Below are 72,089 nucleotides of genomic sequence, written 5' to 3' on the forward strand. Positions count from 1 at the left end.
CTGTTTACTTCACATGCACACACCATAAAGAGTGTAACATGATCTCCCATTAAGCATGAAAACAAACCAGCGAGTGGGAGGTGTCCCCTGAGGACATCCACAGTAGCTATAGTGGAACCATTGAACCATGGGAACTGGTTAGCAGAGCCCTGCGGGGCGGCTACGGCCAGACACAGGGGTGGATATTGCTTCCACGCACACACTGTAGGCTGGAGATAGAAACACCAAAGTAATGGCTTTTAATCACGTCACCTGTCTAACGGTAACAATGGCTCACATTTTATTGGGTGTCAGCAGTAATTTGATTTATTCACACCTGGCTTTGATGATGTTTGACAATCAAAGCGGCAGAATCGCAACAGCGATAAAAGTGACTGCGAAGGAGAAAATGACGATTCAAGAAATGCAACACTGATTATTTAGTAATGTTTAAAAAGATGCTTTAATCTTGTTGGTCTGTGTCAATTGTCTTTTTTTACCCAATGATTTCTTAACAGCTGCTTATTAGATAACAGATAACAACCATGTAGATTTACTGTTACGTAGAGATGCAAAGGAATTAGTGACTTTGCTGCTTCCAAAGGAGACAGTGGGAGCAAGAAAGGAAGGGACAATGCAGCTTTTAACAGCCATCCACGTTCCCACGTGATCCAAAACAGACTTAAGCAATCATCCTCATTTTACTCACTGTTTGCGCACATGGATTAAAAAAAAGGAGTAGTAGTAAGGGAGATAGAAAGAAAGTGTGTATGTGAACCACCAATTTAGCAAGTTCCCCTGCTCAAGTGAACACAGACCTGGTCCACAGGGATCCCCGTTTCCCCTCCTCGCCGTCTTCCTTCCCCCCACTAAAGCCCCTACCATGAGCCTGGCAGAGAGCTATAGTGTGCGTGTGTGTGTGTGCGTATTAATTTCCTGTTTTATAGAGGAAGTAGTGTTTGCATGTACAGATCGTTATTCAGATTTTCTCTGTGAGAAAAAAGCACAGAAAAAAAAGATTGTGTCAATTCTCATGAATCTGTATGGGAACAACGAGTATTGTTTCTGGGAAGCTGCCCTACTTTCTTAGTAAAAACATATTTTGGTTCACTGGTAAAGTGCAAATGCAGTGTCTAAATCAAACTGAAAAGCATGTCATTTCATTATTCCAATCAACAAAAAATCCCAAAACACTACAAACTATCGTCCTTTCATTTCAAATGTTCTACTTTTACTCCCTGACAAATTAATCAAATTAAGGGCAGATTGGTTAGACACAGAAAGCTGTGGTCATTATGCAATAAGGACAATCTACATCAGAGCCAGTAGGACGTCTAAATGAAAGTTAGCTGCTGTGGTCTTAGCCAGATTACCCTCTAACCATGGACTGAGCCACAGGTCGGCCATCCAGTGGTCTGATGGGTTTCTATAAAGGCCTCCTTCTGTTTTTGATTCATTTACATATCTTGGTTTCCTGTGATGAGATGAGTGAGTTTAGTCATAAGATTGTTTCGAGCGTCTCTTATCGGTGTCATCACACGTCTTTGTATGAGCGTTACTCAGTAAATGACGTGCAATGTGAAATTCTGTGAACTGCCACCACGGAAGGAAAAAGAAAACATCCTGCAGCCATGTAGCCTTAAAAGAAAATTCTGTGGTTCGAAATCACATCTCAGTTTCATTTGGGCTGTTAAATCATAAAAAAATGCAACTGGCAATATGGGCAGAAGGATATAGGATATATTATTGCTTTTTGCATCTGCATCTGTGGAGTTATTTTCGTGTCTGTAATGTGCAGTCAAGCAGAACAGGTCTGCTGTGAAAAAGACAGGCCTGAGAGAATCACCATAGACTCTGTGATTGTTTTTTTTTTTTGCAAGTAAAATAAACACGAGATTAAAATATGAATAAAGGAGTTTTGCTTGCAAATCTAAAAGTTTGTACTTGTTGCCGAGCTGATTGTGGTTGGGAAGTGCACTGAAACGGGCTCGCTCTTGTTTACTGACAGCAGTCAGTCGGCACTTACGATTAAGACATGTGTGATATTTTGGAGGGTAGGTTAAGCTCAACAGCAACCAGGTTTGTTAACAAAAGTCTTAAGATTCATATTATAATCACAAATTCCCTCAAAATGAAGGTTAGAAAAAATATTAATTTGTTTCCAAAAACCCGCAGATCATCATTTCTACCATTGCATTAAAGAAGTAATCATTACATTCTCACAGCTGAAATTGGGGAACATATTTCACATCTTGGCTTCAAAAGTTCAAGTATGATGATGATTCAACAACAGTTATCGTGTTGTTCATGGCCCACGTCTCTTAACCTTTATATTTTCCCCCTCTTTTTAAGCATAAATAGTCACAGGTAATGAAGCATCTATTTATCAAACTGATGAGTAACAGCTTGACATATCTTAGGAAAATATGTTCGGTTGTAACCAAATATTTTCCAGGTGCTGTCAGTACACTGATCAGATCACATGTAGGAGGACTTTAAGCTAAACAGCAGTGTTTCCCTTTGCTAAGGTTTGTTGAGATCTAAAAACCGTTTTTATTCATTTTTTTCACACATTTCCCAGCAATGCATCCAGGGAAACGGTTAAAGTGCGACTGTGCTTTGGGGGATTTTTAAGAGCGACGCGTCTCCCATCGCTGCTGAATTTGTTTGTGTTTTTATGAGATCAGCAGCTCGTTAAGAGGTCGCACAGCAGAGTGTCATGCTGGCAGCTCTCCGGGTCCATCTGACACTGTGACCGTTGCTCCCGCTTTGAGCGGGAACCGACTGCTACAGTACAGCCCCACAGAGAGGTGCTCCACTGTGGGAACTGGGAGTCGCCCGGTTCCAAAGATCAGTCTCTGTAGACTCAGCATGGATGAGAAACTACCTTCATTGGGATTCTTCTGAACTAGGAGAATTCTCTCCCTCTCTCTCTTCATCTCTCCCTCCATATCCCACTCCATATCAGCAAGCCAGTGCTGTTCCTCTGTGTGAGAATGGTTGCATCACAGCTCTCGCGGTTTCTTAGCCCCTGGCCCCTGTGTTCCTCGGTGAATCTGTGGGAACCCTGATTTTGGACGGTAGTTGCTGTTCCCACCACCAGTCTGGTTAGAAAATAGACTGCTGGCTAACGTACCAGGCACCCAAAACAAGCCGGTTCAGGCCCACTGCTTCTCACGGGTTCAGGGCAGAGGTTGTTAGTGGCTCCAGAAGAGGCTGTAATTGGTTTCGCATGCAGGTATCACAGAAGCGACAGCGGATACTGTTATCATGAGAAACTTTCTCTGTTTCTCTTTGTTTGTGTCTTATTTCCAGTTCAGTGCTTTATCATCTTTCTTTTGAATAAAGATGAAAGAACCTGGAGGCCAATAAGCAACAGACAGAATAAACAAAGCAGTCGTTAGTTATTCTTTTCTATCACCATGGGGCAAGTTATGCCTCTATTTTTTTTTTTTTTTTACTTTACCCACTTAAAATGTGGTTTTGTTCGTCCTATACACCAATTCATCATGCCTTTTGACTACAATCACATCCAGACAGGCAGCCTGATCCAGGCAAACGCTTCCCCTTTTTCCGGGAGAGTTACAGTTTTCGGAAGAGGAGCAGCAGCGCTGCAGGAACAGAGAGAAGATGAAAAAAGCGGCTCTGCTCGTGTACATCCACGACTAAGGCAGAGCCAGATGAGAGCCTCTCTGCTCCACACATGTGGATAAGAGAGTCGGGTCTCACAGAGTGTGTGAAGACAGTTGGAAAATTCCCCTGAGCCTGGCCTAATTGAAAGCTTATCATTTTCTCTTTGTGCTTCCTGAGTGGTGGGGGGATCAGCGAGGGGCGAGGCAGAGCGCTTCTCTGTGATGAGACCTGGAGGAAACGCTGTCGTGAACTCGCACTGTAAAGTGGAGCTCAGACCGTCTGGGTGGAGGGCTGGTGCGAGATCTGTCAGCAGGGGATTGTGTGCGTCTGCGTGGAAATGCTTTGAGTGTGCAGAGTTAATTGAATGCAGTGTGTATCGAGGCTGCATGTGTGCATCCTGAGGCTCTGTTGTTCTGCCAGCGCTGCCCCCATAGAAGGCCTGACACAGACACACGCATGCAGCAGAAGCCACACAAAGGCAAAGAAAGGAGAGAGCTGAACGAGAAGAGGATGAAAGAGGCAAAGAAAGAGAAAATGCAAGAGTACAAACACAGGAAACAAAAGGGTGAAAAATTAGTGAAAAACAAAGTGAAAGCCTTTCATGGCACATCAACAGGTGGCATTAGTTAAAGAGCGAAGAATTGTGGGTATTTGGTGTCAGGATAACCACATCTGAAATCAGACCACCCCGCAAGGTGGCATCTCAAGTGTTTAATCTTATGGCTCGGCTTCAAATGGAGCAAACAGATGCCATCGGCGCGGTGTAAATTAACGACCGCGCCGTCGGTTAAAAAAGGCCGCCGACATTCCAAACTTCTGTATTGTTTTTAACAAGTGACGACTTGCCGACGTGCGCTAACATGGAGGCTGCCAGGGTGGTGTTGGATTCCTGAGCAGTGTTTTATTTACGCTCAGGGTACCACCGCGCTGACAGCTGAGGCATTTTCAAACCTCTGGGAAGCGAGGGGAACTGCCAGCGAGAGTTTCGCTAATGGGAGAGAGGAGGAGAATTATTAGAGGGTTACTGGGCACAACCAGCAAATGTAAGGTTATGAGATGAAAACAGTGGCATTCGTGGTATTTTCTGTGTGAGCCGAAGAAGTTAGAAGTACAGAAATTGCTGGATCAGAATGTGCTGGCATGGAATTGGGTCCCATGGATGTTTATGAGGGTTTTCTTTTTCCTTCTTCATTTCTCAGCTGATGTGATGGTGTGTTGGATTCTGGAGATGATTTAAAAATGTACCCCCCTGTGTTTTAACTCGCAACACCTCGCCCTGTTAAACTACAACACCTCACAAGCCTAGGAGTACTGCCACACTGTGCTATTGTTTTTATAATAAAGCAAATAAATTCAAAGAATGTGGCCATAAATATTCAACTTTAATCTAACCTAGGTGTGATTTATTAATTTCACTCCAAGAGTTCCTTTGAAGGGGGGCTAAAATGGTTCATTCCTGGACTCTGCTGTGGCAGCTGAAGCCTTTTGGCTCTGTTTTTAGATTCTCTTTAAGCCGTTTTTCTGATTGGCTGCCCCCAGTAAACAAAAGGTTTCACCAGTGGGTGGGTGGAGCCGTGAGCATGAAGTGTGGCCATGTTTTACAAATCTTGTCCTCCTCCCCCCCCCCAAAAAAAAAACCAGCTTTGGAGACAAAAGTGAGACACATTTTTTTTTAATTAAAATGAATAAAAACTACATTATCGCAAACTTTACAAGCACTCAGTATAGAAGCATTATTGATATCATTACATACGTGGTGAATTTTTTTTTTAAATTAACATATCAGTTTCAGATGTACATGCTTTGAGCATTAAAGAGATGGAGAGCAAGATGAAGGAACATTTTACTGGAAAGGGATTGTTTAAAAAAAAGTAACATTGTGCTCTTTAATTAACACACAATAAAAATAAGATTTACTCGTACATTTGGGCTTGTTTGCAGAAGAAAGACAAAAACAATGATATTTTTTGCCACACATTTTCTCCATCGAAAACATCCAAACAGTATTACAGGCAGTTGTGAAGATCTTTGGTTTTTTGTGTTTGAAGGAACCACACAAATCTCAGTATGTAGGTGGTTTCTCTAGCTGCATGATGTTTGCCTATAATACAGTACGGTTTTCAGGCATATACAGGCCAAAGGGAGATAGGAATGAGACGTTGTCATTTAGAAAAAAACTAGGAATAAGGCAGAGGGCATACAAAAGAGCTTGCATACTTTTTTTTTCTTTACCTGAGCTGCAAATGCTAGCTTCTTTGGATCACTTCTCACTTTGACATTAAAGCTTACTTGTTTATCATATAAGCCGCCAACTTTCAGAGTCGTGAATCCTAATCATCTTCATTCTTGTGAAAGAGTTTCCTGGTAAATACTGGATACCTGATACTTCTTGTAGATATCTTTAGCACACCTCGTGCCAAGGCGATGTGTGCAGGCAGAGCTGGCGGAGCTACGACCCCCTGGCACTGACAGTAAATTAGACTGGAGGCCATAAAAGGCTTCAAAGCACTCACTGATTATTTAGAACAAAAGGACCGGTGCACAACAACAGAGGCTTTTTCTTTTTGTTTTTTTTCAACTGCGCCTGGTTTTGTAAGAAGATACCCCTTTTGACCCCACCTTTTTTCCTCCATCCCTTCATCCTCTCCTCCTAATTTATGGAAACACGGGATCACATGTGTAGCTAAAGGGGAAAGGCCCCTCCAGGACAGAGGGAATGCGCACACACACCTGTGGTGCAGGAATGTGTCTGTGTTTGTGTCTGATCACGAAATTATTTGGCGAAAGACTTAAAGGGCAGGATAGGTGATGTCTATATATCTAACCATGTTTATTTCGGCACGCTTCTGGAGATTTGTAAATGTATAAACCCAAAAATAAAGAGAGAAATGAAAGTTCAAACATAGTGCAAAAAATTCAGCAAATGGCTTTTTTTTGAAGCGCAGGAAGGCAATTTGGAACTTTTTTAAAAGCTTACAGCTCTAGAAGATGCTGTTGGGCACTGTTCACTCAGGAATAAAAGTTTTAGTGCATCAAAGCTACATTGGAAGGCAAAAAATTACATTAAAAGTTTTGGTTTTTTTATAATTTAGTAGCAATATATTACACAAATTCCAAATTTATACTTAACAACAAAACATGGTATATATACTGTATATATATTTATATAAAAAAAAAGGAAAGGCAGAGAGAAATGCTTAAGGATTTGGGGTATATGCATACATTTCCTCAAATTTTGGCTCAAATAAATATGAAAGGTAAACTGTGTCATCCAGTTTAAAAATACCAGACTAGGACTTTTTTTTTCTTTAGAAAAGGGCTTGAATAAGAACATCAAAGGAAAAGTAAAGAGTAGAGACAACAGGACTCCTACAGAAAAACAAAAAACCAAGAAACCCTCCTCTGCTTTAGTCTTTATACATTCCTTGAAATATCAGCCATTGTCCTGTTGAAACGTGATCCACTGATGACGCAGCAGAGGAGAATTCATATCTTAAAACATTTGAGTCCTGACAGGTAAAATGCTTTTGTTTCTCAATAATGCAGCAGTTGTGTCGAAACGTCCACTGCGCAGTGTGGCTCCAAACGCTAATGTGTCCATTTGGATAATAAATTAGGCAATAAGGTACTGCATAACCACCGTGAGCGCACGAAACAGCCCTGGGTGCAACTGACAATGTTTTCACAACTGACTCAATAATTTTTTACAATGTTGAAATCTGACAGAAATTAAAGCTTTAAAAAGGAAGGCTTGCTACAGCAGTGCAGCCGTGCCTCGCAGGAGTCGACATCCAGCCCGACTTCTCTTCTCCACCCGCCGAGTGAGCTGGATCGGTCTGTTTGAGGAATTTCTGCTGCGGTTTTTCAGTTCGTCAGCTGTGCTGATTGATCACACTTCCGCCGCCTTTTGTTCATTTGTCTTTGATGAGTACCTGTTTGCACAAGACAAATGATGCCGACACATTACTGCGGCTTCTCTCGTTTTACTCTCTCTTCTGTTTACAGTCTCTGCCGAGTAACGCGTCAGCTCATATGGCTTTTCTGGTTCTTTGACGGTACCTCGGTACAGTGCAGGAGTTCAAGAATTTACAAAGCAAAAAGAAGTCTTGGGGGAGTTGGTAAAAGCAGAAGGTCTTTAAAGCGATTGCCGGAGAAATAAAAGACAAACATGCAGCATTTCTCTTTTTTTGTTGTTTTTCTTCTTTTCTTTCAGTGTTCAGCTTCTTTTTTTCTTTGTTCATCATCCTCTTTACTTTGTTTTCTCCTTCTTTTCTTGTCTAACTGTCTGTCAGTCAGTAAGGCCTCCAGACAGACTCATCCAAGCGACCCGAAGCGCTCATGGCTGTGGGGGAGTTGCTGTGGCTGCCGTCGGCTTCCACGCCCTCGCTCTGGGTGTTTAGGCCCGGGTTCATCAGGCTGTTGGTCCCGCCAGTGCCTGTAGCCCCCGAGCAGGACAGTAGGCGGGTAGGAGAGCGCTCGCCCCCGGTATTCCCCGGAGCCACCATGGAGAACTGGTAGGATCCAGAGCCTGTGCCATAATACAGGTAAGAGTTGGACTGGAAGTTTTGGGATTGGTTGTTTGAGTAGGGTGGTGGCAGGTAGGTGTGGTATCTAGTAGAGGCTGACATGCTAAGGCCACTAATGCCGGTGCTGGAGGTGTTGGCGGAGTAGGGGAAGGCCCCGGGGTAGTGCATGCGGGGATCTGAGAAGCGAGGATCGGTCAGCGGTGACAGAGACGGGAAGGTGGTCCTCTGCGGGAAGAGCTCTGTAGTCGCTGTTATAAAAACAGAGAAACAAAAGGTTGGAAAGAGCCAGAAAACATTCAAACTGCTCTTGCAATTATGAAACCAGCGGCTCAGAGATCTCTTTTCTATTATTCTCAAGAAAAAAAAGGCCCACATTTCCAGAGCAGCAAATCTCCCCAGACCCCCAATTCTGAGCTCAAGTTTCTTGCGATATACCGGTCCATGGAAATGTTTGCTCAAAGTAATGAACTGAGACATTTCTTTGCTTAATAACAGTCATCAAGCACTGACAGCACATCATCCCACAGCCCCGTGCACAAGACTGAAGTTATGAAAAGGCCCCCTTGCCACAGCCCTCCTACCCCTGCTTCAAAAGACGCAACACACAGTTTTCTATCTTTTTCAGAGGAATGAAAAGAAGCATTGTCTGTAGTGAGGGGTGCTTTGTATAAACACCGACGGCTCGCTGCACTGTTGTGCGGGTCGTCATAAATCATATTTAGGTGGCAGAGGCAGACGGTCACACTCGGAGACGGTCAGAGAGACAGAGAAGGGAGAGAAATTGTGTTTCTGTGTATATCTAAACTAATGTGTATCACAGTGAAGGACCTGTCAGAGTAGCTGCCAAGTGTAATCTCACAGGTAACGGAGCACAGTTGAACCAGGCTGTTATGTCTGCCATTTCACTGCACACTTTCTCATTTATTCAGCTGGCAAAAGGGAAACAGAAATATTACTGAAGGGTTTGGCTTGGCGGTTTGCTGCTCTGAGATTTGATGCCACTACTGTCACCAAGTAACTCAAACACCATATTTCCCTCCTCGCTCAGCTAAGGAGTGCTATTGGCTGATCTTACACCACCCGAGCTTTGGAAACAAACCCATTCACAGATTTATGAAAGCTGCCGACTGACACCTCCGATAGTATTTGTGTTTCAGTCCAAGTCCAGCACCATTATTTTCCAAGTTTCTGCTTAATGTACTTACGATACCTTTGATTTATTTTCACTTTGTTTTAATTGCATGTAAGCTAAATGCTAACACTGGGAAAGTTACCTGCTACTGTTGTGGTTTTACTGGCTTCAGACACACTTTTAAATTCCCAGGTAAAGGTGTGAAATATTAAGTGTTGCCTGGCAAGTTGAGCGCGTCGAGTCTTTGTGTTCATGACACTCAGATATTTTGGAAAACGGTAAGGTGGCCTTCAGCCAGCGCAAACGCTCTGTAATCGTAAACGCCCTTGACCTGGTTGTATGCCATAAAGACTAGTGAGTGTTCCTCATACCTGATGTCAGCCTACAGTATGCGCTCGGTCCACGCCTGTGTACGCCCGTGGTTATTTGTTTGTCTGCGTGTGGCTTTCATGGGTCCAGTGTGCCCACATGACTTGAAGTGTAAAATGTGGATTTGGATGGCAGAGAAAAGAAAGCTTGTATTTGTCAAATAGCAAGCGCTTGCACGCCACAGCCCCGAGGGGGGAGAATGCCAAACTTGCGTGCCACGGTCTTGTTGAAATGTCTTTTCCCCATGTCTGGAGAACTGGGTCCGTTTTCAGCTGCAAAAAAATCAGTTCCTTTGCAATTTCCATGGCCCCAGCTATACTCTTTGTTTTTTTTTTCCAGCAACACATTGATGCTGTTGAATTTCCTTTTTTTCCTTTTCTTTTTTTTGAGGGGATGAGGGAGTTAGTAGTGGTGGTGGTGGTGGGGGGCCTGTTTCTTTTTCCAGAGTCTACCAGGCACAGGAGTCGGGCTCCGTATCTGATTTCACGCGAGGAAAATCCAAGCCCTCAGCTGCTGTTGATTCGGGTGAAGTGGAGTCAGCCTACTAATTCCTACCGGACTCTCAAAAAGCTTTTGCTCCCTCTCCTCGTCTCTCGCGCTCTCTCCCTGTCTGTCCCTTCATCTGTCTCACTCTGTGCTAAATTTAGGCTTCGGGGTGAAACTGGGGAGGGGTTCTGTGGCGTGGGGACACGACGGCTCTGGCTGCTGCCGCCCACGCCGCCCACGATCTCCGCTTAATTGAAGTCGGTGGAAATGTGTGGGCCAAACTGCGGTGGGGATCGACTCCTGTGTTCCGTCAGGGGAAACTGGACTGGACGCTTATCACAACACCTTAATGGGCTTGTGCAGTCTCAGGTTTTTGGCTGGGAGCCCTGAGGAGTCTGGTACAGTACAGTAGCTCCCTCTGGAGGAGAGGGCTAAACAAACTGTCCTGTAATTGAGAAGCAAAGTTTGCAGTCTGCTTTTTCTCCCTCTTAACTGCGTTGCATACCTTCCTGCATCTCCACCCTCCCCCACCCAGCATAAGTGCAGGGTTTGCTGCTGCGGCTGTGGTAACGGTGGTGTATCTTTGGCATAGAGGGTCTTCCTAACCGAGCCGAGTACTCGCTGCCTGTAACCTCTACGGCACAAAACCACACATGATCTCCATTAGGCTCATCTGAAACGTGTTGACTAAATTGCAGGGACAGGATAAAGGATGGACCCCAGAGGCCTAGCTAGCACAGTGTGTGATGTTCTGAGTGTATGAAGCGGGTAGCTGGGAATCGGGGCTTTTATAGAGAACATGGTGTTCCTGCATGAGCTCTGAAGTGCAGCGCCATGCTCTTTTTGAATTCTGCAGTGCCAAGGGTGGAGCCCTCCTCTTTTCTGCTTAGGTCAAGAAGTCCTCTAGTCCACACTCAAGCGTGTAACCCAGATATGACAGGAGGTTTGTCTCGTTTGCATACGGGAGAAACTGATTTTGGTTGTTAACACAAGTGCAGGCTTGAGGCGGTCACGTCTCTGTGTGTAATTGTGCACAGGCTTATGTGTGTGTGTGTGTGTATGCACGTGTGCCTGAATGTGGTGGCTGACAATGGGGGGCATGCAAATCCAGGCGTTCACCTGTGAAATGTTTACTCAGGCTTGATGCAAACTGTGACGGCCAGCACCCAGGGAAGGGTGTCTCAGGCAAATAAGTGGAAGGAGGAAAAAGAGAGAAGCCCGGGCTGGTGCGGCTACGTGGAAAGAGCTACTGTGCTGTGTAGTAAGATTGTTTTCTAATCTTTTTCTCTGATATAATCCCTGAAAAGGCCCAGCTGCTCTGCATTGTGGACTCCTGAGAAAGGATTTAAGTCCTTTCACAAGCAGAAAGCGGCTGGTTGATTTATTGACTGGTTTGAACAGTGGATGCCATTAGGGTGAGAAGGCGCTGCTGATAATAGGCCGACGAGGACAGGGTAACGTAACGCCACGGCAGGGCCGGTGCTGCAGAATAGGAGACCCAAATGAACACAAATGATCTCCAGGTGTTTATTTAAGCGCCGAGGCTTTGGAGCCGGAGCATCATGTTGGATGCAAATACCGATCACCTCTGTACTGTGGCAACACGGTCGGCAGCCCCAAAGCCTCATCCACGTTAGCACTTTATCATGTGAGCGCAGAGGATTTTGCATGTTCTCAACTTGTGACATGCAACACAAGCAAGGGAAAAAGAAGTTTGTGATTACAAAAACCCTGAGATTTCCCTAATGCGTCGACACACGAGGTGACACGATTAAAATATTTTTTTGTTAAGTAAATCTTTTTCTGTGAGAGATACGATCCTGGCTTGCAAAGCGACTGGTGCGATGTGTTTGTTAACCAGTTATTGGGATTGTAGCTACATGAGAATCGCTGTTGTTAAATTTTTTTCTCACTGCTTCCAGTCTCTCGCACAGCCCCGAGTGTCTTTGCACAGACGCCAACAAACACGTATAATTCTGCTGTGTCAGTGTTTAGACACATTTCTCTTCTTTGCCTTACACATTGTGTTGTATCTGATAAAATGCAGAAAAGAGAGCAAGAGCGCAGTGCTAAATCTAAAAGTCATTTTGTGTCTGAATGCGGGGCTTCATCACAGCGTGAGCGTATGAGTCAGCACGTCTGGTGTGGAGTGGTGGGTTGTGCGTAGGCGAATGTGAGACTGAGAGGGCTTTTTAATCAAAATCGCCAAGATACAAATGAAACAAAGGAGAAGGAGGAAAGAAAATGAAGAAAAAAAAAAGCGGATGGTGGCATTACGGGAATGCCATGTGATGTAGTTGGGCCCTACAGGCAAAGTGAAACAGACTCTAATATCGTTGGTACGCCGGCGCACCCTTTCCAGCTTTTTTGTTTCAGTTTGGAAAAACTACGTTTAGTAATTAAAACAAATCAGTGCGAGATGTTTTTAAAGACTTATATTCAAAGTGAACTCCATTGTGTTTTGCACGCTTGCTCACACAAGTCCTTACTAGTGACTTTACCCTTCAGGCTGCTTTTTCGCAACTAGCGAACACCCTCAGTTTCAAATTGAAACACACGCAGAAAGACACCGTCATGCATAAACAACCTAAAATAAATACAGAGTCTCATGCTTAGTTAAATTAGTTCTTTTATCAAGTATGAAGTGTAATGGTGAGACGTCTTGCAAGAACCAACAATGACCTACGAAACACGTCAAATCGTCTCTCCCCTTACTAACCAGTGTGCAGGCTGAGTCCCTCAGACAGGTTTCTGATTTGATTTTTACTTAAATATGTTTAATTTAATTTGCTTATATTTTATCTATAACTATTGATTGCCTTTTAGTATTTCAGAGACTGCACAAACTGTCCTCGCTTAATTTTCCTGCCTGTATGACGGCATTTTATTGTGTATAATGTGTTTTTAGAAACCTCCCTGTCAAGCTGGTTTTTGATGAGCACTATAAAAATAACCTTGAAAGCCAAGAGACAAAAAGAGTGTGTGGGTTAAAAAAAAAAAAAAAAAAAGCAGTGCATTGCAGTGTCTCACCTGGCCATGGTCTCAGGTCCTCCTCCACCTTGCAGGTTTTCAGGGTGGGGGTGTCCATCTGATCCTGCCACAGGGCTGCAAGAACACACACAATACAAGCAATATGTCAGGATGTGTGCTTTATAAACAATCCAGTAGAGCAATTCTGGGAATTAATACGAGTTGTGTGCGTGTACAGGGTGAGGAGGTGACTGCCTGCGCCTTAGCAATCTAAAACACAATCCAAAAACGCCTTCTCGACAGACTGGGCAGAACCGTCTTGACATCTGGACATTTGGAGATGTTTTCCTGTCACAGGTTGGTCTCTGCTGACTGAGCAGTGAAGGCTGGGAAGAGGAGGGGTGGTTTTCTCACCACAGTGAGACCAAGCTTGGAAAAACATGCTCGATGGGTGCATATGAGATATTTTTGGGACTTTCAGGCCAGACACCGGAGGGATCTGTGAAGCTTATCCAGCCAAGCTGTCAGGAAGCCGAGGAGGGTCGAGGAGCTACTGGCCCAACGCGTGGGACCCTGCTTCACACTGGACGGTCACACCGCAGCACAAACAGCTGGCTGTTTGCTCTCGGTCTGAGACGGTGCAGTTGTTACACGACGACGTGCACGAAGCTGCGTGGAGCGCCTCGGCACATGTGCTGCGTGACAGCCCAGTCTGCGCGCCTCCGGATAGTGTTACGTCTCGCTTAAAACTTTTTCATCAAATGTGCGTAAATATTTTCAACATACAGGCTGAAAAACGTGTATTACATTTTTCTCGTGTCGTCTCCCTTTAACGACAGCATCAATCAGCCGTCTAACCTCAGCGTGACTCTGCACACCCTCCCTCTCCCAGCCTCCTGTAGCGGCAATTAGGATGGAGAGGGGATGCCAGAGGCAGAGAGGAGGGCGGTGCTGGGTTGTTCACCTATAGCCACACTGGGCTTAACTAGTGTACGATCTCTGCTTCCCCTGGAGCTCCTCCACTTCCTTTGCAAAGACCCAAATCAGCACTCAGTCACTGAGAGGTCCTGCACTATGCTTCACAATGGCAAATTCTTAAACATAAATGGCCTTATTCAGAAAGGCTTGCAAGCAGCTGGTGCGATTCGCTCAAGAAAATAAACATTTCCTTCAAATATTTTGATTGGCCAGCAGACAACGTCAATACCAGAGGCACAGATTACCCCTGTTAATAAGACGGCCGGCCCCCCTCAGCCCTGGGTGGAGCCGAGGAGTGAGGAAGGCGGTGGCTGAGAAGGGAAGAAGCGGCGACCGCGTCACTAATGAGAAGCTTTTGGGGTGGTGCCAGTGTAGTTTTGGAGAGGACTCACATATAAACACACATGTGCTGCTTTTTGAAGTGCATGTGTAGATGAAAGGAGGAGGCTGAGAAGATGTTAGAGCCAAAATGGCGTCCATCCTCGTGACTCTGGATCTAGCGACGCCTCTGAGACATGTAATGCGCCTGCCGTAATGAAGCGTGTCATTGAGACACAGTGAATGCTGGTCCTTGTGCTGGCTTCCTGTTTCGCTCAGGCCTTAGGCGTCGCAACAGGGAGAGAATGTGAGAGAGCGAGCAAGACAGAAAGAAAGACGCCAGCGAGGGAAGGGGAGAGAAAGAGAGCGTGTTAGAGAGGGGAGGAACACGGCCTTGGCTCAGCTATGTGGGACATTTGATATGTCTTTTGAGCCCTCACTTATAACGTGAGCAAAAACAAACACATGGGCTGAAAAATCCTATGTTCTCTTTCAGGGCTCGTCGTCCGCCCGCCCTTCCCCTCTCCCCAGACTCAATAGAGACTGTTCATGGCACACATGTAGTTTCTGTAATTGCTGAAATGTAAAACTGGGCCGGGCTCTGATGTGAAATTATAACTTACACAAACAGTTGAGTCTGGTAAAAAACATCTCGCTCTCACTTCTCCTTTTCTTTTTTTTTTTTTTTTTTTTTTTCCCCACCAGGGCTTCAAAAGAGCTTTTTTTTCTCAGTTGAAGAAAAGAAACATTTTCAGTTTGAATTATTCATCTCAGGGTCACAAAAAGAGACTAACCACAAGTGAAGCTTTCAGGCACCATAACAAATAAACTATGTGGCGGCCATTGACATATTATGTAAATAGTGGAGTGCAGAAGTAAAACAGAGTGTCTAAAGGACTGTTCCAGTTCCTGCTCGTTTTAGTTGCATTTGCCTCAGAGGGCCAGCTTCCTGCTCGGGTTTGGCAGAAGTCTGCATGAAACCCAACGAGCGCGGTGGCTATACTCTAAAGTCTACACCACAGCTACCTGACGGCGCTCATTTCCTGTCTCGCTCTTGCTTCTAATTGGCTGATCTTGTCGTTCGGGATGTGTGAATTAGCGCGAGCCTCTCAGTTTGCGGCAGTAGCAGAGTGCTGCCTCGAACCTGGGGGGCCGGCCGGCTTGTTTATGCGGAGTAAACAGTGTGGTCACTGTGGACGAGGCAGGAGGGGCTGAATCAGGCCGGTCCTCCATCAAACGGGACTTTTTCGAGTCAATTCCAACTCAGAGGCCACAGCCTGAACGCGCTGAGCGAGCGCGCCAGAGCCGAGCTGCAGCAGATGTGCGCCAGTTGTGCAGTGTGACGCCAGCGGTACCAACATTTGTAGAAAAGTCATTAACGGGGAAGAGCTTTCCGGGTAAAAGCTGAATACGGCAAAAAAAATGTAGTGAGTAATATAGTAGATCTGGAAGATTACGCCGAGTTTTTTAGCAACATCACCGCATGAGTCACACACACACACACACACACACACACACGCACACACACTTTTGGGCCCTCATCAAAGCCCTGAGCACTTGACTTGATGGTGGAACGTTATGCTAGTATCTGATATTCATCTTCAGAGAGGAACACACAGGTGTTGGAACAAATAACATGTTAAGTGATACCACCTCAAAAGTGCCAGGACTTTCTTTTTGGATGATTAAATTGGTGCTCCATTTCTTTTCTCCCCCCTCCTGCCTCTCTAACTGTTAAAACACATTTAAAGTTAAAAGAGCGTCTTTCTTCTCGGCTGTCTGTTAGAGGCTCTGCCAAGGGCTTGTTGAGTTTTGTCTGCTTTTAAAACGGATTAGGGTAAAACTGGAATCTGTTTTCCACTTTTCACTTTGATATAAATCAAATTTTCAATCAGCTGCTTGCTTCCCTTAAGACTGTAAATGTTGTCGAATACATTGTGTATCAGAGGAAGGGAAGAAAAAAAACTGCCACCCACAGATACACATAGTATACACATGTAGCTCACTTGAGGTTTTGAAAACCAGAATAACAATTTAGTACTTGATTGTCTGAGTGTCAGATTTGCTTGACTGCACGAGTTGAACCATGCATTTTTCAACACACACACACACACACACACACACACACACACACACACACACACACACACACACACACAGTCCCTCCACCCTAGCTCAGAATCATTCCACATGTCTAGCAGGCTTACCTGTGGACACAGAAGAACAAAAACAAGCAGCGAGTGTAGCGTCTGCCAGCGCGCAGGAATCCTGTCACTGCATGCACTGTAATGAGCTCTTAATTACCCTGTCTGTCTGGGGCACTAGCGGAGAACTTGCAACACTAGCATGGAACTACGTGTGTGTGTGTGTGTGTGTTTTATTTTAAGTGTGCTTATGGTGCAATCATCTTTGTCTCGGTGTGATTTAAGAATCCAGCGGTAGCTGATGTCTGCAGACGTGTCCTGTTGACGAGCAAACTGAGACAGTATTTCACAGCTCAGACAACAATATGAAGCAAGGAGGCTTTAGGAGCAGGGTGACACTATGCTTTCCTTTTTGGAGCCATCTTCAGAGGGGTTGGGGGGGGGATGTGAGGCTCCAGCCTCGGATAATGGAAAACATCTTTTGTAACAGCAAGAAGGGAATCCATTTAATTATAACATGTTGATGGGCGATCTATCACCCAGCAATTCTCAAACAAACAGGCTTCGGGACTTAAAGTATCTGCAAAGTACAACAGCGTCTGGCAGGGATTGTCAAAAGCAGAGACGTGTGTGTTGTTGATATGTAAACACCTCCCTGTGTCTCTGGATGGGATTTATTACAACAAGTCTATTTTTGTTTGAGCTTTGCTTGTAATGCTGTCGTGCTGTTGTCTGTGCGCGATTCCTAGGCATACGGGAGCGCTCTGCGGGATCCGTGCCACAACATACATCCACGGGCTGCCGCTCAGCCAGCAGATAGACGAGGGGGGAGGGAGAAAGGCTCTCTCCTCTGTTATTTAATTATTTTACCACTCTTGCCCTGCGGTGTGCCGTCACGATGGTAATACCACAGATTAAGGTGTGTGGTTTTTACAGCCCTTCCCCTCGTCTGTCTCACTCACATACGCTTCTTATAGACAGCCTCGAGTCACCGGCAGCTGTAACTTGAAGCTCAAGGCCTTTAACTTCTCTTGACACTTCCAAGAGATGTTAACGTGTTGTGTCTGCTCTCCGACTACATGTGTGTGTTGCAACATTGCAGGCCTTTGAAGCCAGGCAAGTCTAATTCCTGCCCTAATCCTGCGTGAGGCAGACGAGAGCCGAGCGCTTCGTCTGCTGTCTGGACCGTGTCTGTACACCTCTCCCCGCCGATTGGCGTGCATCCCCGCCGGCCCGCCTACGCGCTCCCCCCGCCCACTTTTCAAGTCAGAAACCTAAAGTGTGAGGTTTGCTGCAGGGGTCTTTTTATTGGCAGACAACCCGCGGCGCGCACGCCAAACCCTGAGCCGTCAGAAAATGATCATCACAGTGACTGTATTGTGTCGAAGAGCCGCACCGTTTATTTTCAGCATAACCTGTTGTTGGTGTTTCTAAAATGGCTGACGTGTTTTCATCTCGGTACATCCCGTGCAGGCGAACAAAAGCGATATCAACAGTAAGTAAGGACAGAGGAGAGCAGGGTGAAAGACCCTGTGTTCTCTGCAGTCAGCTGTTAGATAGGCCCATACTGGTGAATCAGTGCTGGCTAAGCTAAGCACAAGGCCAAACAGTGTGCACACTGATAGTGTTCCACCCACACACGGCTCAGAGCTCCCAAACAAGCCCTCCTGTACACAGCAGCATGCTGATACAAAGGTAATGAGATCCATTAGCCAGCATGAGAACCAGAGAGTGGGCCGAAGTTTGCGTTCAGGCATGTGTGCTTCCTGTTAAAGAGGCTCCAACAGAGAGGGAAGAGTCATCCTCACCCACGCAGCTGTCCACAGCTGACACACAGCCTCCTCCCCTCCAGTCGCACCACCTCTGACTCTCAGCCTTCCCCCCAGCCTCCCCCGCACCCCCACACATTCGGACAGTCTCAGACTGACGTGATTGCCAAGGTAGCGGAAGGCTGCTACATTCCTGAGGCTGTAGTTGCGCGGCGTGCGGAGGCCAGCTTCGGCACCTTGGCCGAGCTCGGCTGGCAGCAGCGGCCGTGCCACCTGGCTGCAGATTCTACCCCGCGCACTGTGGGGCCCAGACCCACCAGCGCAGGGCATCCGGGGACAACGCTGACATGAGCTTCCCCTCGAACGGCCAACACATAACAGCTCTCAGATTAGTGGAACAGACCTCAGAAAAGTTTGTGGAGAACATGAAAGACTCTTGGCTTAGCTCAGGGTGAGGTGAACGGCATGTGCTGTGCTGACATATGAACAGATTCAATTACTTCAGCCAAATTAAACCAAATATATTTAGCTTATTAAAGGAGATTTTCAGTCATTCTAGTTAAAGGGCCAAATTAAAGTGTACATATTCTTCCATCTAACTCATTTTTGAAAGTATAGGCTGTAGATGACTGCCTTCTCTTAAATATGTGTGGAAAATGAGATAAACACGGTTAAAAATATGCACACTTTGTTTTGTCTACAGTATCATGATAGTAGGAGCAGGAACTCGTTTCTTTCAGCTGATCAACATCTGTCATGAAGCTAAATAATGTGGGTCGCCATTAATGTTTACAAGCTTCCCGTCACAGGTAGATGCATCCTTGCCTCTGCACAGTGATGCTTTGTGGGTGTAGCTCAGTAGAATGAAAATAGCTCCAACAAATAAAATTATTCACAACAAGGTTTGTGTATTTTCAGATGTAGCTATGTTGAGTTTTTCAGATGTGTGTGTGTGTGTGTGCTGAGAGTCAAGCAAAGCGCAAAAACTATCAATAAAAAGGGTCCAAGTTGAATCATAAGTAAAGGTCAGCACGAAAGTAACAGCAAATTATGTTTGTGAATTTTCCCCACACACACTCACTCAGCGTCACAGTTTCAGAACTAGTGCTTTCAAAAGAGATGTGAAAGTTTGCTGGTTGTACTCGTATATGTCACTGGACCTCCTTACCTGGTGTGGTGCCAAGGTGGGGTTGGTGGATTTGGCGAGGATTGGTGTTCCCTGGGCCTATCCTCATACTCCGCTGGTAGCGCTCGATCTCTGACAGCCTGTCTGAGAACTGCATCTTCTGGGGGTCTTCTAACTTCACCCTGTGCCCTGAAAGAAAGACATGAGGAGGAGGAGAAGTCAAGCACTTGCACATTTTACCTCCTACACAACCTGGAAAATTGGCACTTGTTGCCAGGCTTTTACAAAAATAGCAAACACAATAACAAGAGTCCTATTAGAAAATTCCCCTTCTCCCTAATTTCTTTCTGGAGCACAGCGGTTTGACACATCCTGGCAAAACAACTTTTCCTGTCTAAACTGTAATTAGTGTAAAATTAGCTTGGACTGTGACGAGCATCAGTATGCTTCAGTGCAATTCATTTATATATATATATATATATACATATTTAAAAAAGAGAGAGAGCAAGAGACCGTCACCATGTTTTCAGCTTCCACATACAAAAATATTATTAGAATGTCAGCAGACCTTGAAATACATTGGCTAGACACTAAATGTTATACAAGCTGCACCTGCTGCCACGTCATCCGCAGATAACGATAGCGTAAGTGGTCAAAAATAATTACTGGAGGAATTTTGTTTCCCCGAACCTAAAGTCTAAGAAACAACACAACTGCTGCACTCTTCTGTGGACAAAAGTGATTTTTTTGGTCTTTTTAACAAGATTAAAAGAAAAGAAAAAGTGAGTGCATCTATCCCCAATAACCACTCGTCTCTCACACCCACACCCACGCAAATTCAGGTCTGACTGACACAGCACTTAGTCAGAAGGAAACACCCAGACGAGGTTAGCAGACCATACAGTCATCGCTGTTAAACATAACGAAGAGAAGGGAAAGAGAAAGAGAGACTTTAGCGTGTGTCTGTGTGTGCAGGAGGTGAGAACTGAAGCAGCGCTTCTTAAATCCAACCGAGTGTCTAACTCTCACACACTTAGCCCCCATATCACTCTGATGCCCTGTTCAGGGAAACGATGAGATGAGAAAAAAAAAAAACCTCTGATCATGCCTTTTATGCAGACACACTCATGTACAAATACACATGTGAACACACCTTAAATGTCAGACGTGAGTGCGGATGAGGGCTGTGCCTCTAATGGGAGGAAGACATTTTAATGTAACTATCAATGCACCAAAACTGTGTGTGAACCGGCATGTATACATTCTGTGGTTTTCTCCCTGGCATCTCTACAGAGTGGCCTAATGTGAAGTAATGGCTGGATTTGAATATTTTATCACTATATAAAGGGGGCAAGGCAGACGGACCAATATGGATTTTGCCCGTCCTTTCTCTCCACTGACCCATGGGCAATATATCTTCCCTCCGAGGCTGACCCATGGGTAAAGTTTCCTCTCGTTTACCGCTCTGTCCATTTGTTTGTGCCCACCGCCTCGCTTCCGTCCTCTCTTTACAAACTATATAGAAATATCAAGCTCTGAAGCCCCCTCCCCTCCCCGTACTCGCACACGCAGGCAGCCACATACATGGAGGGGTGATGTTCCGACATAATGTGAACACAAGCAGGCACTCAAATCAAAATCGTCGCTCTTCATTCACTCATTAGGAGTTGGATGAAACTTTGAATGTGTGAGAAGAAAAAGAGTCAGTCATGACTAATCTGTAGGAGCAGAGACAGGAGTCGTGTTGCTGCTCTGCAGCTGTTTGTGTGAGTGTGTGTGAGTCCACCCTCTGGCCTGCCACTTTGCTCTGTGCCGTTACTCAGAACAAATCCCGGATAGACTCGTATGCTCTTGCACGCTCTGTAATATCATTTTTATTCACATGTGGCCTTCTTTTTAAACTTTGATGGAAGGTAGAAGCCAGAATATTTCCTCTCTCTCTCTCTCTGCGCACACACACACACACACACACACACACACACAGCGCCTGGTCCAGGCTCCATAACCCACATAGACACTGTGGCTACTGTCTGTTCCAAGCCAGAGCCGGGGCGGCCAGGGGAAGCAGTCCTCCAAATATAACCCCTATATGTGTCCTTGTGTAGTTATTAAGAGATTTACACCACCTCAAACGGCTGAGGTCAGGGAAATGATACATCCCACTGCTCTCTGGTTGGAAAAAAAGACAGGCAGCACGGGGGAAAAAAATGATAATTGGTCAGTTTTTCTGTGGCCACTGGTGGTCTGAGATGAATTGGCTGACTCTTTAGGGATGAAAGTGATCATTCAGTTACCCACAAACACGCACATGAACACACTTGAGCTGTGGATCCCGTGGCCCAGTTCCAGTTGGCAGGGATGCTTTAGCGACACACTGTTCGCAGCTTCCAGCAGGGGGTTTAGTGGCTTGTGAGAGGGCGATGTTTGGAAGGAGGGAGCGAGCGGTGGCATCACTAGAACAAGACCTGGCGCTCATTAACCCTGCCCTTGCAGTTGCTGTAAACACTGCTTGTCGACTGGGAGGTGGCTTGAAACCTTCGGCACCTCCTCTCAGTTTTACTCCTCGTCTAACTGTCCCTTTTGTCTGTGTGAGCCTGTAAGCCTTACTGGGAAATTGTGATCAGAGGTGGTAGGGCATGAGCTTCGGACTGCCCGTGTAGCTTGAAGCATGCAGGAATTGAAGGCTACTCTGCGACAGCCCTCCTTTTTTATTATTTTGCCATGTCTGCACATGGCAAGTGTCTTAAAAAGAAAACTGTTACTCCCTGTAGAAAAGTTTCAATAGCTGTCTAAATGATCCGCATACAGAAGCCAAAAGAGTCTCTTTGGCCAGCTGACCCCGGCTATAGCTGCTTTGTGTCAAGTCCAACCGCCAGCATTTGACTTCTACTCTGCAGGGCTTGGAGGGCCAGAGGGGTGCCGGTGCTCCACACCAGCCCCATTTCAGAGGGGTTTCTGTGGTCAGATGAATATTTAATGTGTCAGTGTGCACTTAGGAAAGAATGCCTTTGTTTTTCTCTCTATGATATCATAACCACAAGATAGAGCTGGGAGATGGGAGGCAATGCACACATGAGGCCTAAACAGCAGCGCTCAATATGCATCCAGAGCTGAAAATGGATGCTAAAGGTTGTAGATTTACTAGCCTCCTCTCAGAGTAGTGGTCGCATCATCTGAAAGCATTATGGAAGCCTATGAAGAACAAATAAAATGCTTGATATAAAATGTCTGGTATTAACAATGTAGTGAAAGGCGATGGCTGTGTTTTGAAGAAATGGGTGTGCCGTTCCCAACCCTGCTTTGTTTTGTGTGTGTGTGTGTGTGTGTGTGTATGCTTTTATTTCCTGATAGTGTTTTATCTTCACTGCAGCATTGCTTTGCTCTTTTGTATCTGTGCTTTGAAGCATTTTGAGGTAAGTTCAGGTGTAAATCGTGCAAAAAGTGCAAACTTTTGTTCTTCCTCACACTGCACGTGGGCGTTTCTAAGCCCAGACCAGACCACACGAACAATCTCCACCGAGCGTTGCCCAGCCTTCCCTCCACAAAACCCATATCAGCTCAACAGGGAGGCAGTGTTTGCTCAGCGAGGTGACTGCCAGGACTTTAACACGATGCCACAGCTGAACGATCACCCAGTGCGACCTGTTTCCTTCCTTCACCCTCACACTTTTCTCTACTTCTCCTCTCGTTTTCTGTCTGTCTGTCTGTCTCTGCCTCCTTTAAAGAAAGAAACATATGTTGCCGTCCAAAGGGAGACACATTAAACACAAGCCCTTTTTAGTTAAGGGCTGGGTTCTTTTTCAGGGACAAAGTGAAACTCTATCTGAACGGCAAAGGCCAATACGTGCTTTGGCTGTGACCCAGCTCTGCACTGAATATATTTGAAGTGTAAATATTTGTTTTCGTCGTATAAATGGACTTGATAGGCCCCTGATAACAGACAAGAATTAATGTGGAGTGCATGTATCACAGTGAAAACTATGTCTGGACTGTCTATGTATGCATGGTATTGAATTACATAAAAAAAAAATGTTTGGGTAGTGTAAGGAGCGCTCCTGAGTCTAGCACAAAATACACAAAATGGCAGCTGTGTGAGCTTTTTTTTGTTGCATTAATGAATCATTTTAATAATACCACAAGTTTTAGGTCAGGGAAGCCCTTGTTGTTTGTGCTAGCGCACTGAAACTAAAGTCTTGAAAAGATATGAAAACAAGCTGCATCCTTATCTAACTTTTGAAACTCGACAGTGTTGCGGGGTGACAGTTGAACACATGTTGCAGTGGGGCCTACTTGCCTGCGAGCAAACTTCCGTTTGCCCTTAACAGACACTGAGGACGTTTCAACATGTGTTGAGCAAAACCTTGTACACCTGTCTTCCTCTTCCTCCTCTCTAGCGGACCTGAACCCCCCCCCCTCGCGTTCCCACCCTGCTTCTTTCTGCCACACTTTTCGTTTACTTCCCTTTTCGTTCTATTACGAGCACAGCCCAAAACACTTTTCTGCAGCAGTGCATTTGGCTCTGTGCTTCCCAAGGCCACCAATCACACCATTGGGTATTTACAGTGGGGCAAATCAAAGTTCTTGTTTTGAGGCTGACCCTGAAGGATGTGGGTTTTACCCTTGGCTGGTGATTGTGGCTGTCTCGTCTGGGCCTAAATGAGTCGATGCTTGCCACGCTCAGACATTACACTGCTTTAAACTCATTTACATAACGCTCCCGTACGTCTTTATGAATAAATGCGTAAAGTTTTACGACTCTGTGCACTCACTTCATGATAATGACAAACTGTATCTCTGGATAGAAGTGTGAGCTAAAGTGTCTATCATAAACACAGCAGCGCTTTTAGTTTTTTTTTCTTTTTTTTTGCGGAAACATTATTTAGGCTTTCAGTGGGACGTCAACAAAAGTTGTGGCATGCTTTTATCATCCTCTACGGCCACAGCTGGGGGACCGTCTGGTCCCTGAGGCAGATGCATCAGCCTGTCTCTGGGGACATCAGCACTGTGAAAATCCCCCTCGCAGGCCTAACACAAGCTGCTCACAACGGAAGTTGCTACATGAGACTGTTTGAGCAAAGAGCGAAGCCTTCCTTTTCTGATAAGGGGATAAAGTGCTTTGCGTGTGTGTATGCGTGTGTGTGTGTGTGTGGAACAGAAGCAGTGCCACACAAGGACAGCCCTGCAGCGAGGCAGGTTGAGGCAGGCAAGGAGGATGAGGGGGTGCCAAAATAAGACCCAGTGCACCCGGATTCTCGAACAATACAGCAAGGCCCGTAGCACATTGAGAGCAATCATCCCTCTTTTGTCTGGCCTTTCTGTACTTTTGTGTGTGTGTGTGTGTGTAACTGTCTTCTGAGGCGTGTTGGGGGGTGATATGAGCAGGGCTGTTTTTCAGGCCTTTTGGCTGCTTGCCTGCAGACTTTGCAGTGCTGCTGCTGCTGCTTTGGCCTTGTTGTGCACAGAAGGCCTATTTGGCTCGGGTGACAGATCATATTAAAACAATAAGCTGCTCTGAGTGTGTTATTTTAGCTCAAACGGTGAATGAGGTTGTTGTGCACATCTGTGTGTGTGTTTACGCTGGCGTCTGCATGGTAGTCAGGTTGCTGTAAGTAGCGAGGTGCTGGGTGAAAGGTGGGGGCCTCGCAGAGCTGTGGGAAAGGAAGACAAGCTGCTGCTGTCACATACATCAATGCAACGCCAGCAGATGTGTCAAACGGCTTTGCGTTCACACCTCTGTGCATAGTAGCTCACACACAATTATGTGCAAAAATGAGTGCATTTGCCCCTAAACACACACGCAAACACACAGAGTTCCACTGAATGACAAGATTAAGATTCCAGGTGGGTCAGAGCAAATGTGTGAAATGTGAAATGTGTGAATTTTCCATCATGTAGGCACGCATAATTTTTTTTTTTTTTTTTACTTTCAGTTCTTTCTCTGTGTTTTTTTTTTTTGTTTTTTTTTTAATGCTCTTGGTGGACTGTTACAGAAGTGTCGAGGTTACAAGACTGACCTCTCCTTTGCTCTGATGATTCCAGTCTGTGTTTACCTACAGAATTACAACTTTCTCCACTGCTGGAAGCAAAAGAAAAGTTCTTGCTGCACCTATTATTTGCTCACTGTTCCTAACCATTAAGGCCTGAAGAAATAAATATCCAAACCGCAGGGTGGTGGTACACAGCGTCTTTTCCAGTAACCAGCAGGTGCCTTCTTCCCACAAACCGCCCCCCCCACCCACCCCTCGCACTCTTTGCCCCAACGCAGAAAACGGTTTATTGTCATAATCCAGCGGGGGAGAAAAATATTCCTCCACTCATGGGCCATTTATTTTTCTAAATGCAGATCGGAACTTTTATTGAATTACAGCTGAAAGGTCGTAATGGCTCCCTCCTGTATGGGTCAGTGTAAATAAGAAAGAGTGAGCACACACAGAGTGGGCATTTTACTTCAATTCATAGGTAAGTAAACAGGAAAGACGCTTGGCTGCTGAGTTTACAGGGGAGTGGGTAGGTGGGGAGAGCTGAGTGGAGATGTTGGCCCGGCTTCTTATTTGATTATGAGAATGTGTCTTCTACTTGCATCATAAGACTGAATTAAAAGTGCCGTCTGGGACCTCTGTAAATAATTTGGTAATTCCTGGTACGTCCTGCTGTTCTATTTGGCGTCAGTGAATATAGGGAGGAAATTTTTGTCTGAGCGGAAAAAGAAAGGGCATTTTACCCCAAAGCTATTGTGTGTGTGTGTGTGTGTGCGTGCGTGCGCGCATGCCTCCAACAGTCATCAGCAGGCCTGAAGGAGGAGGAGGATTCACTGCACTGTTTCCAAATGTGGACAATGTTCTTCTTTTTCCTCTTTACAGCTGAAACTTGTGCATTGACACTGCAGCAACATGCCGAACAACAAACAGAGGCAGCAAAGGGAGAAGAGGAGAAAAAACGGTGCCCGTGATAGGCTAATGGCTGCAATTTCTTTGTTTATATCACAATTCGGCCGAGGTATTTAAACTAATTAGCTTTGCTTTCACAGGAAAGCCTAAGTGCAAAAGCTTAAGCAGGATTACCTACAGCTGTGTGTGAATGCACGAGTGCGCGCCTCGTCCTCAAAGAGAGTTGGCCTCAAAGCTTCTAGATGTGGTTAAGGTGGCAACAGTGGTCAGAGAGCTTCCATCTCAGTCCTTTATTTATCTTCCCACGACAAAATTTGATCATGTTACACTCACAACGAAAAAAGACATGAGAAAATAATTAGCAGCTGAGTGGCTGCTTCTAAAGCTTACGCATATGCATGATACGGCCCTCATCTGCCTCCCGCCACAAGTCTGAAAGCTCAAAATGCGGTGGATGGTTTGTCCCAGCACACGAGTTCCCCTCTGAAATCTGTTCAGAACTATTCAATATGTACCACTGCATTCCAGTGGATTTATCAGTTAGCCAATATTTGCTCTACGTCTAATCACTGAAGCCAAGTATGATGCATCTGGAGTGACCCCGGGGAGGAGGAAGACCACAGTCGACAGGCTCCAGTCAGTGCAGACGCCACAGAGTGTCATTTCTTTGAAAAGATATAAAATCTGCCCTTTATCAGTTCCCATCTGTCTGTATGTGGTGTTGAGGCAGACTCTCGTCTCAACCAAATCATAAATTAGGTGGTCATGAGGTTGATCGTTGAGGCTCGCCGCTATTTGTCTGTGTATGTGTGACTGTGTGCATGAGCAGGCCGCTATGTCTCCAGGTTATAACATCTCGTAGTCAGGAAAGCACCCGGCGTCACGCACGCCGCTTCCCCCCCTCCCGTGGCACTGATACACCTGTAGGCCTTTCTTTCAAAGACACCCATCTCCATTTTCAAACATCAAAGTTTTCTTTGAGAGAGCAATTCGCACCGAGGGGGATCCTTTCATGTGATCTGCGGAGCATGGGCGTGGCTGCACTTAAAGAGATGCACCTGGCAGGTGCATAAGCTGGGCACCCGCACACGCAAATGCATACGCAGCAGCATTCATGCTATCTCTTTGTTTACTTTGCAGAGCGACTGCAATATCACAGGAAAAATAACACAGCAAATGTCATTGTTTGTCTATTTGCATACTTTGTACAGTCTGTGTGCCAAATGCAAATAGAATCAACCCGCCAACTCTAACATGCACCGACCCCCCCCCCTCCCTGACTACCTCCCTACGCCCACCATTCTCCTCATGGAGCTGTAGGAACACACCCAACCGAGTAAACAGAGGCAACAAAACACGACAGTACTTGTGTGATTTTGGATGCGTGGGCCTGTGTTGGTGGGAAAGTGTGTCAGCTCTGGCTGAATGTATACAGGTACTGCACGTATACTGTGTAATTATGTTAGCGGTTAAGATGTTTTCACGTGTATCATTCTCAAGTATCACGAGACAAATTAGCACTTTGACGTCGCTCAGGTGGAACGAGCTGCCACATCCTCAGCATTCAGCAAACAACAGTCTGTGCAAATCTGATCACCCCATACGTGCACAAAAACAAATGAGCCAATTTATCTCACAGTTGATATTCATCGTCTCGCTTCTAGTGTTATTTATCCATCTAGATTATTTTACTCTGATTAAATGAGATGGCACTCGAAAATTCATTTGAAAAACTCAACAGCAACCACGACACGGTTACTCAAAAAAAGAAAAAATCCACAAACCTCATTGGGAGCGGTTTCACATAGGAACTATTTTGTTTCTACCGAAGCACACCCGCCAACCAAAGGAAACACGCAGCTAGATAATATTACAGCTCAGCTGAGTTACAGCATTTATGTTTACAAGCTGCCATGCTGTCACAAGCGTGACCCTCTTGTTGCAGGTAGAGAAGCATTTTCTTCTGCATACTGACATAGCTGGCAGGTGCAGTTCAGTTAAAGAGGAAATAGTTCCCATGTGAAACTGCTCACATCAAGGTTTTATGGATCATTTTGTTTGGTTTTAGTTTTTTAATATCTTGGTTATGATGTACTACTAATAATGAAACACGGGGCACAGCACATATCTCCAAAAGGTGGGGGGGGGGGGGGTCTCCACAGCAGGGCAAAAGAGGCAGAGTCCCTTTAAAACTTTAAAGATATTTAAGATTCAGCTGAAAATGTGTGGAAGCTATTTTCTAGTTAGTGACATTACAAACACACACACTCATAGCTGAACTGATTTCTCACACACAGATAAGTCTCTAATCTGCTGTCAGATATTAAATTAATAGAATTTTTTTTGACACCATATACTTGTTATTTTTCAGCCTTAACAAAAGAGATTTATTAATTATTTCTCAGGCTCCAAACATTTCCTACCCTTGTCAGAACTCTCTGCCTTGACCCACAGCAAGGTCTTTCAGGGAACTGATTCATTTCAGGTTGAGAGATACAGAAATACAAACGGGCCCTTCCCCTGTGGCTAAATAGGCAGCAGTTGATGTCATGTATAAGTGAGGTGGTGAGAAGGGCAACAAAAATATAGCTGAGGGATTAATCGGTGAGAATAACCCTGCTCGGGCGTATGAGCTGTTGTGTGGAGGCATCTGATAGCAGCGACAAACAGGGGAGGGACTCGACACTTCAGTCATCTGTTTTCCTTTTTTGCCTTTCTGTCTTTTTCTAGCTCAGCATGCCCTCTCTTGTTGCTGGATGTGATATTTTGTTAGAGCTCAGACGAAACTGGAGGGAGAGCTTTCATCGACAGTTGTGCTTCCAGTTTGGGCTCAGCAGAAGTTTGATATTAAAGTCTGACAGATAGATTGGGGGGTGGGGGTGGATTAGGATGACAAATGCCGGATGTTTGATGAGGAAATCAGCAGCAAGGGAGACAAAAATACTGTTCAGGAACAGAATTCTCTCTGTGTGCATTCATGACCATGACGCTGTGTGTCTGGGCATGTGGATATACATTAGTGTACACAACTGTACTCATAGTGTAAGTGTTTCCTTTACTGCTCGAGCGCTTTCAAGCATAGCATTCTTTGTTACATTGCCGCAGGCGAGCCAGCGCTGCAGTCCTGTCCATCAGGTTCTCTCGACTAGATCCGTAAACATTAATAAAAAAAAATCCCTCCTCCCCTTCGGTGCCAGCTCCTGCCATGGCTCGGCAGGCAGCCATGCAAATGCAGGCCGTACACAAACAGCCTGCAATGCCCCGCACGGCCGGGCCCAGCGGCCTGCCAGCCTGCAGACAGGTGAGCCCGGCGCTGGCCAAGATGTACAGACATCGTTGTGTGTAATCGTTGACTAAAAACAACCGAAAGAAAAGCAGTTTTTGCGTATAAAACTGTCTCTGAGATGACATTCATAATTTAAAAAAAATGCTGTTTTGTGTGTTGGCAGAAGCACCTCGCAACTTTTGGCTCGACACGTTGCACAGCCGGTATAATGTGCTGCCTTGTGGTTAGAAAATGATCTGATTAATTTTATGGTCCTAATAATGTCTGAATGTTGGTGTGTGTTCCTGTTCTTTGACTGTCTGATATAGTCTCAGAATGTGCTTCTTGTTTAAATAAGAGAGGCCCTTTATCTCATCTTGTGAGGTTTCTATTTTGAGTTTTTTTCTTTCTTTTTTTTTACGAACTAAGCTCATCTCGGCCTCAGATCAGACACACCACATTGAAACCAGCATAATGAACAATATAAATATGCTGCGTTTCAAAATGCTCCCTCTATCCTGTTCTCCTCACAGAGTGCATTTTAACCTTAGCACAAAAGGCCAGCAGTCTGTGTTTGAAACTGAGGGGGCTCTAGTTCGAGTTCATGAATATTGAAATCATATTCAGATCAGCGACGTTTATTTTCTGTCATTCTGTGAATTTCCTCTCAGCACAGTGTAACAGAGTTTAATGGAGCTCTAAATTCCTCCTGCCCTATATTAAACAGTGTTACTTTATAGCACCCAGCGCCAGTGTAAAAGTAGCACGGCCTCTCTGACGCCTCAGCTGGAGCCGTAACTTGTTGACAGACAGATAGGAGACAGCCTTAACGTACACAGTTATTTCACACTGACACACTTGCAGATGAACCAGAGAATGCACTTGATGCACTCGCACACACATTCAGCTTCTTTTTTTTCTATTTGAACAGAATACAATCAAATTGAAACCATGCCCGCACACACACACACACACACAGCGTTTATTATTATCTACTCGCTGTTCTCTTTTATACCTCTGCAAATAGACGGCACTCAGTTTGGCAGGGTGAGGAGTGGGGGTGGGGGCTTGATGCTTCTCACTCCATGCCCCCTGAGCTCCCTTTGCTAACCGTGTTCTTTCATGTGGCTCTCGCTGCCACTCTCTCTGTCCCCTGTGTGCTCCATGTTCACTGGTTCTAAAGAACCCACTTCCGCATAAGCCGCAGTTATCCACCTCTAAGCAACCCTGATAAGTAAGATTCCTCCATAGAAACTATCAGAAAATCCTATTTCTCATATCTGTCCCACCTTGAGCTCATTAAAAAATAAAAATGCACACATACAGCTCTAACCGTCAGCGACTGAGTCATCTGAGTACCTCTGCTTTTCACCATCCTTCACACTAGAAGCATTAAACCACAAGAGAACGTAGCTGTGGCTGAAGGATGGCGCTAACAGCTTTAGCACGCCGTGCCTTCCTGCCAGGGCTAACGGTGGCTGGAGTCTGCCCTGTGTTAAATCAACGAGCCACTTATGTGGTTGTGCAGGCAGGTACAGTACGACCCCTCTGACCAGCGCTGAAGAAGGTAGGAGTGAGGAGGAGGAGGAGGGTTCCACTGAGCTGAGCCACCTGCGGCTTGGAGACTCACTCCGCTCCTCTTAGTGGTCTTGGGTTTTGCCTTAATATGCTTTACAGTTTCCTCTGACAGGGCCCTTCCCTGTGCCCCTGCTGCACACACACACACAGACACACAAGCCTACCCTACTATTTAAGTGAGGACAATATATTGCCCTACATTCATTCTCTAGAGGCTTACCATAACCCAAGCTTAACCCAAACTTCACTCTAATCTTAACCCCAAAACCCAAGCCTTAACCCCAAAAGAAATCTAGGGGAAACTGGATTTTCTAGCACATCTTGATCGTGTGAACTGATTCTCTAGCTCCCCGTTCACCAAGGCACTGCACACCCACGAATGCACTTGCACTTGCTTTCAGGCCTGCTCAGTGTAAGATTCTCATCTACATTCAAGAAGCCAATGGGTTTACTGACACCCACACTTAGAGAATCAGGAGTCGATGCTGACAGTGCTGTGCAGCATCGCACCTCAATGCATTTTAGCAATAATAATGCTAGTGTGAGTGGGTCTCTTTGTGCGTGTGCGTGTGCACTTACTGCGTGGTTCGCGGGGTCCGTCCACGGTCACTTTGATGGCGCGGTGGTACGTGGCCACCTGAGGCGGTCCGGTGAACACGGTGATAGTCAGAGTGAAGCTCTTTCCTGCAGCACAGCAACCAAATCGCGTTCATGAGTGTTATTTATTCCTCTTTGTAAACGACCGTTTAGAATGATCTGCAAAACTTATTTTCTCTCTTCTCACAACAATACTTCGCTTGTTCAACCTCAAATCATCACCGGCTTTCGTCCCGCTGCTGCAGCCTTTGAATTCAAATTAAATAATAAGAAGAAGAAAAAGAAGAAGCCAAGGACCGGCTCTCTTTTGACGGTCTGGCTGCGGGTATGATTTGGATTATTGAGGGAATGTCTTCCAGATTGTGCCAAAGAGCTTACAGCAAGAGTTTATTGTTCAACAAGGCAGGCTCTCGCTCCCATCTGCATCAAAGTCGGTGCAGAGGGAGGAAGGCTGGACCACGCAGGGAGTCCGGCGCTCGTCCCCGGCTCTGAGAATAGCGTCCCTTGTTAAATGGAGACTGAGTGGGAGGACAGAAATAAAATCCTCATGTGGGTGGGCTAATTGGCTGCAGAAATAAAAGGTATGAACTACTTAAAAAAAATCATGGAAAAGACAATCAGATAAAAAATAGAAATATAAAATACAGAACTGGCCTCACGGAGAGAAGCGAAACGACTCCGATGAGGCTTTTAAAATTGTTCCCTTTTATTATTTAAGTTGAGCATATTTACTTGAACTTTGCGCTGTTTTGATTTTCTCAATATAGCATAAAATGGTACACAGTAGGCCTATGGTTTGACCACAACATCCTGCAAACAAGCCTGTTGACGTGTGAATTTTTATACAGCAATTAAACGCAATAACCGTGATAAATAGCGCGCAATAGTCCATAAGCTGCACGCATCCTAAATGGTGGCGGGGATTATTTGACAAATTGCCCCGGGACATAAATTGCACGGTGGTTTCTTATCCACCCCTCCGACTTGCACCACGTGGATGATTATTTGTATTCCCTCGGATTAAGAAAATTATACAGCCACATTGCAGCTGCATACCGTGACGCAGGCCAGATGTTTCTGATGACACCCGTGGACGTCAGTTGGCAAGGTGTGGGCACTCGTCGTACCCAAACATAAACGCTTCCACATTTGCAGAATTATCTCAGTAACAGAAATCATCCCCAAAACTGACAGAAAAGTATTTATGCGCGAGCTGTATTTTAATACGTGCAGCCTGCAAAATATTTAGTTTCATATCATCCGCGTTCTCTCAAAAATAATATGCTGTCACTCGTTTTTTGTGTTTGTTTTTTTCTGTGCCCAGAAATATGATCTATTATTATGTGTTTTCAAATGCATTACACGCAGACATTCCCTCATTGTTTGTGTGCAGGCCTGTGTGTGTGTGTGTGTGTGTGTGTGTGTGTGTGTGTGTGTGTGTGTGTGTGAGTGAGAGAGAGAGAGAGAGTTTCAGAGGTTACGCTCACCTCGTCCGCTCCTGCCCACGAAGCGCAGGTCGTTGAAGCGAGCCACCTGGTTCTTCATTACAGCCGAGGCGTTCCTCAGCTCGGCCGAGTAATTCTCGTCGTTTCCGGCCATCACGGTGACCAGAGTCCCGTCGGGGACGTCACCAAGAGCCACAACCTGAGCGCATGAGAGGGGGAAAAAAAGATGTTGGTCACTCGGGTCATCAAAGCAAATGTGCTCAATGCGCGCGTAAAACCGCATCCGACTGTTTCGTAATATTAAGTTAGAAATCGTACATTGTACAATTTCAACAAATGTCAACAAAAAACTGCTGATTGAATTATGCAGCTTGGAGATTTTTTTTAAAGTAGACACTGTCGTCACGTTAACAAAGAAATCATATAAATTTCACTACACGTCCTGTTACTGTTATGTCCTCATCCGAACGGATCCGAACACATGACAAAGACAGTTAACTGATAAAAACACAAGAATTGACTCAGAAAGCGTCAACATTGCGTAATCCAGAAACACATAAAGGTACAAAATATTAATTCAGCTGCTCTTGCTACTTGCACTTAAATTTCTTATCCCCTATTGTGCAATTTAAAGCCTAAAAAAGCTAATGTTATGTGTACGATTTGATATTTAAATTTTCACTCAAAGCAAAAACTGAGTCACCCAAAAATCCCATCAGATAATTCTAAATAAAAGAAAATGGATTACTTCCTCAAGTCCCATTTGCTTGGTTTTAATTTATTTATTTTTTGTTCTTCTTCTTCTTTTTTTTTTTTTTTTTTTTTTTTTTACTCATACATTTAAGGAAGTTAGAGGCCTGCAGTGGGAATTATTAAATGAAAAACATAACACATGATAATAAGGAGCGATGTGTCTTGCCTTGAAAGCCACGGGGAGCGTCTTGTTGCACCTCCAGTGAGACGGCAGCACAGAGCAGAGGAAGTTTGGGCTGTCGGTCCGGACCAGCTCGCCCGCGTGGTCCGCCAGGACGTCCACCACGTTCCTGGTGTCCGGTCTTGACCTGATGGGCCCTGCGGTGGCCATGGCCCCGTTGCTGTCTCCAATCTTGCTGCAGGGGAAGGATGTGGAGGGCGGCGTGAACCGTCTGGTGGTCGGCGGCTCTACGGGAATATGCATCACAACAGCTTGGGTCAGTGCCACCTGACTGGGTCGGATCAGAGGAGCAAAACTCTTTGGAGGGAAAAGTTTTTGTCTGTCTCTCCAGACGCCGCTGGTGTCAAGAGTCCACTGTGTTGGCGCAAAGGTTGGAGGCGAGAGCGCAGAGTGGAAAGAGCCTCGCTACCTGAACAGAAACTACAAACTCTGGTGACTGTGTGGCTAGATCATCTGCACATGATGTGTCGGCTCGAGCAGCACCAGAGCCGACGACGTTTGCTCTAATTTCAGCAAAGACGGGCAAATAAAAGCTCTGCGGCAGCGCTCAGCTTGTCTTATATCGACGCTCGTGTCTGCCGCACACCGTGAATTTCTTTCTGCCGCGTGAGAACTGAATATAAGCACCACAAACTGCCCGAGATCTCACTCGAACTCGCAAATAAGTGAATGAATCTCCCAAATATTTTTCTGCAGATCGGTAAGAGTCTGTTGGCACAGGTAATCCAGGCGCGATATATTAAAAAAAAGTAATCCGCCTAAACTAAAACCAAAAAAATATCTCGACTAAACAGCGATTTTCTTTTTTAAGCAGACGCCTCCCACTGATTGCACCAGAAACTTTTCTCACCGCTGGTTAAAAAAAAAAAAAAAGTCTAATTAAATTTCTCAAACTCGAATATCTACAGTCAAACTGCAGTTAAAGCACAGCGATGTCCTGTTTCTTGCGTAAAAGTTCTCGCAACCGTATCCCAGTTTAGGTGTTCCCACAAAAAGCAAAAAAACCCAAAAACCAACACAACTCTGGAATAATGGGAACGATCCTGTCGCTCCAGTTGGATTTCCTTTAAAAGTTATCCTTTAGGGCGCAAGAAGGAGCCGTGAGGATGAACAGGGTGCAGAGTGCCGCGATATTATTTTACCCTAGTCATTTTAGTGTTTAGTGGTTGGGAGTGTGGAGATGATTTCGACCAATGAATCTACTGGGCTGGGCTTTCATCAGACCAATCAAACTCGCCGGTGCTCCCTCTGCAGCTATGCACTGTTGTCACACACACACGAGCTAAATTATTGATACATATCTCTGCTTTTCTGTGTGTTTTTATGCGCAACACACGCTTTTTACATGAAACAAACAGAAAGCAGGAGACAGCGTGCGTTAAGAGGAAATGTTTGTTTTTTTCCAGAATAAGAGACGCGAGATATAACTTAAGAAAACAAAACCAGCATGCAAGCAAATACTCGTGCTTAAATTGATTTTTTTATTATGACTAATAAGGAAATATGCAGATGCTTTAAATGGTGAATTTGATGGACTTTAACGCTTAAGAATAAATCCTGCGTTTGGCTTCTGTGGAGATTTACTGTAAATCCCGAGTGTCAGGGCACCACCTTAATCGTTAAAATATTATATAAGATCAAAGGTGTGCACCTTTATCTCCACGCTGGTTTATCACACAGCCTCCTCTGAACTCAGCTGTTTGGAAGTGATCTAAAGAAGGCCCGAGACTGCGCAGGTCTGCGGTTTCAATCTCATTTATTCATTTTAGACGCTATTATATCTCGAGGCTTCGCACCATCTCTAAATTTTCATAAAGTGAAATTATGGGTTTAAGATAGATCCATATCATTTTAATTGACTGAGCGGAATTCAATAAGAAAATTAAAGCAAACAAGCAAATGTGTTTTTTCCACATCAAAGAACACAACAGAGTCAATGTGTGTGTGTGTGTGTGTGTGTGTGTGCCAGAGGCTGAATTCATTAGAAATGTTGAGGGTTACATCAAATGACGGCACACCCTGCTAAAGCCTTCCGCCGTGCTGCTTTTTGACACTAGTTGGCGCATTTGCCTTTTCAATCGCTGACAGCTCCGGCGGTCTGAGAGGCAGACATTTCACATCTGCAGAGGAAACTTTTATCTGCGCTCTGAGATGAGTCGGAAATCTGAATTAATTTCGACTTTAGGCCAAACTCTTAAACATATTTTTGATTTTTGGGGGGAATTTTTGTTTAGCTGGTGGGAGATTTGCGCCCCGGGCATTTTCATATTCACATCCACGTGTGAGATATTTGCCCGATCACAATAAAATGTGTTATTGTCGGGAAATAAAAATTCTTATTAGAGCACGCACATTTATTCGTTTAAAAACTTCACATTGAAGCCAACTGAATGAATAACATGCGATATTTGCGCGTCTACATACATCATTTATAGATTCAATTGTCTGAGAGTTTTTGTGTGTGTGTGTCTGCTTTAATTCACTTTAAATGCACAGGCAGGCTTTTAAACATCGCTTAAAAATACCGTGTGCACATTTTACTGAGTTTGGCGAGGAGTGATCGATTAGGAGAGAAAGCATTACGCTCTAGAAATTTGGTAGTTTTGATTTAAAAATGGCACAAAACGTAAAATAATAATTAATTAATTAAATTCAGCGAATATATATTTAAGTAAAATTTTCATAGTGTGTGTGCAGTTTTTTTTAACGCTGTTTGTTTGCAATATAATTAATTAAGAGCAGCTAAGTAGCTCGTCGGAGTGGTTTCCCTTAACCTTTCCTGCCGCAGTGATCAGAGCTGCAGTCACACAGCAGGATGCAGAGCTTACATAGAAACAATATAAACATCATTCTAAAATTTTAACCTGTTAAAAATCGTCTGAAAACTCAATTTTATTTCCTAATAGCTATCAGCAAACATCACTTGATCATTGTTGGCGCATCTGTGCAACATCCATTAATATTTACAAAGCAACGTTGCACAACCGTGTGCGCAGTGTGCCAGCCAAGTGTTGCTAAACTTTAGTTCTCTAAATAAATTCTGTGAAATTCTACCTGCGTGCCTTTCTCTCTCTTTCCTTCTGGGCTGGATGCTGTGAGAAATATTAATGTGCAGGCTTGTTTTAACACTCTCGCAGTCCTTGTCTGTGGTTGCTTGTTTTTTGTAATGTAGGACAGTGGTTCAGAGGGTTTGAGCAAAGCTTTGAAAAAAATTACGCACTGAAAGCACATGAGAAAAAAAAGAAAGAAATATTTTATGGTAGCAAAGCCACCATCACACTTATCCCTGGTTCACAGAAGACAGCAGCATAAATAATTGCTTTATGTGTTGACATTATTGGTATTTTTTTTTACCTGAAAATGTGAGAAATCTCCAAATCACAGAAGCTTAGAGCTGTACAACCTGACAGCCCTGAATTAAAACAATAAATAAATCTGATCAGATCAGCTATCACTCTGCCTGTATTTTAAAAAAGCACAGCCGGACTGGGACAATGACAATGCTGGTGGTATTTTAGTCATCCTCCTGCCCTAGTTCATTATTAATATGTGACCACACGGCCCAGCTATACCCCACTCAGCCTTAATGTGTGCTCCGGGCGCCTGTCACATTTAGACCTCCACATTTCAACATGCAGTTTCTACAGTTTCAGCCGCACAGGCATCGAGGACGGAGCCCGCCGTGCCCCTGAACGATTTTTAATGATCCGAGTGGGCTGAGCCTGAAATCAAGACAGAACTCCTGGAGGACATGTGAAACCCAGGACCCACCTCAAAAAGGCCTCAGCGTATAAGATTCCTGAGCATTCAAGGATAAAAAGAAAACAGATCCTTCAGATATAAATCAAGAAATCACATCATTGTTTACTGATGGTTGCTCTGTGAAAACTTGTGGCTGAGAAGTTGCCTTCATCTGTTTTCCTGGCCTGAATCAGAACAAAAGAAGGGCTCCCCTCAGCATCAGAAAGCATCACACAGTCTGTCTGAAGCACCGCAGTAAAACAAATCTGAAATGGGGCATTTTAGACACTCTGGACAAGTCGAAATACAAATAAAAAAGGGGTTCAAAGGTTTTGCGGAATCTTTACAAAGTCCTCTGTGAATTTAAAGCCAAAGGAAAACCTGTTTGCTTTGGGTTCTGTGTGCAATGAGTCAGATTGTAAAGACTAATATGAGTATGATCCCTATTAGTGGGGAAACAGGAAAGCCTTTGGGGTCTGTAAAGGTATACCTGACTCTAAATGCCAACCACACTGCTTTCAGTGCCACTTAAAAGCACTTTGAAGATGGGGACAGTCTCAGATATGTCGAGATCTCTTTAAAGTTTTTCTTTTTTCCCCCCCCGAATATGATCTATTAGCCTGTGTAAACTCCCAGGCTATTTTGAGACATGCACACATAAGCCTTTGGATGGGTAGCTATTCATTTGGAAAAGGGGGCTATGGGGGCAATTAGAAATAGTTTGTGGTTCAGCGATGACATAAGACAAAGATTTCTATCTTTAGAGGAGCTGCGGCGGTCACACATTTCTGTACATTCACAAATTACAGGGCAAGCTTTGGCCCTCAACCCACCGAATGCATTCCTTCCGAAAAGTGTCTGCTCGAATTTCAGCCGGGGGTTTCTGCTCAGTGGAAATATGAGTGTTCTGAATGGACGACTTCTATGAAATGGAGTTTTATTCCTCTTGGATTAAATTAGCTCTACTTTGGGGCTTGGGGTATTTTTTTGTATGAATGATGAATTCTGTGGTGACTGTGGAACGCCAAGCTTGTTTACCCTTCCCTCCCTTTTTTCCCCTTTTTGCTTTTTTTCAAAATGCAGCTCGCAATGAAATGGACTTTTTCTGCTTGATATGACAAGAGTGTCTGTGATTAGACTTCTAAGCATGATGTAAGTCACCAAAGCCATTTGTGCTAGTCCCCTCAAAGCCAAATCATATTCTAGCGTCAGAGTGTTTATATACACAAGTATATGGAGAAACTTTTAAACAACAGTGAGTGGGTACAGACTGTTTGGGTTTGGGGCTCTTGCTGCTCTGATGGCTGATTCTTTCTCAAATCTTGATTACAGAATGTGTCAGCACATCACAATTGGCGGTCATTTTTGTCCATTTTGATGTTCGGGCAAGAAAATGGGAAACACATTGAACAATTTTGATCATGTAAATTTGCATGTTACTTTTTCTCCAGCAAGGTTGCCTGTGTTAGTTTTAATGATGGCTGGAATGCATCTGTGTACGTAAACTTTGTTTGAGCTCCTAATGACCCCAAAAGTCTTTATTTTCATTTTCATTTCTATAGTTTTCTTCAGCGTTCACCCCCCACCACTCGCCGCCTTGTACTCGGGCCCCAATTTCAGATCCTTGAAGGCATTTAGAGTATATTTGATCCCAGAGATGATGAAGAGGATGGTGACACTTCCAAACCCAGCAGCTAATTACTATGTTAGCATGATGAGCTGTGATCAGGCAGTCACCAGAGGAGACAATGAGCACATTCATCTCATGCATCTTTAATACTCTGCATACATTTTAAAAAAGGTGCAGAGTGGAGCCAAGGGCTTATTAAAGCCTCCCGAATCAATTGAGCAACATAATGGCTGTTGGGGGAACGACTCCAGCTACGTTTTTATTTCTGTCTGCTGAATGTAAATGGCCTTCTTAAAGACTACATTCATCTTCAGACCCACCAAGCGGTGCTTGTCTATCGGACACTTCATCCCATATTGACTGCATTATGAGTTTGGTAGTGTCGATTCTGACCAGCCCGGTGCTGCACTGCTGGAACGACGCAACAGTGCGTTTGTTCGACTAATGCAGGAAATCATCTGAGTGATTATGGCGGAAAAACTCAAATCACACTATAATGGCAACCAAACAACTGACATGATGACACTGTTATTAAATTTATTAAATTATTATTAAATTATTTCCTGTTATGCCAAACTTCTGAAACGGCTTCAATTTAAACATGTAATTAAATATTTGAAGTCTATATGAAATTATTTAAAGCAGCTCAACTCAAACTACTGCAGTAAACCACTGTGTAATACAGCCATTATAATACTCACTGGGGCAAAGATAAGAGCAGAAATAACACAACTGCACTGAAAGTGTTCGTACTTTGCACACAATGCAGAATCATTTCGATTCGATAATCTGACAGGTGCTTGCACGCCGTTTGCGATCAGCAGCCCGCCACGCCCATATTAGGTAACATCTTTGCTGCACCGTGTCATAGAGAAAGCAAGCTGTTCTAATTGAGAAGCCACTGAAGTAAGACAGAAATTGAAACAATAGTCTCCAAGGCGGAAACCAGAAAAGGTACACTTTCTATAATGTTTCAACATAAGTGATTTTAGTAAAAACCGACAATGACAAGCAGACTCTGGGAACTGGAAATAAAATGATAAAAATGGGTGTGGAATTAATTGTGAAAAATAAAATCGACCACAAGACAAAGAAGGAAGTAGCCGCCCGACCTTTGAGCCTGAGAAGAGAGACACTGTGCACTTATGTCCACAATATAAATGTTCAAGTGATGAAACCCAGCAAGGATGAAAGGCCACCGGTTTGCATTAAATATTGTTTTCTGTCAAGTACATTCTAATATTTAATAAGATGAGTGTTTATATTTTCCCTTACAGCCAACAGAATGAATACATTTTGATGAATGAAACAGTCGCTGTTAACTTTGAAGTAACTGTGTGGAGTCACAGACGTCTTTGTGCCTCGATGATGTTTTTAAATGCTTCTGAGCATAAACTTGTTAATGCTCCTCTACATATGGTATAAAGAGTGTAATGGATATTATAAAGTTATGTGGGGACTTGACTAATATAAGAATGTCTTTTAACATTCGAGGCTTTGATTTTATTATTGATGCTTTGCTGCTAAACTTGTGGCGAACAGCCTGAGAGAAGGAAGATTTACTGCTGCGGAAGCCTAAACGCTCAACGTGACAATGAAATCAGATCAACTGGCAGAGGCCATCCTCGTTAAGTTATTTTTCCATAAAAAGTGATTAGGAACAACAATTAATGGAATCAGAAGATGATAAAGACAACAAGAGCCAATAAAAAGTAAAATAAATGAGTCCTGTTGCTAAGCAGCTTGGTGAGTTGAGGGTTAAAAGATAGATTCGTGTGTATGTAGTGTTTGCAAAACGAGACAATGTTTCTATTCCAAATAAAAATTTGAATTTACCACGAACAAAGCGCGCATCTATTTAACGCTACTTCAGCTTACGTCCTTAATGCCCACTATATTGTCAGTTTCTCACTTTGGTTTTTGTTGATAATACTCTAGTTTTTTCATTTGAGTCGAATTTGACTTGTCATGGAGCATTTTTGGATTGTTGTGGCTGTTTTAAAGAATCTGCTGCAAGTCAGTTTAGGTCCCCCCGTCCTTTCGATGCCAGTTCACCCCACCCCCGAGCCTGGCGGGGGGGAACTCGCCGTAAACCTTGGTGTCACGGTCGCTCCACCCTCACATCATCCGTCGGGTACACTCACCCAACGATGACAGTCAGAGGCCTGTGATGTGGTTGGCAGGCCTGTTTATTCTTTGGAAACCCACTAAAAGTAGCATTGGATGGTAAGCTCACCAAAAGGCCCCAGTGCTATTATAGGAGCACTTTTGGGTTGAGTTTTGATCTGGTGGGTTTGTAAATAGGGCCCTGCCTTGCTGCGGGGCACCACTTTTGGGCTATATTGTTTAGTATGACCTGAAGGAAGCTTTTTGATATTCAGGGTGATTTGTAACGTGGAACAAAATGCAAAGCCTTAAACTGCAGGCATATAGGCTTGTATACTCCACGAGAGCACCAGTATACGTTTCTCATAATGTTGATGATGATGGACAAAAGGCCTTGAAAATGTGCCCCGCTCTACTTTTACTGAAGGACAGATTGAATTTTTTTCTTTCTTTATTTACCCAAGTAAGTCAGTATAACTTTTAAATCTAAATGAGACCCATAAATACGTCAACTCCCCCATTTTTTTTCAGTTGTGGTTTTTAGTGTGAGCTATAATCATTTCTCATCTTTCTTTGTCTCTGTGTCTCTGTCTATTTGTGTGTAACGACACACACACACACATATGCACACAAATGCACAGTGTTTCTCCTTTTCTGGCGAGAGCTTCTGATGCAAGGACGGCAATCTGTAATCTGTAGTAATTGCATGTTGCAGAAAAACATTTTTCCGCTGTGGTAATCGCTGCAATATGTGCAGTTGCGTTGCCAAAGTGACAGCACCCCCACCCCCTACAGTCTCTCGCACACACACACGCAGACACACACGCAGACTGTCCTGAATCACTTTGACTTTGCCAAATGTGTCCTGCTGAAATTTTGGAGACTGCTCCTCTCCTCACGGGCAGACAGGAAAAGAGACGAGCAAATGTAGTAGTGTGAGTGGTAAACATGCACATACGCACACTTGTGCACACACCTGTGCCGCTGTCATGCTGCTGCATTCACCTTCTGCAAAAGATTTACAGTTCCTGCCAGTGACAGTTTAACTGCCATGCAGCCCCGGTGCCAGAGCCATGCCAGAGCCCAGCTGCCGCATACAGATCGGCAGACAAATCTTTCACAGGAGCCACATCAATTCACTCTCCCTTCTCCATTTTACCAGCTATCGCACAGTGCGAGCAGGTGACATTAACACGAGTCCGACTCTAATCCCCTGATCTTGCTTGTAAAGTTGTCTCGGAGAGCCGAGTTCCTCCTGATTACTGGAAGTTGCAGCCGCATTAAATTCAGGCGGTGCAGTGACGGTCTGTGGCTGAACCATTGATGCACGTTGATGCTAACCATCGTCTACCATTTTCAACACGCTGACACCAACATCTACTCGACTCTGTTGGACTGTGGCTCGGGTTTATGAGGTCATCACCACCGTGAGACCGAGGGCAAACTATGGTGTGTGTGCAGAAGAAAAACCCCGGCACGGCTTAGTTGCTTCACTTCATACCGCCTCAGCAGAGAAGTCCTCCCTCTCTCGCTCTCCGGCTGTCTGTCATTTCAGCCCAGCAAAGCAGCGACGCACGTTTATGATATCATTACCCACCACGTCATCGCCCCCTTTTGCCCAACAGACCCCCCAAAGTATGTCAGCCCCGGCTGTGTCACCACACACACCTACTGGAAGGACAGCTAATACTCAGAGACATTTATAGATACACAGCACAGACACCAAGATTGCAACCAGACTGTGTGTGCAAACCTTTTCCTCTCTGGGCTGCTACTCTGACTGCTGAAGCCATCCAACCTCCCTGCAGTTGAACTTCCCTGTGTCTCTAATGGAGTCTCTCTGTCAGATCAAACAGCTCCCACTGGCGAGGAGAGGAGACAGATCGCAGCGCTGGAAGCCGTTCAGTCTGACAGCCCAAACACGTTTGACTGGCAACGCAGCCTGCGTCTACTCTTCCATCGCTGGAGATCCCACACAAATATAGTAGCGCCACCAGAGAGGGGAAAAGGGGGTGAAGAGCAGGGAGGGGGTAAAGGAGCCCGTCAGCTCAGAAAATAAGTTGTGAGGCGTCCCGCTCGCACAAAAGCAAAGCCCAAAAGCTCAGCTTTTTCTCAAAATGAAATCGCATGTGAGCCGAATATTAGGAAGTGCACATGGCTTCCAGCAACCACCAAGCCATTATAGCAGAGGCTGTAAACCACATTTTCACCAGCAGACAATGCCTCTTTGTGCGTGTTGTGTGGCGGTCCCCACTCGATGGCTCTCAAAGAGAAACGCTACATGTTTAAAAGCTAAAGAGAAGTATAGCTGATGAAGAGCAAGTGTCACTTTTAATATCTTGTTAATTAGTGGCAGTCGTGACAGGAGGGGCGAGCAAGACAGTCTGCCCTCGTTTAGCCCCATGGCGAGGGAAACCTTTGATGTGGTTGCACATGGAATGCTGTTGTTCATTCCTCTCTGCAACAAAAGCCACATGTTTTACTTTTTGAGACGAGGTCTCTGTTACTTTAAACTGTGAAGGAGCACGGCAAGGTATGTAACGTGTGACACGAACGGCACGAATGCTGACAGGCAAAACGCACGAATGTTTTGTTATTAGCGGCGTTGTGCATTTAAAATCAAAAGCCTTAGTCATCACTGCTTGCTGTGCATGTGCACACATTCAAAGTCGCCTCACGGGGACACACAAATCTAGACAATGTTCATGTTTTTGACTTTTAAGCTGTTGTCATCAGCGTTCGTCTCTTCCAGCTCCTCTCGCTGCTGAAGGGACTCTCTCTCGAGGGTCATTCCAGGTTCTGTCACACTCATTCAAGTGCAGCGAGACTTCAAAGAGCCCCCAAATATTGAATTTGCATTTATTTCCCTCTTCAGAGGGTCAGCCTCCCGAGCACCATCTGACTCACTGCAGAATTCGACCAGATTTGAACAGGAACCCGGGGCTGGTTTCCTGACAAGTGTCCATGCCACTTTCCTCTGCAGACGTGAGACAACTCTTGGAAAGTACTCGACTGGCCCTCTGGGCTTTTCATCGTAAAGAAACAAGGGTGTGGTGGCCCTCAGCCTGCAAGCCAAACAGTTTTGGAAAGCACTTAGATGCATAATACTGTCATCCCTCATAAATGTAATCTTTTGCACAGTAAATGATTATTGTCAATCACTGCGATTGATTACAAAGTAATCCAAAAGAAAGTGAATTATCTGCAAATGTCAGTCAGCCTTGCATGTAGCCATGTGTCTGTGTCTCTTTTTTGGGTCGATTCCCAGTTTTAGATTAAGTAAACCCAATTGAAGGCAAAAACTTATTTTCACTAGAGTCCCTCCATTCAAGTCATTACGCCAGTCAAGTACTAGGTATAATTGTAGTCCAGGAAACCATCCGCGGGTCTGAAGTGACTGAATGTTTCCTCTCATCATCTCCATCACTAATCAGCAGTGGCATTGCCCGAGTACAGTTAGCACCCCGGCCACGTGGAGCTTGCATAGTAAGGCAGGACTTTCCCTTCTTTGACTCAGAGCCTGAGGCGTCCATCGAGGCTTTGCTGTAACTGCACTCTAATCCCCTGATTGCTGTGTTTACGCCCGGCATGTCGCTGCTCCACGTCAAGGCGGCCACAGCTAACGACGAGCTAATGACACAACGATGACAAGGAGCGTTTGTAAACCCAATCAGTAGCCTCGAGTCTGGCTGCCTGGTGATTAGGTTAATCAAACTTTATACTGACTGAAAGACTGGCTTGCTGTCTGCCTCTTATGTCATCACGCTGATTAAAGGGGAAAAGCTGTGTTCACGTCCATCAGGCTCTGTCACACACACACACACACACACACACACACACACACACACACACACACACACACACGTCTTTCTGCCAGGTTGGCAGTGTTAACAGATTCGGCTGTCTTACTATAAAAGAGGAAAGAGGAATGCCTCCATTTAGCTGAGAACTTCATCTAACGTAGCCTTAACCAAATCAGCTAGATAACCCTGTAGCAAGAAGCTAGATTAGCTATTTAAAAAAAAAAGTTGACAAATGAACAGATGACCAAAATAAAGATGCTAAATATATAACAAATAGTCAAAAAGGGCTAAAAAATACTTGAAATCGCTTACTACAAGTACACATACATAAGATGTTACCTAGCAGTGTGGCTAATTAGAGGCTAACCATGTTGAAAGAGCTAGCTAAAATTCTAAATAACAATTTGGAAAATTCTTAGCTACCGGTATGGATTCATAGTTGAAAGGGGTAGACAGAAGAAACCATCTTGAAATGTTGCCTAAAACAATTGATAAGAATCTGAAATTGATGACTAAACATAAAGAGTAGCAACTAAAAGTAAGTAAACCAGTTCCTGTTGATAACTGAGACAGTGGTTTAGGCGTTGTCTCAATTTCACTGCCTCTTACCTGAATTTAGCCGAAATAGTCTTCAGCTCATGGATGGATAGATGAATGAGACATTTTGCTAACTGAAAGCATACATCATGATGAAGATGGAGTTTAACATTTCTTGAAAAGGTTTCTTGACTCCTTCTTACTGGGCTTTAGGGGCAGCCCGGCTCCAGGTGAAAGATATTGGGGACCACTTCTACAACACGTCATATCTAACAGGATAAAATAAATTGAGTCTCTTTCCAGGTCACAAGATTTTCAAAGTTTTACAGTCTCACAGGAAATGCTTATTTGGTTACCACCATCTCAGTCCCGACATTACAGTAGTAACCACAGTACACAGTAGTCAGTTAAATATTTTTTTAAGCTTGCAACACCTTATAAAATCATGAAGGCGGTTGCTGATATTTTCCTGTTAAGTCCTGTGTGTGTTTAGTCACCATGTGGGTAATTCTGCTGGACTAAGGCATCAGGAGACCATATGTTAGTCCTGACCAGCTATTATGGTGAGGTCAGACAGCATTTACAGCGGGAAAACGTCACAGTCATCATGTTGACATGCACGGTCCTCTCTGAGTCAGCACGGGGAGGAGTCTGGCGGTGGACTTGGATATGTGCGTGCATGCAGCCTATACACGTCGCCGCCGGTCTGTACGTTTACGCTCGTGACGGCTGCGATCGTGAGAACGGTATTTGCAGCAGACAGAGTGACCTCAGTGCAGACAGACTAAGGAGAAGAAATGGAGGGGCCACTTCTGCTGCACAGCTGAGGGGGAATCCCTGGCATGGTGTTTCCTACTGAAATAATACAGAAGTGAGCAGCTGCAGAGAAAGTACAGGCTCCCTGAGTTTACTTTAGGGCAAAAACCTGCTGCAGCACAGGGACAGGAGATCGTTATCTTAATTCTGCATGAAGTTTCACAATGTAGACAAATACGGGAATAATATACGGGCAGCATTTGTGGAGGAAGTAGATAGTAATTTTAAATTAATTTAAGGAAACGTCTTTTTTTAAACGAGTAGTCAGACATTTTGGGAAATAAAGTGGAAGAAAAAACTTACTGGAGAAACAAAGCGTAAAACTAATTTTGGCTTTTACAAGAGGGGGGGGGTGTCAGACTGTTTCTTATCCAGACGCTGCGACTTCCTCGTCGCTGAGCGCTTCAAAAGACACAGAATCTGACCACAAAGCCGTCAGACACATGATGCCAACTGTCATTATTATTCTTTAGCTTTTGTAGCTATGAAATAAAATCTGTTAAAGCCAGACGCAGGTTTGCCACACTTGCTAAGCTAAGCTAACTGGCAGTGTCAATACTATGTGAGAGCGATATCAGTCATTACATCTCAGACAGTACGTTTTTCCCACGATGTCTGACTAATTCCTCAATAATATTTTGGTCATAGTGATACGTCTTTGTTTTGGGTTTTTTTTCCCAATTTGCCACCCCCCCACCCTCTGCACTGCTAAAGAGAAAAAGCACATTTAGGTGGCGCGTTACTGCAGCACCGTTACTCATCCGTTTCCCCCCGATGAGCAGCCTGAGAGAAAACTAAAATCCCATTTTTGAAATGCTGTTTCCACAAAAATCAATTCCCTGTGGTTAAAGTTATGTTTGAGGGGAGGGAAGAAGCAACCCAAAAAACATGTTTTATTGCAGCAATGACAATTAGCTGTATGTAAACAAGTCAAGAAAAAAAATTCTGGGAAAATGGAGGAAAATAGAGAATCAGAAAACATTTCATAGCCTGCAGCCGCTCACATCCTATCATTATCTGCATTTTTCCTCCACCGTAATTAAGTGTTTTCTTTATTGCTTATGGGAAGGAGGATAGGCTATAAGGATGTTTTGAGCATGATTAAAGTTGGTCATAATGAAGTGAAGATTCAGTGTGGAGGAAGGATTTTTGTCTGTGAAAAACACTGCCTTTAATTCTTTTGATGGTGACAGAATGAGTTGCTCTGAGCCTTAGATCTTTGCTAACCTTTCACACATGATAAAGTACTCTTTCTTTGCTCGCCATTTCATTTAAAAAAATTAGAAGTTTCTGCCTGCTGATATGTTTCTGAACATGTGGGATCTCCATAAGTTTGAGTCAGTTTATGTGCCGCGGAGCAGACCCATGCCTGCCCATTAAAGTAATTTGTGGGTTAGAATGCGACTGTAATGTCAAAAACAAAAGTGCGCAGGAATTGGCGTTGTGCTTAGTCACAGGCAGTTTTTGCTTCACCTCTTTTACTGCAGCAGAAGAGATGCTGTCGACAACATCAGCCTAACGACAAAGGGAGGGGTCCGAACAACAAGTCCTCTTCATCTGAGTCAAGCACAGGACACGGCTCTCTAATTGTAGCCAAAGTCACTGAAAGCAAACTAAACCTGTGATGAAACAAATGCTTATTTCAGGTTTTACTAAGAATTGTTTATCTTATTTCCAGTTTTGCCGAAAATTGCAAGCAAATTCCATGCACCAGCATAATTGCTGCATAAATTTAGGTTAATAATACATAAATTAGCTTACAATAATACTCCTGTTTTTTCTGCAATCCCAGCCTTACCATGTAATAAGCTGTGAGGCCGGCCTGTGGTTTAGGGCGTAGGTTTAAAACAAAATTAAGAATCCAAATTGCAAGAGGAGCTTTTCCTTAATTTAGCTGTCCGCTGTGCAGGATGAATGAGATCATGAAGAGTCTAATAACAGTTTGGATTTAATCATTTTAACGTATGAAATATCATCAGCTCGTAAGCGAAGCAAATTAACCGTAAAGAGATGACTCACCAAAGTTGAAGAGACTCATCCGGTATGGGCATTACTTTTTAGAAATAAAGCTCGAGAGTTTTATATTGTGATCATTTCCACCTCATTATCCAATTACACGAGCGTTTTCAAAGTCTGCATATTTTCCTCCAGACATATAGTTTGTTCCCGAAGAAGCTGGTCTAGACATCGTAAATTCCTCTGACATCGCTTGCATCATATCAGGAAATTTTTCAGTCATTTTTTTAAAAATGCTCTGTAATTCTTATGTAAGACTATAGTGCGTTTTCAGTTCTCTTGCTTCAAACGTCAGATTTCTCTCGGTAACACACCCGCAGGAAGTTTATTGCTTTCACAGCAGCAATGCATGGTCAGATCAGAGTTTAACGTGCGAGTAGCTGAGTCGTGCAGCAGCCTCGGATCGTTTGCACCCTTCGCAGGATGCCGGTTCGCAGCCGGCACACCTCCAGTTTACTTTCCAGCAGATTCAGAGAAACATGCCGGGAGTGTTTATTGAAAGAAGTTGCTCAACCTTTCAGAGTGCTTTTTTATTTTTTTTAAAGTCAGAGAAACCTTTAAAAACAAAAATCCATATTATCAGATTGGCTGCAAAGAATTTGGCCCCTGTGGTCGCCTGCTAACCACCAGAAAATTGTATTTACTACTACACTTAACACAGCTTTAACCTTGACCAGTGCAGAGCCGCTGTTTTCAGCCAAAAGTCTGCAAGGGCGGAGGCACATTTAGGATTAGTCGACCACATAATCAGCACGCCCCTCTGCGTGCTCTACCTGGAAGCCATCTGACTGGCAACCCCCCGCTCCCCACCCCCTCCCACCAAAAGTGTGCCCCATAACGTTGTGTTGACAGCCGGTGAAAGCAGCGAGACGGACCAAAAAGTAAATAAGTACCTCCAAAAACGTTTACAGCCCTAATCAAGTCCAGAGCGCTGCTTCTATCCAATATGCCTTCAGAGTTTTATAAATAGATATTACACTGGGCTAAATTGGAGACAGGATTTCGCCGCTCTGTGGCTGTCATGCGTTTTCTATTATTTGCTTTCACTTTAAAATATTGAAACCCTTAATATCTTGTTACAGATTTCAGCCGGCTCAGCCAGTCTTTTTGTTTTGGCGTCACTCGGGGGCCTCGCACTCGGCAGGATTTTGAACGGGCTCCAATCAAGCATGTTAATTTAAGAGAGGAGAAAAAAAAACATTCACCATGTGACTTGTTATTAATAAATTCAGCAGAGGCCAGCCATGTGTTCAGCTAAATTTATAGCCATTTTTTTGGAGCTACTGTATAAGACCTTTTTATTTGTCAGTGGTTCTGAGGCAGAAATTCATCTTGAGTTTTATCCTCTGTGAATGATTCATTTTGATGCATATAAAGGGAATTTTTCTCATACTGGCTTTTTCTCCTTCCTAACACTTGTAGAGCAAACAAGACCACCTCCCAGAAGCCTCCAAAATACAACTCATTCTCACACACGAGCCTTCACTTCCATTCATGCAGCTCAATAAGCCAAACATATAAAACCATTCCCACCCTAATAAACTGAGGCCTTTTTCTCCGCCACAAAGGGAGCTGGCTCCCAAGAGTGTTAAAAAAATAAAATTGGACTCTTGAATGTAAAACAGCCTGCAGGGAACACAGCGGAGTGGAGGGAAATGTGGTGACAGATACTGAGCCAAGGAAATGACCCGCCACACAGCTGCTGTAAGGCAGGTACCCCACCTGATGCAAACGCTGCCAGCACTAAGGATCGGAAAAGTCAGTAAAGTTAATACAACTCTGCTTCATGGGGGGAAAGTCCGGTGCTTTTTTTAGGAGCTACCGAGTTTTTTGGGTGTTTTTGCTTTTTCAAAAGGTCTTAGAAATGCTGCTTTCTGATTAAATAGTGGTGCTGATGTGTAAGGGTTAGCAGGTGTAGCCTCATTGTGGTTATTATCAGCAAACTGCAGCAGCTCTGCGAGTCTGCATCAGATTACCATGTCGCAAAGCTCTCCCCATTGCTGCCTGTTCCTTTCACAATGTGCTATCAGACTATTAGCTTTTTCTTGTGATCTATACAAAGTTAAAGTCGACAAGAGCAACGGTGTCTGTTCCCTTTGTGCGTGTGTCGTGCGCTCATGTGTGTCTCAGTGTGTGTTTGTGTCTCCATGAACTTTAGCGGAGGACTGAGGTTTCTGAGGTGAGGCGTCCTCTCGCTTCTCACGCGAAGTGCATCTGATGTTGCACATCACATGTGTCGTCTGTCTGCTCTGTGAGATCGTTGAATATCTAAAGTTACCGAAATAACACTTATAGACCGATACCGTCTGTGTATGGTGCTGATATTTTTGTGACAGTTTTTTTTCTCGTCTTTGTTTTTTTTTTAGCACCAATAAAAATGTAACTTGATTTGAAACAACAAGATGTGTTAAAGATCAGAATGATCTTGGATGACTGTGTTTTTCTAAATGAATAAGATGCTGCTTACGGTAGTATTTCCTGACATCTGAGGAGATGAATGCAGTGTTTCCATAAGCTTCACGTCACACTGTATTAAAGTCAGAGCTCAGGAAGCCAGACATTTAACAGTCTTCTTGATTTTCTGTAACCGTTCCTCTTAATTTCAGTTTGATTTGAGTCTAAAAAAGAGAGCCTTGGCCAAATTGCTTTGCCTGTGTAATGCAAGTTGTTAAACTAACCGCTGGGGTATTTTGCTTACATGAGGTAGTCCTGGTTTGAAATGCTTTCAGATTGAACTGGGGGATTTAATGAGTCTTGGCCTTTGTTCTCGTGCAGTTCGGTTTCAGTCTCCTGACAGAGTGAATTGTAAAGGGATATTGCATGTTCAATAATGATTTCCAATGGTTTTTAAATGCTCGTCTCTTCTTTTCCCCACCCTTCTGACCTACTGTCTCCTTCTGCCACCTCAGTGCTCTGCTAGGGTTCAAAGACAAAAAGAAAATCAGGTCCCCCGAAAGCGCATTACGTTAGAGGTTAAAAGACAGCAGGCGTGAACCCTGAAGTTGGTGACACACTGATCTGTAAAACGGTGAGGAGATAAAGGGATGCAGATCCAGCGGTTATAGAGAAGAAAAGGGGGGCCTGAGCTTGTCATGAGGAAACTATAAATGCCTGTGTGTGTGTAGAAGCTGTGAGAACACTAGAACATCATCTCCTGTCACTGCGGTTCCACTGAGGATATCAGAGGATTGCTCTCATGTGAGACACAGATGTACAGAGTGTGTGAGGCTCTGGAGATTTTAAGATATACTCTGCAAACAATTACCAACTGGTAGTGCTTCTCCTGTGGCTGTCTCTAATTAACACGGCAACAAGGCCTTAATTGGGGGGGGCGGGGGTATCTACTTTTTTTCCCTATTGCCTTTCAGCGGCTGTCTCGGTGGTTGTGTGAGGAACAGTAAGAACAACTCGGCCACCGTCGGATTAACAGCTCGAGTGTCAACACTGCTTCGTCTCAGTGTTTTTCACGGATTAGGGGAATAAACAGGACGAGGATTGGAATCAGGTAAACGTTGCGCTCTCGCTCTCCATCTTGAGAGCTTAACTGCAAATAAAAAGCCGCCTGATTGGAATTGCCATGGCAACAAATGGCTTCTTCACTGAGGCTCGTCGCCGAGCATAGTGCACTCACCTCACCGCACAGACCAAAAGTACCTCCTGGAAGTAAAGCAGAGAGAGCCTAATATGTTTTTTTCTTTTCTCTTTTATTGTATTGCCGTGTTCCAGTAAGGGGCCCAGTCACATGGAGCCTCTGAGCTCGTATTCTCACAGAGAGAGCGCCGAGTTTCACTTGATAATGAATGTCTGTGGTGAGAATCCCATTATGGCGCTACTCCATCAAGCCTACAGAAAACACAGGAGCTGAGAGGCCTTTATGGGACATATCAGATGAGAGCTACTGTGCAAATCACACCCTTCTTTATGAACCTATTTTGCAGCACACGTGACAGACAGATAAATGCATTCACACGCTACAAGAAGCAACTCTCACATTTCTCTGTGGTACTGTCAGTGTTTTTTTTTTGTCAAACTGACAGCACTGCACATTGAAAACAATGGTCACAGGGTGAGCAGAGCAGAGTGGAGAGGGGAGGATCAGCACTTACCTCTTAGTAGACTGCTGCTGTAGTTGGAGAAGGAGTCAAAGATGCTGTTGGATGCCATGACAGAGAAGCCAGAACGGTGTGGAGCCCTCGCTGAAGTCAATCTCCACAGACTTCTGAGAGAGGGGGGCAGGAAACAGGAGGATTGAAACACAAAAATAAAAGTGTAGCATAAAAAGAAGTGAGGGGAGGAAGGAGAGCACAAGAGGACAAAACTCCTGGAGCTCCGAGACTCTTTGCAACCAAGAATCTAGGGTTTGTGACTACCACAGGAATCCCAAGCCACAAGCTTGCAGAGAGAGCAGCAGCATGTGTTAGCAGCAGCACCACAAGACATTTGAGAGAGAGAGAAGTGAAGAGAAGAGGGTCAGAGGCAGAAAGAAAGAAGAAACAGAAGAAACAGCAAATGTGGTTGAGAGAAAAACAGTTTAAACAAAGGCAGGCATCAACATTTGGGTCTCCAGGTGCGGAGGTGGACTCACCAGGGCTGGAGATGAGAGGGGGCCCCACCTAACGGTGCCCGGGTGGCGTAAGCAGGCTGACGGGGGCGGGGGGGCCGCTTTTGTGGTGGTCTGTCAGCGGCCTGAAGGTCTGAGGTTAGCCAGCTAGCTTGTTAGCGTGGTCTGTCTCTTTCTTTCTCTTCCACGATGGTGGCGGCCTGACTGGAGCGTCAGTGCTAGTAAAAGGCTAAAAGCCACAGTCTATCTGCATCCTCCTCGCCATCCTCCACACAGACACACACTCCCCTCCGTGAGTGGTGGAGCCCACGTCACATGTCACGTGAGGTCACCGGGCCTTTCCCTCCCACCCTCCTTCCCCTCCCTCCCATCTTCTCCTATCGTCTTTGCCTTTTCTCTGGTTTCTCTTTTTCGGGTTGTACTTTCCATGGTTCTTCTTCTCTGACTCGCCGTCTTCATTCTCACTTTTCATTGGTCATCCAAGTTTTGGAAATATTCTATTTTCTTTTGAGTTCAAACCAGGCAGCGGCCTGCGCCGCTGTGGCTCACTGAGGTTTGCAGAAAGAGCACTAAAAACCACTGCAGAGGAGCTGGAGAGACATTCAGATGTATTAAGCCCAAGACAAACACAGGAGAGAGAAAAAGACAAGACTGAATCAGATGAGGAGAAATAGAAAATGAGAGATAGCTGTGGCTGGAGGAGACAGGAAAGTGTTGTCTCTAACTGCCGAACAACACTGAGCATGCTGTGTATACTGTGTATGTGTGTCCTGTGCTAGTTTTATGTTTGTCTGACTCACGGCACATCTGTGTTTGTAAGAACCGGTGGTTTTGGGCCTGCAAAACCTCCACCCTCACTTACCACTTGATAGTATCATAATCTTAGTCTCATCAGAAGCAGAACGGCTCGACTCTGCCCGGGTTCTCTCCTGTGCCATCAGCCTTTGAAGTTCCCTTTTTTTCTCTCTTTATTTTGCCCTCTTTTATATTCGTGTACATTTAATTCTCTCACAGCTGAACCTGCATAATGCAAAAATGAAACTTTGTGTCCGCGTCACAAAATCTTTAAATATTAATTATATGCATCCCATTTTTTTTCTAACCTGAACTTCCTTATGCAATACGAAAGATATTTTTATAAAACTTTAGTATTTGCGGGCAACTGAAGTCTCTTTCCCCTGTGAAAGTGCAAAGCGATTTAACCTGATTGTGGTTTTCACACTTTTTCATTTTCTGGGTTGAATTTAAGAACGGAAAAGTGTTCACTGATGTGGCTGCTTGTACTACCCGAACGGCGTGAGCCCAATATGTGATAGCATATCACATACTGTGTTATTTTTGGAGATTTTGAACTATTTATTTGGAAGTTTCGTCTATAGTTATGAGCAAAACAGGAAATGGTTCATGTAGTTTCAGACTGCGAGAGAAATTAAGGCGCGGCACGACAGGCAAAAAGATAGTTAACAGAGATTTTGTTTCTACAGTATACTTTGTTTCAGACCGGTGAGTAGAAGATATCAGAACAACCATCAGGTGATATTGATGCAAATTAGAGCATAATTAATGAGATACAATCAGCACTGAGTAAATTCTCATGGTGTTATCTGTCACTTCATTTCTATTGAAGATGCATGTGCATATCTCCATATCTAAGCTGTGTTCTGAAAATGACTTTGTTCACATGCACTTGGCTGTGCATCACCTCGACTGTGATACACCAAACGTTCCTTTTCTTTTCTTTGGTCTATAGCCTCAAACTTTCTGTTTTGTTGTTGGCAGTGTTTTATTATTTATGAAGGAAAGATAAAAGATTTTCTGTCTTTTTTGTTTTTACACCTTAGACTGTACCAAAAAAAAGAAACCGTACTATCAAATGAAAGTTTCACAATGAACTTTGCACCTGACGTTATTCACTGTTTACATTTCCTGGGGAAACTATGCAAATTGCTGCTTACTTAGACAGATAGCTCTTAATGTGCGTATTGGAATTTACTCAAACTATTTTTAATATTTCCATGTGAATTTTTATGAGTTCATTTTTTTTACCCGTGGTGGCTCTCGTTAGCAGGGTTACTGTGTGCAGCGATACTGTTAGGCTGCGATCTTGCAGCACAGCATCTGCATGTGTGTGCAAATAACTGGCATTTGCAGACCTCTGGGATGCTCACTTCCTCTCTCCTTTCTCCTGTCTCCCAGTGACACACTGACCATGTCTGGCCATGGGACAACAGACCCAAACCACCGTCTGGTCACTCATGTGACCCACTTGCTTTCTCTGGAAACCTGTGTGTGTGTGTGTGTGCGTGTGCGCGTGTGTGCGCATGTTTCTGTTCTGTTTCTGCTTCACACCTCGTTGTGTATGGATGTCAGCCCACATCTGCTAATTGCTGGACAAACCTGCTGCATGGACCACAGCATGTGTTTGTATGTGTATATACAGTACCATGTTCTGAACGTGTGTGTGTGTGAGAGAGAGAGGGAGAGCTTGCCGCTCTTCCTGGTAGGCCGCACTGCCCTGTAAATGAGCAGTTGCCGTTGAGTTAGGCGGCAGCGCGGGCTAAATGACACGGCGTGTCAGCGAGTGTGGCCGAACGCTGAGGCCACAGCCGTGGCCCCAGGGCTTTTATCAGTCCGTCCATGCGGCCACTATAGGCCTCTGACTTAACCTCACACACAGCGGAGCTTCCTCTTCTAACACCTCTCCTGCCTCCCGACATGGCCTCGGCCCTGGCCTGCCAGCCCAGGGACAGATTACAGCTCTATGTCTCCCTGCTGAACAAGAGGTAGTGTTGTCACACAGGCCCGGAGGGCAAAACCTGCAAGTCCACAGACAGGGTTTCCAGACCTTTATGCTGTTTTATACTTTAGAGTCTTGAGCTTCAGCCCAAGGAGGTCAGACCCCAACCCATCTCCAAACCGTTTTTTTTCTTTAAAACAAAGAATCACCTTTGATGAGTGTCAGTTAGAATTTTTACTTTCTTTGGGGTCACTGGTTTGGTTGGTTTGGAGTCGGGGGTCTCCCGACTTCTGCTTTGGTGTCGTCCGTGTTTGCTGGAGTGCAGCATACCGGTTTCACAGAACAGAGCCTCGTGGTTGTTTCAGTTTATAATCATTTTATGTGGCTGTATTTGTGCAAGCGAGACATGCTGCTGGTAATAAGTCATGTTTTCTTCTTCAGATTTCATTAAAGTGAGAAATATATTTTTCTGCTATTTGTTTCCAAAAAGGCAGACTGTTTTAAATTATTGTCAATTTCCTTGTTTTTGTCCGCTTGTGGAAACAAAGACACTGCATCTGGATTTTTACTGAGAAATAAAGGAAAAGCTAAAAAAAACAAAAACACTCACACACACACACACACATATATATGCAAAGAGCCATCCCACAGCATTGTGCAAGAATGGGAACTAGCTCCATTGTAGTGCTGTCCAAACTTGACATTTGAAGAAAGCACCGGAGTCGAGGCCTCAGTCTACTGTGTGTTTTTTCTTCTTTGTCTAGGTAAACATCTGCTTCATGTTTTGAAATGTATCTCATGGCTTTGCACTGCCCATGACCGTGAGGGGAAAATAGTCTCAAGATCATTGTGGCCGTCTTCCTCTCAATTCTTTTTTTCCCCTGCCCAGGCCTTGTTTATCAAGCCCCTGTATTTAAGCTTAATATAACTCCTGTTTTGCTGAGAAAACTGTGGTGGTTTAATCACTGTCAGTGGTCCTACGCCTCTCGGGTGTGGCTCGCAAGCAAAAAGGACCCAGTGCGGTCGTGCGTCCAGCTGCAAAGGGGCTTATTTTGTGGTCTAAAAATTGCAGGCTTCCCCATATGTTCCCCATAAACGTGGAATGCAGCGTGGGACTTGAGGAGGCTTTTATAATGAAGTGGCCGTCATTGCATCAAACACCATGATCCTGCCTGCGCTGTAGGATAGGCCATGGGAGCCCATTTTTGGGCTGCGTACACGGGTCCAATGTCCCGACTTTTCACTCACACCTCATTTTCCTGATTTTCTTTTAATTATGTTACAATGCTCATTCCACCTACCAGTGTCCCAGTTTGCTTTCAGTACTCAGAGTCAAAATTCCCCGTCAATTTACAGTAAAGTAGTGGCGGTGTCATTTGACAGCATTAAACTGGTATTTTACAGTGTGTCTACTGTAATCTGCAAACAAGTTTCTTACTTTTTGTTTTGTATTCTGCGTGAATAATGTGTTACGATGGGGTTCATTGCTGTAAATTAACAGTTTTTTTTAAATTATTAGTGTAAAGACACTGAATGTTCTCAACCGTTAATGCCCTTTTCAACCACAAAATAACTAAAATAACTTCACAGCATTTCCAAATTAATTATTTGAACTCGAGCAGTTACATTTCCATGACTCCTAGGCTGTCAACAAGGAAAAAAACTTTGTTATATTGTAAAATGTAAAGTATCTTCCTGTTAATCTTCTATTTCCCTGCAAAGAGCGGGGCATTATCGTAAAAAAATCCTTTATTTTTACAGAAAGTTAGTAAAATGTGAGCTTGCTATGCAGATCTGCTTAAACGTTAGAGTGCTCTTGGTGTACAGCGGTTTTTTACAGTGTGTCATTTATTAACTTGCCCATTTTTCATGTAAAAATAGCCTCCGAGACAAAACCTTTACATGTAACTCCAAACACTTCTGGAAATTCTCAAGCACTGGCACCCCAAAGAGGAAGTGGGCATCAGACCTTGTAAGAGACAAATAAAAAAAGTAAAACATTCCTAACGTGTCACACTTCAAATAAACCGGGAAGCAGCTGAGCAGCCCGAGCCGTTATTCTAGAGAGAGTTCTTAGAAAAGAAAGTTGCAGCTGTGTGAGAAATTAGTTCAGTGTTACCAGCTCAGCATTAATCTGTAGTGTAGCGTGTCTCTCTGTGTGTCTACATGCGTGTGTGCGCGCACGCTTGTGTTGTTGTTTTCACTGTCAGCGAGGCACTCCCAGATGCAGCGGTTTCAGCATGCAGTATCACCGTTGGAAGCGATCGCCGGGCCCATTATTTATTTATTGGCTCCAGCAGACATGGAGACTGTGGTAACCGCACTGAGAGGAGGGGCAGCGGGGGCGCCGTGTCGCCACACACGGTGCAGCAGGCCGTATCCCAGATATTCCCGAGGAGCGCTGCGCGTACAGTATACGGTAACCCGTGGCTGCTAAATAAAGGAGAACTGTGCCACTGCAATGTGGATATTTCTGGAGAAAGCTGACCCTGCATTAGGTCACGATCAGCAACGATAAGCTGAGTGAGGAGAGGCGAGATTAAAGCTTAACTTTGTTCCAGCTGCCAGGTGAGGGACGTGGCTGAATTCAGTTGGTGTAGTTCTGGGCGCCTGGCACCTGCTGCGACCCTTTAAGATATATTTACCATGTTTACAGGTAGTAAAGTCTCCATCCGACCCCCTTAACCAAAGCTCTTCCTGTTATTCAGAAACTGTGCCAATGCAAAGACTGAGCATCCAGCTTCCTTTGCACCAGGTTGATTCAAAAGCTTCACGCAACTTCTGGCAAAGAGCTGTGCAGGCAGACGTCAGACAGGTGCCCCTGTGTGCTTAATGAAAGTGCAAAAACAGTGCGTTTGTCCCAATAAGTCATTTTTGAAGTCGTAATCTGATTTGCTTTCATTAATTTTCAACTCAGTTCCGTTTGATTTCCAAATCTCACCAACAGTCGCCTCACGGAGCTTTATGTAGTAAGGTGAAGACCCTACAATCATAGAGAGAAAAAATACCAACAATCAGGCAACCACCTATGACAGGGGTGTCAAACATAAGGCCCGGGGGCCAGAATCGGCCCACTGAAAGAGGACACAAACTTTTAACTGTATTGAACTGTGTTTTACAGCTTCCCACTGTCACAAAGTGACAGGCAAGGGAAAACACCCTTTTAACAGGAAGACACCTCAGAACCTTCAGTGTAATAGCTCGCACTACATACTTGTATTATTTAGTTCTTCAGCTGAAGAGGAATCCGTTGAGAAAATTGTCCAAGTTGGTTCAACTTTAAATAATTTGGAACCTATAATTTTGCTCTCTTTAGGTGCTGGGATAGCTCGTTAGGTTGAGTCGTCGCCCCTGTGCGTCAAAAGGCCATCGCAGGGGCTCAGGTTTGAGTCCCCCGAGACCACTTCCTGTTTGTGTCGTTCCACCCGTGCTCTCTCTCTCTCTCTCTGACTTCCTGTCTAGTCTACTGCCCTCACAAAGGATAACCAGTTGGTTAATCTTTTGTGTTTATTGCGATAATCTGGATGGTAACTGAGACATAAAAGTAGTTAAAGAAAAAGTAAATTTAACATTTTACAGTCTAGTAGTGTGCACCCACTATATAACCAAGCCTATAAAAGCAACTCTAACAGGTAAGGAAGTTATAGGAATAATTTAAACATAATGAAAGTTATAGATAGAACATTTTAGACTTTAAATAGAGGCAATTTATGTATTTTAGAATGATGTTTGGGGCTTAAAATGGGGTTTAAAAGGTTTTAAAAAAATGTGTTAAGTACTGGATGTTTAATCAACGTGTTGTTTTCATCATCAAATTTAACATTCTGAGATTTTAGGATCCTAACCCCAACCCTGTATTATTAAATAAATAATAAAGAGCGTGTCTTATTCAGCCAGGTTTGTCATGGCGAAGGTTCAAGCCCAGATTCTTTTGCAGCTTCTAGCTGATCAAATCAATTTCTTTACTCCCATAATTAATTAATGTATACTGTATGCACCATATCACATTACTGTTCATTATATTTTCATATATAAGAGCAAATAAAAGAGCTACTTCTGGATGTATAAATCAAAATTCTGCTAAATCTGAACTAGCTAGAAGTTATTTCAAGCCAAACTTTATTTTTTATTTAAGTATTTATATCAGGTTTAAGTGAGCAAATATTTAAGAAAAATGCCGAGCTAACCCAATTTGTAAAGTCTCTGAAGAGAATCTTCAATCAGATTTCCAGCTGGTGTAGATGTTATTTCCTGAAGGTTGTGTGTCGGCTAAAAGATGTCAGGCTTACCAAAAATTTGACGAACTTATCCCAGAAAGAATTAATTTAATTTGATTTAGTTTAATTGAATTCCTTAATTGAATTTCTTGGCGGAGTTGTCAGCTTTTGGCAGATTCTCTGACACACAACATCACAACTCCTCGGCTTTTGGAGCTAACGCCTGCACACACAGTGACCGGAGTTAGTTTAGAAAGTGTGCAAACCTCTGTCCCAAGTTTCCTCCGAGTGTTTCTCATTGTGTTCCTGAATAGAGAATCGTGTGCACTGCAGCAGTTTCCTTTCTCTGTGTTTGCAACATCACATAATGCTGCCTTTACCTGTTATAAACATTAGTTGCTATTACTTTGAAAATCAGATGAGGAAGAGGAGTGATAGAAAAGACAACACTAAACACCCCACCAAGCACCTCCTAGTTTTATGATGGTTTGCTTGAGAGTGCTTATCACATTGTGCCTGTGTGTTCTGCGAACCGCTCGTATTCACCAGAGTGGTAAATTTATGCTCAGCTTTGAGGTACACAGAGGCACCACATCATGGCAACAGAGCAGCTGGAGGGCTGAAGAGCTGCAGCCTCACATAAAAGCACCCGTAAACCCGAGACCTCATTTACCCCAAATGCCCCAACTCTCAACACACACGCACACATCTCAGCCCCAGCCAGACCAGAATAGAGCAGGCCACGGTCTTGCCACAAACCCAATTCATCCCATTGACCTCAATGCATCATCGGGATCTCCTGCACCAACGCAGGTGGAATGCTCTCATACTTTTTTGTTCTGTTTCGTGTCACCATTTCATGGTTACCGCTAAGATGTAACTCCCGTGTAATTTGTGCATTTTCTGCACATCTGCATATTTTTCTTTGCAGAGCTGCAGCAAGTATGTCAAACTGGTATCAGCATGTTTTATTACGTGTGCGTGTATGCACGCATGCGTCTGTGTTTATGTGTGTGCGTGTTTTACGTATTTCCTGTGGTTCAGACATGGGTTTTGAATGTGACAGACAAGCTTGTGAGCATGCTAGTCTGTGTGGGGCAGGATGTTCCTCTACAGCAGATGCATAGTGGTTTAGTTCTGTGCGTGTGAGCGTATGCCCCTGCATAGCTACATGAAACAGTCGCTTTAATCCTGCAGCTTGTTTAAGAAAAGTTCAAAGCAAATAGGTCCAGTGTGCACGCATTTCACTCTATAAAAAGTGACGTGCATTTTCGTCTCCATTAAAGTGCCTCTGTAGCAATGTTAGATGTAAAATAAGTTCTCATTTGCAGCGTGGTGGAGGAAATAGTGAGCGCCTTAGCTTGTGCCAAAATTGCTTTGACACAATATTAAAAAGCTGTCTTGCAAGTTAAAATTAAAAGCATGGGAACGAAATCTAATTGCTGGTTTTGAGGCCAAATTTTTATGTTCTTACTCCCTCTTCTAGGTCTATCAGCATTATTGTTATTTACTATAAACATTTTTTTGTATTCAAATTTCCCCTCTCGCCCCTGCCTGTCTTTATCCTTCAAGCAACCGTGTTTCTGACACTCACGAGTCCTCGGCCTCCTTCCTTCCGCTTAGCGTACAGCCTCAGGGTGCTGGACTTGGGGTGAAACCCTCCATGCGTGGTAAGGTTTCTTGTCTTGATGTCAGTGGCTTCTGTCGCCTCCTTTGGCCAGCTTATTTATCCCATCAGGGTATCTTCTTCGTCCCATTCAGCTGACTCCTCAGGACTTGCCTGACGCTCTGCAGGTGGTTGCGGCTTTCCTAGTGGCCTCTTCATGGGTCTGATTTGCCTGTGGGATCCCCAGGTACATGTAGCTGTCCTCCATGTCTGCAATATTGCCTTCAGTTCTGACTACCTTCCCTCTCTTCGTTACCATCCGACTACACTTCTCCGATCCGAATGACATTCCGATATCGTTGCTGTAGATCCTTGTGGTGTGGATCAGTGAATTGATGTTCACTCCTGGCATACAGCTTGATGTCATCCATGTAGAGGAGGTGGCAGACGATTGCTCCATTGTTGGTACCCATTGCCGGTATTGTTGATGATCTCACTGAGGGGGTTCAGGCCTATGCAGAACAGCAGTGGGGACAGAGCGTCTCCTTGGTAGATCCCACACTTGATGATGACTTGTACTGTAGGCTTGAAATGTGTGTATATATACATGTATAAGTTAAACATATATTTTGACATCACATATGCCTTAAGTATTTGCTTGGAAAGTAAACGTAAGTACAGCTGTAAAATCAAAGTTAATATTTGGCTCCAAAGAGTTCCATAGCTTGTACCTGATGGAGTGTTTGTTATGCCATCTCATTTAACCGGAGCATGTGAGCGATTACGTGCGAGTTTGCAGCATGATAACACATGACTGAGTGTTTGTAAGCGATGGTTTAACCAAATTAGTGTGATTTATTATTTCCGCCCCACACATGCGAAACTAAAAACAAATCATCTTTAATGGTGGAATTATTATTTTTCTCAGTTATTTAAACTCCCGCTCTCCTCGGAAATATGTTTTGCTTATCGTTAAATCCTCGGATGTTTGACCTTCACTGTATAATATGATAAATGTTTATAAACCGAACGTCTGTTTTCAAATTCATCTGCTGAAAGCGTTCAGTGATGTGGGAGAAATTTTGTGGCTGATTAATGAAAATTGTCTTTTGAACAAAGTCAAGCCAATAGAGCGCGTTTCATCGGACACACAGAGGACTAATGTGCTTAAATAATGAAATAAGATTAGTAACAACTGTCTTACGTTTGTTTACATGATAAAATGTTATTAATAGAACTTCACATTATCAGCATGATTATGCATCTGTATTATGGAGAGCAAAAAAATCAAGATATTTACTTCATAATCAGCAAAGAAGAGGATGTTAGATCACAGCTCGTGGTGAAATTAAAAGCAGCATGTTCGCATTACCAAGAATTTTGTGACTCAGTGTAATGGGTAATGGCCAGTGCTGACACCATACCCTTCACATAACTCCACTGATTTTGTATGCATGCATGCATGCATGTGTGTTTGTAGCTGTGACCTGCTTTCATATTGCAGCTAACTCATCTCAGAAACTCGGTGGTTTTACTGACCTAGAACAGGATTTGGGGGGGGGGCTCAGGAAATCCACGGCTGTGTTTTTGTGTGTGTGCTTGGATGTGTGTGTGTCTGTGCAAACTGTGAATGTAGGCATATGTGCATAAGCTTTTTACAGTCTTTTGAAAGCCGGTAACATAATAGCACGCACCATTTTTCTCCATAATGTCGTTCTCACTTTCTCTCCCCCCCCTCCCCCCGACAGCCTCGCTTTCATTTGTCTCCTGCTTTGACAAATAGGACTGACGTCCATTAGGATGCTTTATGAGGTGATGGTGACACGGGGCACTCTCATAACACCGCCTCAACTCCCCAAACACACACACACACACACAGTCTGAGTCTCCCTGTGTTTCTCTGCCTCCTCATTCATCCTTTGTGCTCTTTAATATCGGAGCTCATTGCTCTTTGTCATCCGTTGCAATGCATCCTTGTGCTGTCTCCCAGTGTGTGTGTGTGTGTGTGTGTGTGTGTGTCTGAATCCTCGCTGGTCGAGGTGCTGCGCACGTCTGATCTGTGATCCGAGGCTGGCTTTTTTTCAGAGGGAAACATGTTGTGTTTCCTTTGTGGGTGGAGAGTGCGTCTGTGGAGGGGGATTCCTAATGAAGGCCACTCGCAGCGGCCTCTCTCCTGGTCTCTAATGCATCCCAGGCCCCCCAAGACCGGCTGACTGGCAGGCTGTATGACAGCTTGGACTCACGGGTGCACAACGATAAAGTAGGTGTGCTACAGCGTAAACCTGCTTCACTTCCCTCTGCTCCACTCTACATGCCTGTATGCTAGTGGTGCTGATGGTGTCAAAGACCACCGTCAGGCTTCTTTTAATGACTCTCCTGCTCTCACTATTATTTAATATAGAAGGAGCACCTCACTGATAGTTCCAGCCCACTGATTATTCACCTCACAGACACAATACACTCTCAGGAAATAAAGTACAGCTGTTGTACCCTTGACTGCGTACTGTGAGTTCATGTTTTTTAGCATACATATGCATAGAAATGGACTAGCATTTGTATTTTTATTTAGATTTGGAGGTTTGGAGGAAACCAGAGCACCCACAGGTCCCTAAAGACAATCAAACCCAGACCCTCAGCGAGCTCTACGACTAGTTTATTTCACGTAAACAATTATATGAATAGTAAAACCTTAAAATGTTACCAATTTTCTTTTTGCATTTAGCTGAGCACACACTGTCTTCTGATATTGCTCCTGAAATGAAGTGTCAGCCCACCAAAGGGTCCAATCCAAACCACTGGATGGCTCTGAAATATGCTAAAACTGCATATTTGAATTTTTCAGCTGCGATTGCCTCATCTTTAAAAGTTATTATGAATCATAAAAATAGTCAAATATAAGTATTCAGTTGGAAACATTTTTGTGCCTTTTTTAGGCACTGCGAGCTGTAAATTGTACTGAACATGTAACAAATAAATGTACTTTACAATAAAAGACTCAGTTTGTGTAATAGATACGTGTATATTATTTTTCTGGTCTGGCCCACTTGCACTCCGATTGGATCCCATGTGACCCCATGAACAAAAAATTGACATCCCTGATTTAGGCGGACTTAACGTCACAGGTCCAATAACTTTGCATCCCTGTGCTCTTTCATGTAGAACAATACACGTACTTTTACTGTTCCGCCATTTCTGTGAGAGAACATGCTAAACCACGGCTGTGGGCTGGTTGTGATGCGAATAACTGCCTCGCTATGTCTTTTTAAGGTCATAAACTTCCCTATTAAACTCAGCAGAAAATGCCACTTGCTGTATCCATAACTTTCAACATGGAGAAGTCACACAACAGCTGTTTCATTCTGGGAGTTGACTCAAGCTTTGTCACCACAGATAGAGCACACAATAGAGGCTCAAAATATGACACCATGATGATATAATTCAGCCTACAGTGAAGAAAAAAAAATCCCCTAAAATGACCACAAGTAAGTGTGACCTGACCTTACTTACACATATTGTGTGTGTATATAAGTGAAGGCTGATAAAGTTGATTCCTCTCTGTGACCAAGCTGCATTATTGTCCAGTCACCGCTATTAAAATCATACCAAAAAGCCACACTGCTGCAAAGGCTGTTCCCATACACGCCATTCTGCTCGTCAGCAGAGCAAGAAAACATATTCTTCCTTATTTAACAATGCATTTTTGCAACATGTTTTTTTTTTAAGTAATTAAAAATGTGCAGTATTGTAGTGCAGCATGGTTCACAACTACTGATAATGAACCACTTCCGCAGCAGCCATAGAGCTATATTTATAAGAATTTACCTCAAATGATCTGAAAACAACAGAAACTAGAGGCCAGTGTGAAAGGAGCGAATGTAGCTAAATGACTTAAACAGTTATTTATAAGCGCTCTTAAACAAAGAAGCAAAAACCATATTGATCATATGTCAGAACGGTCTTTCTCTTAGAGGGAAGCTTCCATTTTCTCCTACAGGAAGCCGATTTCACCCACCAAATGCTAGCTTCCAGGTAAAGCCTGCTGACTGGTCAATTAGGATTTTATGGCAGGACGTCCTCTCTCCGTGGCACCTGTTTCAAAACAACAGCAACAGACATTAGGAACATGGTGAGAACACAACCGAAACTTCGATGTTTGTGTCCAGAGGAGCTGTTTGCGGTGGTGGATGGTAACTGCTATCAGGAAGCTGCAGCTACAAATGTTCTGCTTCCGCTCGCTTCTTACCCAACGTATGAGTCGTGGTGCTGTATTTTACGAAAATAAAAAGAAATATCGCTTTTGCCTCCAACGTCTAATCAAAAACATGAACATGAATCAAATTTAACTCATGTAATTTACATTTCTGGACTACAGCACTTTACGGCTGGACTCTCTCATGCTGATGTCGATGTTGAGTATGTATAGTATATGCAGTATAAGACACGTACAGTAATAATAATAGTAGTATTTTATTTTTTGGATTAAAACAATACAAAAGGCATAATAACAATGACAGCTCGCTAGCTGGGCTTCTGCTGGTGCAGACCAATGTAGGAATGAGAAAGCTGTGAATATATACTCACCAGCACTGTGGTTTTAACACCTTGGTACGAGAATATAAACTGTACAGAGTTATAGGGAACTATATGATGATGCTTTTTTTTTTTTTTTTTAAATTTACAGAGATAGCTGAGTCAAATTCAAACATACTTCTTACTGCTGTAAGACCTCAGGAACAAGGTCTGCAGAGATCAGCGATGGAGACATCATCTTCGACATCCCAGTTTTAGTGTTTGCATGTATGGAGCGAAGGTGCACAAGGACCAGTATGACTTTTAAAAAGATGTTAATCAGGACTGGCATTCACTTTCTCACACCCCCTCACAGCTTTGGCTTTAGGCTGTAAATTAGGCTTAGGTTCAGGTTAGGAGAAGCTTTGGGGTTAGACGCGTCGTTTTGATGGTTAGTGTTAGGGATCGTGTATGAACAATTAATGTTCCCACAAAGCCATCCAAGCGTGTCTCTGCGCGCGTGTGTGTGTGTGTGTGGGTGGGTGTTTGTGTCATTTCCTCAGTATTTACTGATCTTCTGCATCTCCTATCTTACATCTGTCTTCAACTTTGGTTGTGTGCAGACTTTCATGGAAATTTGCCTTTATTTTTTTTAATATACAAATAAATAAAAATAAACAAATATTCAAGATATGTGTCACTAGTAATGTATGTAAAATTATTAAAAGGGAGATTTTATATGAAATAAATGCATATATGTGTGTGTGTGAGAGAGATATATTGATTGATTTATTTCATGCATATGTATCGCTCATTGCTTATGTGCGATCTCTTGGTTTTGAAGACAGCGCTTCTGAAGTTGTTTCCCACGCTCATTGCTGTAAATAGGTCTAGAGGCTGCTGGGTAAAAAGACACGCACGCATACAAAAATACACACAGAGAAACTCCCACTGCGATCCATGCATCGCTTCACCTATATAAAATATATGGCGCTGCTTTGACAGGAGCAGGTGCTTTTTGCATCTTCTTCCTTGGAAGGCACAAAAAAGCCAGAGTGTGCATCTTAAGGTGCTCATATGTAAATTTCTGCTTGTGTGTGTGAGTATTTGTGTGTGTCTGCTGACTGTCTGGGAGCGGGTATATAGCCAGGTGCTTGCTGACATACTGGGGCTTTGTGGTTGTGGTTGGTGGCTTGCTTGCTGTGCAGACAACCGAGAAGGAACTGCCTATTTTTTCTGTATTTCTATCTGCTGTGTGTGTGTGTGTGTGTGTGTGTGTGTGTGTGTGTGTGTGTGTGTGTGTGTGTGTGTGTGTGTGTGTGTGTCTGTGTGTGAATTTATTTTTGAATATAGATCCTATTCTATATCGTTCGCACTCTGTTTCGTGACTAGACTCGGGGGATATGGTTTCCGCTGCAGTGCTACTTGAGTGCATGTGAGTTTGCTGCAGTCTGCCAGTTTGTGTCTGCAGTTGTAGTGATGTTAACATTTTTATTCCATTTTTCCTATGTTGCTTTGAGCTGTGGATGTGTCATACGCAGGGGTACCTGCTGCAGGCAACAAATGCCCACTTTACTCCACAGTGAATCTCTGTGTTCGCCATTTTCAAAATGGAGCTGCGCCGTATAAACACACCAGCAGGCAGTTTTAGAGGCAGCAGGTGATAGATCAGAGGATATAGTAACATTGGCTTTATCAAAGGCCCCGTTCCAACCCACATAAGGGAGTTTATTGCGGGCTCACTACAAAGGGAAACAATGGTTGGAGTGGGAGTAGATAAAGCTCTGCCATTCCCGCAGCCTTGGCTCAGGAACCCTGGTGTCACATGATGCCCGAGGTGAATACGATTGCGGCCTATAGGCTTGAAAGCAGCAGCGTTTGGTCTGTGGGCACATGACATCGGTACTGTATGGCAGTGAGCCTGCCTAACTGTGACTGTGTCAGAAGCTGCTTTTATCATGTGGTTAAAACGGCAGATTAGTTAACTAGATAAAATTGATTGTAACTATTTTCAGCTCATAATGATACATTAGCCGCTAATCAGGAATGATTTCGTGTCACATGTATCTGATGAGTGGCTCCGCCCGGGATCTCAGTCGCACTATGTTAGGTGCTTTGGTAAATTAAGGCTGGTGACTGATGCGCTACCACACCCACAACATCAAATTAGATCTTACCTCATTCTTTAGATAAAATTCAACTTCAGATGTTATTTGTAAGTGTAGTGTAACACTATTTTTGATGTCTTATAGCAGGAACTAGGCTGATGTTGCCACAGAACAGGACATATGTTGCCACATTCTCACGGTGTTGGTTAGCCAAACCTCCCTACCCAGAACTCTTGGCTAGGTTCTGCTAAGTTGAGTCATCTCAACACAGCTAAAGGCTTCAGCTTCACCCACACAGAAACCACCGAGTATTATCTGAGTCAGAGAAGAAGTGCTTAAACCTGTATGCATTAAAAAACACAGATTTAGCCATTTTCACTGTCCTGATTTGGCCTCATTCCATTGAGGATTGGTTGATTGGAAAATTAAATTTCCCCCTTCGTGCAGAACCATCAGGGTTTACAAGAAAACCTCTTTTTGTTTTTAGCACAACCCACAGCTGTTGTTCAGTGGTAGTGTACAATTAGCCAAAAGCTCAGAGTGGTTTCTCCAACCCACACACACATACACAATTTTCCACTGCAACGTCAACCTGATCTGCTTCACCTGATATTTCACTGATGTGCCACTGTTGTGATTCATGTGTGTAGAGAAATGAGTCGCCCAGTTGCGATACTGCGAGGCTTGTTCCACGCTGTGAGATTTGACTTTTGAAAAAGCAATGTTTGGAGTGGCAAATGCTAAAAATTAGCATTTTTCATCTGCAGAGAATAAGCATCTTTTCACAAGTCTGCGAGACCTTCTTATTCTGCAGCTTCTAATATGCTAAACAGGGGTTAGCTGTGGCCAATTTTATAATCAAAAAGAAATGATCGCCTCTTTCCATCTATTTCTATCGGCTTTACAATCACGAAAAGTGCAGTCAGCAACCAGTTACAGCAGTAACTGGTTGCTGACTGCAGCTCGCAGTACTGGTCCTTGTACTTAACGCCAGCCTGAAGAGGCACATGATCCAGAACAAGGGCCACCATTATCTGGAGTTGGAGAATCATAGTCGGAGACTCAGTGGAGCACATGGCGCACTGCCGCAGCGCAGGCCTGGTCACCTGCATTCAGGGAAACCTAAATGCAGGTTTCCAAAGTTTTTATTATTAAAGTTTGGTCTGCTGACCAAACTTTAATAATAAAATGCTTTCATGGTGCCGCTTTATGAGCACCAGAGTGACTCTGAATAGGACAAAGGGAAGAGAATGAATGGATACTTGCATATGGAGCCTTTAAGAAAAAATGAAATTGGAAATTTTTTTTCTTGCAGCTTCTGTTTTTGCTGAAAGGTTAAGATTTGTGTCCTGTTGTAGATAAAAAGACTTTGCAACTAAAAAAGATACTTTATAAAGACTTTATAAAGAATTTAACTAAAGCTGTTACTCTTCTACAGTCGCCCAAAGGAATCGCAGTTCAAAAACTATTGTTATTGTTGTTGTTATTTAAAGTAAAGATATGATGTGAAATGTAAATCATGTAATTTTACAGATTCCTTCAAAAAAATTCCTGGATCCAGAAAGTGAAGTATTTTGAAACAAGCTCCACCTTTAGTAAAATTTTTCATGCCAATCTTTAAATAAAACCTTATTGAGTAATCAAAAGTAACAAACGAAAAAAAACAACAACGGTAGAAATGCAGAAAAAGCAACATGAAAAATACATTTGATTTTTTTCTGTTTGACTGAAATATTCATCATCTGAAACTTAAACCCTCTTTTAAAATAAACCATAATAGGGAAAAAAAAAACGCCAGCGACTTTTCGTTACTCAAACCTTTTGCTTATAAAATAGAAAAACGCTGAAGGATAAACTTTCTTTTCTGAAGTGATTTTTTAGAGTTTGCTGAAAGGTTTCAGTGTGTGTGAATGTGTTTCTGTTCTGTTTGTTATGTGCAGAGAGCAGACCTGCCTGCTGTAGCTGAGTGAAATCAGAGACAGGTTGGCATGGGTAAGACTTGCATTGGCACAACTCAGGCCGCAGACGGGTTCCGGTATGAGTTTACAATATAGTGTGCCTCTCTGTGGCTTGACAACTCTGTGCTCTGAGAAAGACTTAACCATGCGACAGACATGCTATGCACTTTCCCACAGCCACTGAGCAGCTAAGGCTACTCTTATGTTGTTTAACATTTACACTTGGCTACCTACTTGGCACTGTGATATTGCAGGAGCTTCATTTTTTCTTCCTCATAACAGAAGTGCAAACATTGATGTGTGTGAACCGCGGCTTTCTGTCAAGTTTGCTGGCAGCTGGTTTTGACACTTCTAGTCAGTGTCAATCAGTTGTTTTACATATATTTGTTTTTTAATCACGCATTGCCCTGTTTTATATTCAAGATCTGTGCACGCTCTTCAGTGAGAAAGCATGATTACTGCAATGACAAAGCAAAAGATAAATTCAGTATTTTTCATTGTTTTTCCTTTGGGCTGTGCAAGTATTGCAGAGTGACTCATGGTTTACATAAGCAATGTCAAAGCCAACGGTCAACAGCCTCGAAATAAACGGCAGATATGAATCACCTCATCCAACACTTGTGGTTATCACAGCGTCTCCCTCATTAGCTGTTTCCATTATGTTAATGAGGAAAGTAGACCTGCTCCCAAACCCACGTCTGTCATCGGTGTCACACTCAACCCCCCCTAGACCTGCACACCCGGGCAAGGTGCATTCAAATTGCAGTAACAACCTGAAGTGTCTTAATTAAATAAGGAATGTATTTAGCATCTCTGTGCATTTTCAACATAAACCACACTTTGCCTGCAGACTTGTTGCTTTCAGTTTAGCCCAAAAATCCTGAGGAAACTGAATCATCATCACTATGCATCACACCCGCTGCATCAGCGTTAATATCACAATCCCGTAGACATATATTTTTTTTTTTTCTATGAAAGGGGGGGGAGATCGCTGTGGGAAGATCGGCTGCTCGCCGTGCATTGTGTCTGCGCGTCTCCCCTGCCTTCCCTAAATCGAGAAGGCAGAAGTGAGAAACGGTTGAGAAGTACGACCAGCGTCTTCCTGTTATGTGTGCGTGAAACCCCAGACGGCTGTCTAAGCTGCTCGCACGCAAAAGCCGGCCCAGGAACCATGGTAACGGCAGGTCCCCACACGCAGAAGGCGGAAGTGAGCCAACGTGCTGAGGAAGTTATTGGTTTTTTGATGGCCATTGCCGTGGTTTCATGAGAAAGACCGTGACTCGGCCCTTGTGCTGGGCTGACGGTCAGCCAGCGTGGGAATGTAGTCTCCTGAGTGATGACACCTATGACTAGACACTGTCTGTGACACTGATGCAAACGTGAATTTAAACAGGAATCGGAATGGAAATAGATAACATCAGTTTTTTTAAGTCACTCAGCAGCAGTGAGACGCTTCTTGATAAATCTCCTGCAGCGCCTCCAAGCTGCAGCTTTTCCTCCACCATTATGCACGGCGTTCTGAGAAACACTTTATTCCTGCAAACTGCAAAGTGCGTCTGCATTGTCTGACGTTTCTTCAGCTCACGAGGTGTTTTTCCTGACATGAGA

At 44.0% G+C, this 72,089-nt stretch overlaps 1 protein-coding gene across 2 annotated transcripts; it reads right to left on the bottom strand.

Moving 5' to 3' along the window:
- Positions 1-5,268: 5,268 nt before the first annotated feature.
- On the bottom strand, positions 5,269-53,675 carry runx3 (RUNX family transcription factor 3). Of its 2 annotated transcripts, XM_031728097.2 has the most exons (8): positions 53,371-53,675; positions 52,892-53,004; positions 34,122-34,363; positions 33,245-33,401; positions 31,740-31,844; positions 19,473-19,619; positions 13,156-13,230; positions 5,269-8,386 (listed from the first exon to the last, which is right to left on the bottom strand). In XM_031728097.2, exons 2-8 carry the CDS (start codon positions 52,947-52,949, stop codon positions 7,905-7,907), a joined length of 1,266 nt encoding a protein of 421 aa, XP_031583957.1. In that variant the 5' UTR covers positions 52,950-53,004; positions 53,371-53,675; the 3' UTR covers positions 5,269-7,904. The 2 variants fall into 2 exon arrangements, with proteins under 2 accessions (XP_031583957.1, XP_039459175.1); XM_039603241.1 differs by lacking the exons at positions 52,892-53,004; positions 53,371-53,675 and adding an exon at positions 46,026-46,043.
- Between the last annotated feature and the right edge of the window lie 18,414 nt (positions 53,676-72,089).

The sequence above is a fragment of the Oreochromis aureus genome, linkage group 19, assembly GCF_013358895.1.
Source record: "Oreochromis aureus strain Israel breed Guangdong linkage group 19, ZZ_aureus, whole genome shotgun sequence".
Lineage (NCBI taxonomy): Eukaryota > Metazoa > Chordata > Actinopteri > Cichliformes > Cichlidae > Oreochromis > Oreochromis aureus.

Bases quoted from the DNA above. Each gene is read 5' to 3' on its own strand.
- runx3 (XM_031728097.2), bottom strand. From the start codon at position 52,949: ATGGCATCCAACAGCATCTTTGACTCCTTCTCCAACTACAGCAGCAGT. The intron at 19,620-31,739 runs GTAAGTGCACAC...TCTTTCTTTCAG, and splicing joins CGGACCCCGCGAACCACGCA to GGCACAGGGTGAAGTTAGAA. The intron at 8,387-13,155 runs GTGAGACACTGC...TTTTTATAACAG, and splicing joins GGACCTGAGACCATGGCCAG to CGACTACAGAGCTCTTCCCG.